The sequence below is a fragment of the Oryx dammah genome, unplaced genomic scaffold (genome assembly GCF_014754425.2).
Source record: "Oryx dammah isolate SB20612 unplaced genomic scaffold, SCBI_Odam_1.1 HiC_scaffold_26, whole genome shotgun sequence".
Taxonomy (NCBI): domain Eukaryota; kingdom Metazoa; phylum Chordata; class Mammalia; order Artiodactyla; family Bovidae; genus Oryx; species Oryx dammah.
The window spans coordinates 26450015-26521911 of record NW_024070210.1 but is presented as its reverse complement, the minus strand read 5'-3'; the positions used below and the strand labels follow the sequence as shown (position 1 = coordinate 26521911).

The following is a 71897-nucleotide window of genomic DNA, read 5'->3' as shown; positions in this document are numbered from 1 at the left end:
GCATTACTATTTTATGCCAACCACCCAGCCATGACCTTGAAAGGCTGTTCTCTGGTAGCATCAAAAGAATGAGTGAAGCTAGTGAATCGTGCCTTTCATTTGGGGATGGACACTTGAGGCAGGTGGCCTGGGGCCTGGAAGTGGTGTCCTGGCACCCTGGAGTTGTGGCACTGACGACCCCCCCACCGTGCTGCAGGCCTTCCAGCGGCAGATCCATGAGAGGCTGACGCAGCTGGAGCTCATCAACAAGCAGTACCGGCGGCTGGCCCGAGAGAACCGCACCGACACGGCCAGCAAACTGAAGCAGATGGTGCATGAGGGCAACCAGCGCTGGGACAACCTCCAGAAGCGGGTCACGGCCATCCTGCGGAGACTCAGAGTAACCCCCTCTACTTCACCGGCTCATTTGTAGATGCTGGGGGGTTGTGGAAAGCTGATACTTGAAATCAGTCAGGCTTGTAACAAAAGCAGCGGGTAGAAGGTGTCTCTTGAGGCCTAAGCTGTCTTAACATTCTTCCTGCAGAGCCCCCCTTTGTCTAAGCCCAAAGCTGCCATGAAAGCTGCCCTCCCCCCTGCCAATTTTTTTTAAAGAAGTTATTTGCTTCAGAATAGGCTTCAAACTGTTTATGGGATTTGTGTTACCAAATACATTGCTTTTTTCAGCTTCTGTCACCCCCAAGGGTGACACCCACACTGCCCAGGGTCTGGGGCACCTTCGTCACTGGGTCTGGTGAAGGTACCTGTTACTCTCAGAAGAGGCCCACTTTGCCCATCTGCCCGTGTGTCCTGTTGGCTCTTGCACTGTGAGGGAATGGACAGAGCCCCCCTCTGTATTAGGGGTTGGGGACAGTGACTGTTCTCCCAATTTTAGAGCAATTGATGAACCTCAAATGTTGGGTTTGGTTCTGGGGTATAAACAGTCACCTTAGAGTTCTGTAACTCCTAAGACATCATATGTCAGCCCTTTATGAGTCCAGGTGTAAACTGATAGGACCGGTGTGGGTGGTGGCTACAGGAGGTAATTTTAATCCTTGATTCTATTCTCAAGGCAGAGTGCTCTTAAAGCCATTCTAAGAAAAGGCAAATCTGGGTGTGTGTTTTGTTTTGTTTCTAACCTTCTCAGGGAGAAGAAATTGGCTAGCTTTTCAGACACCCCCTTGTGTTAATTTCTTTATCTCCTGCTAATTTGACTGTGAACAGCCAAAACCTTCACTTGGCACAGTGTTTGTCTGAGAATCAGCTGCCTGTCTCTGAGGTGGTAACCCGAGAGGCCTCCTGAGTTGGAGGTGATAAATCTGGGTTTTCTTTCTTTGAGGAAAGACACTCGGAATTGTATCAGTGAAGGCAGATGGGGCGCTAGTCCAGGTTCAGCCCCGAGATGGGTACTTTTCCATCTTGAAGCTACTAAATCCTTGGCAAGGAAAAGTTCCCATAGAAAGCTAACAGGTAGAAACAGGTAAATGCCTGGCCTGGACTTTAAGGTGGTTCCTCAAAGGACAGACTAGGAAAATCACTGACGTAGACTAGAGAATTGTAGAATTTCCAACACCGAAAGAACCTTAGAGATCATGGTCGACATTCCCACATCTCATTTACCAGCAGACACTGAGACTCAGAGAAGTTAGGGGGCTTGTTGGTATCATAGCCAGGACCAGACCCCAGGCTCCTGACCCCACAGTGGTCCCCTTGCATGCTGAGTGGGCCTCTGGGGGTACCCCAGGCTCCCCTTCCCCTGTGCTGAAAGTGACCTTGCTGTCTGCCTGAACTGTTCTGCCATCAACACAAATGTGACCTTCTCCCCCTTTTGTAGCATTTCACCAACCAAAGGGAGGAATTTGAGGGAACCAGGGAGAGCATCCTGGTGTGGCTCACAGAGATGGACCTACAGCTGACCAACGTGGAGCACTTCTCAGAGAGCGATGCTGACGACAAGATGCGCCAGCTGAACGTAAGTCCTGCTTCCCTGGCTCCTCCCCACAGAGTGCACCCTGTGGAGAGCTGGCCAAGTACAAATTCCACCTGACACCCTGAGAGCAGATTCCAGAGCTGCCAGAGCAGCCAGACTGCATCCACCTGTGTCCTGCCAGGTTATCACGAGCAAGGATACCATTCCTTACAGTCCAGGGTCATTGGAACGAGGCCCTTCATTCTCTCTGTCATTTATAATCGTCCAAGGGGAGAACACTCTTGAGGTTCCAGAGAGAACTTCATTCATAAGATGCTGTTTCTCCAGCACTCAAGTCTGAGTATACCTGTGGGCTGTAGCAGGATGAAACTCTCTCTCAAGAGCACAGGATGGACTGGGAGATTGGGATTGACATACATACACTGTTGATACTATGTATAAAATCGATAAGTAATGAGATCCTACTGTCTACAGGGAACTCCACTTAGTGCCCTGTGGTGACCTAAATGGGAAGGAAACCCAAAAAAGAGGGGATATGTGTAAACACATAACCGATTCACTTTGCTGTGCAGTGGAAACTAAGACAACATTGTAAAGCGATTATACTCCAATAAAAATATAAATAAGTTAATAAAAAAGAAACAGACCAGGAACAGATACTTCTCACACCCAAAAGCAGTAAATGTCCATTTGTGCCAGACCTTTAGAAATATTTTAATTGGAAATGTCAGTGCCCAAAAGGGGGAAGAAAAAAATGTGTACGATCATTTTAAATTCTTAATTCATTATAAGTCACTTAGTTCAAAATTGATGGAGCTAGAGTTTGAAATCCTTTCTTCTTCATCCTCTAAACAGGGTTTCCAGCAGGAAATTACGTTAAATACCAACAAGATCGATCAGCTCATCGTTTTTGGAGAGCAGCTCATTCAGAAGAGCGAGCCTCTGGACGCCGTGCTGATTGAGGACGAGCTGGAGGAGCTGCACCGCTACTGCCAGGAAGTGTTTGGCAGGGTCTCCCGGTTCCACCGGAGGCTCACCTCCCATGCGCCGGTAAGGGGACCGCTCCTCCTACAGGGGATTTCTGGGCCACCCAAAGCTGATACTTGACTCCACTTTTTTAATACTTATTTATTTGGCCACACTGGGTCTGAGATGGGCACACAGGCTGTTTAGTTGCAGCATGTGGGATCTAGTTCCCTGACCCCAGGGATCGAGCCCCAGGCCCCCTGGAGCAAGAGCTGGAGTCTTAGCCACTGAACCACCGTGGAAGTTCCTTGACTCTACTTTTAAAGACTGGGAAACTTACCATGTTATGGCTAACAGTAGTTTGTTTTTTGTTTTTAAAAAAAAACCTGTGTTTTTGTTTTATTAAAGTATAGTTGCTGTACAGTATTATATGTCACAGGTGTATGGTATAGTGATCCACAGTGTTTCAAAGTTATACTCTATAGTTATTATAAAATATTGGCTGTATTCCCGTGTTGTACAATGTATCCTTGAAGCTTGTTTTTACCTAATGGTTTGTGCCTCGTACTCCCCCTACCCCTATGTTGCCATCTGCACTACCCTCTCCTCACTAGTAACCTCAGTACTCTGTGTCTGCGAGTCTGCTTTAAGAAGCTGAGTTGAAAAATGTTCTTTCCGCTCTTACTAATATAGAACCATACTTACTGAGGAGCTGCTATTTCCCAGTGGAAAGGATGGCCCTCCTGCAAGTTCTTGCTCCTCTTACCTGTTTCCCACGGGTTCCTCAGCACAGAGCTTCTCTGGCCTGTGTCCATACCCCCAGGATATGATGATAGCTGTCCTGGTTTTGCTTCTGGCAGTAACTTGGTGATGTATCAGCCTTTTCCTGTATCTTAATATTTGTGCCTTTCTAGTGCTTTATTCTCACCTTTGAGCACCGAAAGCACCAGCTTTCCAAAAAAGTTGTGATGTTTCCCTGGAGAGAGGCGCCTGTGGGACGTTCAAGTGGAGTCAAGGCCATTATGTACAGTTCACTGCCTCTGCCAGAAGTTTCACTGGTGACCACTGACCAACGCGATTGGCCACCTTTTCTATCTTTATGTCTCCAACTTCTTTAAAAAATTACCCTCAATTCCTTCAATTTATACATATAGAGCCATTTTTCTTAAAGTAACATAGAGGAATAAAATTCTGTATTTGGAACAGTAAGATTGGGGGATAAGAAGAAAGAGCCTGATCCATGATGTTGTGAATTTCCTTTTAGAACATGCTAATGGCCTTTAAAATTGTTTTTTAATTTTCTGATTCTTAGATGAACCTACCATTAACCATCAGTGAAACTTTGTTCTCCATTTCCTTATCTTCTATATAAAGATATTTAACTTAGATGATCAAGTTTCTAGTTTTCCAAGGAAAGAAGGTAGATTTTTGGAAACTATGGATTCTGGGTCCCACACTTGATACTCTAAATTGGAATAACCACAGACAGGGCCTGGAGACCTGATTCTTTTCAAAGTCTCCTCAGAAACACTGGTGGTGGCCATTCTCAGGAGCTGCTAGTTGGGCAGACTTAGCTGCTAACACTCATCATGGCAACAGGCTATGATTTGGTTAATTCTGAAAACTGGACACCCCTGTTCTAGGGCTTGGAAGATGAAAAGGAGGCCTCTGAGAACGAGACAGACGTGGAAGATCCCAGAGAGATCCAAGACGACTCTTGGCGTAAAAGGGGAGCGAGTGAGGAGCCCTCATCCCCACAGTCCCTCTGTCAGCTGGTGCCCCCAGCGCTGGGGCCCGAGCGCTCTGGCTGTGAGACCCCTGTCAGCGTGGACTCCATCCCACTGGAGTGGGACCACACAGGCGATGTGGGGGGTTCCTCCTCTCACGAGGAAGACGAGGAGGGCCCGTACTACAGTGCACTGTCAGGTATGGACCCAGGCAGCCAAGTTCTTAGTGCCCGAGCCACACACCCAGCTCTTGGTAGTCAGGGTGCAGCCTGAGGTTGACCAGACATCCTGTGGCTTCCTGTGTCTGTCCTGCCCACCTCTGACCCTGAGAGCTGGCTCTTTCCTATTACTGATGGAATGAAAGGGAAAAATAAAATCCACATTGGGATGTGAAGGCTGTTTGATGATGGCTCTGGATATTGGAGGCTCATCAGTGGACTTCGCGGTTGAGTTTTGCAGAGTTATCAGGGATTGTCTCTGTCCTTTCTATGCAGTTCCTCTCCCCCACCACTACTTTGGATGGTCAGGAGTTGGCTGAAAAAAAAAAAAAATCCTGTTTTTTTAAATCTTTTAAATAAAACAGATGAAGGATAGTTACTTTTCTCCTCCCAGGTGACAATGTTTCTACTGTTTTAATACTTGGACATTCGTCTACAGCGCCTGCAGTGAGGAAAATGACATTGTTCTTTTTCAGATATAGAAATCCTTGAAAATCCTGAGGCATATCTTAAAATGACCACAAAAACTTTGAAAGCGTCTTCTGGTAGGCCCCTGCCCATGCATGTGTCTCAACATGGCAGCGTCCTGTGGCACGCACTGCATCCTAAACCTCGCTCCCATGTCATGTCTGACCTCTGCCTTCTGTGGACACCATGCGCCTTGGTCCTTGCGTCATGGTGTATTCGCACTGCCATACTCACACGTAGCTTCGTGCTCCATGCAAAACCCTCCAGGCCAGAGCAGTCTCCACACCATCCTTCTCCTCCCCCTCAGGCCCATGCAGAAGGGAATTCTTCACGGTGCCTTTTTAAATTTTTCTCTCCATCTAACTCAAGTCCTTTGGCACAGGCCAAGCTTTCTTCAGGGTGGCTTGGTTTGGACTACTACCTTGCTTACGGTGATTTCCTGGGAAGAGGGTAGGGAGTGGGGGGTGAGGGTACCGCTGCCTTTGCCACAGGAGAAGACACCTTCGTCTCCCTGACTTTCAGCTCTGCTCTTCCTTCCCTGCCCCATCCCCACCTGCAGCAGCTGGCTAGAGCCACGAGCGCCCCTGGGGTCCTTGAATCTACCCTGATGTTCACTCTTCCTCACACTCCTGAGAGATCTTCAGTTCTCTTGGCCCCCAGACCCAGCCTTGCTGCCAGCGCCCCTGCCGCTAGGGCCCCCGGCTCCAAAAGGCCATTCATGTCACAGCAGATCATGTTTGTTGTGCTCCATCGTGAACCCACCTAGTGAAGACCCAGTGTCGCTCAGGTGCATGAGTCTCATTTCATCCCCTTCTGGGACATACTGACATTTTGCAAACATGCATGCTTTGCAAGGAAAGCTGCAGAACTCATATTATACTATAACCTGATGCCACATTACCCATGACCTTTCTTTGTGTAACTAAATATGAATCCTTTGGTTGGAGAGAATGGACCGTCACTTGCCATTCTTTTGTTTCAGGCAAATCCATTTCTGAAGGCCCCTCGTGGCATGTTCCTGACAGCCCTTCCTGTCCCAAGCGTCGCTACAAACAAATGGGAGGTGACAGGAGTGTTCAACCCATCCCCTCTGATTCCAGCACCCCTTATAAACCAGCCTATGTAAGTCTTGACCCCACTGAGAGTATAACGCACGTCCATGAGTTACAATTAAAACTTTTAAAGAGAGAGAGATTTTGGTGCATACTGCATGTGCTCACCTGCCAGGCATATTTGGGGTTGGTTTTCCCATGGTGACATACTTCACGAGGACTCTGGCACAACTGACTAGACTTAGAGATGTATGTCTGGCCAAACACCATCTTTGAGTGCTGACATAGGATGACCGTGCTTATTACTGTTGAGTCAGTCATCTGTGCAAACAGCAGAGAAGCAAAGTGGTGGCCTTCCTGAGCTGTTCCTGAGCTCCCAAACCTTTGATATATTCACCTTGACTATGGTAGGTCAGCTGGTAAAGAATCCACCTGCAACGCAGGAGACCCTGTTCAATTCCTGGGCTGGGAAGATCCCCTGGAGAAGGGATAGGCTACCCACTCCAGTATTCTTGGGCTTGCCTGGTGGCTCAGTTGATAAAGAATCCGCCTGCAATGCAGGAGACCTGGTTCAATCCCAGGGTTGGGAAGATCCCCTGGAGGAGGGCACGGCTATCCACTCTAGTATTCTTGCCTTGACAGAGGAACCTGGCAGGCTAGTCCATGGGGTCGCAAAGAGCTGAACACAACTGAGTGACTAAGCACAGCACATACATTCTAGTCCAAAAATTGTGACTTCCTGTAGACAGAGGATGAGCTGGTTGGATGGCATCATTGACTCAGTGGACATAAGTTTGAGCAAACTCTGGGAGATAGTGAAGGACAGGGAAGCCTGGCGTGCTGCAGTCCATGGGGTCAAACACAACTGAGGGACTGAACAACAAATAGTAGACCTGGGTTTGATTCCCAGCCCTATGAGGAAATTGCCCTAGGGCTGTAAACACTTAAACTTACCTCTGTAAGCCTTCCTTACCTGAAGATAAACCTGCCTTACATAAAGTCAGAAAAGGAAAACAGATATAATATCGCATATATGTGGAATCCAGAAAAATGGTATAGATCTTATTTTCAAAGAAAAAATAGAAACACAGGCGTAAGAGAACAAGGATATGGACACCAAGGGGGAAGGAGGGAACGGCGTGAATGAGGAGACTGAGCTTGACATGTACACACTACCGTGTGTGTGTTCACCGCTCCGTCGTGTCCAGCTCTTTGCAACCCCATGGGCTGGAGCCCACCAGGTTCTTCTGCCCATGGGATTCTCCAGGCAGCCATTTCCACCTCCAGGGGATCTTCCCAACGCAGAGATCCAACCCAGGTCTCCTGCACTGCAGGCAGATTCTTTACCGTCTGAGCCAGCAGGGAGGCCACCATGTATAAAACAGATAAATAATGAGAACCTACTGGATAGCACAAGAAACTCTGCTCAGTGCTCTGTGGTGATCTAAATGGGAAGGAAATCCAAAAAAAGAGGGGATATATGTATACGTATAGCTGATTCACTTTTCTATGTAGCAGAAATTGACCGAACATTGTAAGGAACTATACTCCAATAAAAATTCATTTAAAACCAAAAATCTACCTTACATCATAGTTGCTAGGATTAATGTGTATGAAAATATAAATGAGGTCCTCAGAAGTGGTCACCAGCATTATCACCACCACTGTATATGGTTTGTTGTTCTTGTTCTACCGGTGACTGTTTCTTCTTGGTTACATGTTCCTCAGGCAACGTAAGTCCTTGCCACGCTCTGGTTATGCAGCTGCTGGGGGCCAGCCAAGCCTAGCATTTAATGTTGGCCCCAGATCACTCTTGGTACCAGCAAGTCGAAATTAAAGCGTCTCACACATTTTTAGTGTCATCTCTTAGAGAACCCAAAAGTGATGTGAGCATCACTAGATTCATCTCAAAGTCCCCTCTGCATGTAGGAGTGAATGTTGCTAGACAGCAGAGAAGATTCTGCCTAAACATGGTCAGAGCCTAGTCATCTGATAATGGGTTGTCCGTACCCAGCTCAGAAACTCTTCAGCAAGCAGTTAGCATTTTCACTCTGTCCCTCTGTGGTGCGCAGTAAGACCCGATGGCCCCAGGGAGAGACCCCCGCACCTCACTTTTTGCTTTACATCCAGGGCATGTGGTGTGGCCTCTGCAGGTGACTATGCTTGTGTTCTTTCCTGCTCACTTTCAAAAGCTAAACCCTTTTTGGATGTGTCTGCAACCATAAATCTGAGGGGCTTTTGGCTTTTTTTTTTTCCTTTCATTCCACACAATAGACCATACGGACACAATCCAAAAAACATGACTTTTCTAAGAAAGATATGTTTATTTTGGGGAAGGCCCGAGCTAACAGCGCAATCAGCTCTGTGATAACAGAAGAGTCGGTGTGTGCACTGAAAGGTAAAGGTTTGTCACGAAGGGCCCTAGTTGGCAGATTTGTGCTCTGTTTCCGATTCCTGGTGATGATAATGCCAACCAGTTCTACAGAGTGACTGGGAGGGATAATGAAAATTTTGTAAAAAAAACTGTGCAAATGTAAAAGTGCTAACGCAGTACAGTCTGGTAGGCTCAACAATTGTTTGGTCTTTTTGCACAGTTCAGTAGGGGAGCATTAGGAAGCCTCACATTAAATCAGGCCATTCTGTTCCCAACATTGACCTCTCACCTGCTTCCCCCTCCCTGGGCCTTTGATGAGACTTGACTTTTGCCGTCGGTTCTGCTCCTTACAAAGGCTACCCATACACTTAAGTGCCTCTGTATTACCAACAAGTTACCCTTTGACGGAAAGGGCTCCTGTATTTTCATTTCTTACCTGTTAATATGAACCAACACAGTCTTCAGACAGCCTTTAAAATTTATAGATGGTAATGTAAAAATTGTCTCATTCTAGGTAAAACTGCTGTTGTCTCCAGGGACTGAAGGTGGCAAGGAAGATCCAGGGATTCTGACTGGCAGTGCACAGCAGGAAGATGAAGACCTGGCCGCCCTCACTGGGCAGCAGCCAGGTACAGTTAGATCAGGCAGTTGTTCAGAGGCAGAGACTATGTCTTGGGTTGGTTGGACATTTACTCTAAGTCTCTGCTCAACAGAACATTAACTAGGAACTGACCAATTACCTGATTCACCAAACTTCTGAACTTGACCTAGAGCAGCCAATGTTATTTTGGATCCAGCTGACTTTTATTTATGAACAAATTCCTAGGCTATTCACTTTACTTTCACAACTATTCTTTAAATATTGACAAAACGAGCCTCATATTGATGAAGGGCCTGTTTGCACCTGTGTGACTTTGTGTGTAAAGATCAGACATGATGATGATCAAAGTGTGTGTCAGGTGTCTCCTTTTATCGTAAAAGTAATGACTCAACTAAGTCAAGTTCATAGCATTGACCTGATCACTCATGGACAGGAGGACAGCGCATCTTAAATACAGCATGAACTGGAGTGTTCAACATGGGGCCACAGAGCATCTTGGCAACATGTTGGGCCTCCTAGCCACTCCACACCTTGTCCCAGGCCCTGTGAGAGTACACTGTCACAGGCCTTGAACCAGAGCGGAGGAAATGTGCTGTTCCACACTCGGGGGAAGTGCTAGCTCTCAAACCCCGGGCCTCCTGCAAGGAGCATCACCTCCAGGTTTTATCACCATGACCCTGAATTAGTTGGAAGCAGAGAAATCTGTTTGCATTATTGCTTCTTTTTATTGGCATCTTTTTCATTCCAGGTGCCTTTGACAGATGGGAACTGATCCAAGCACAGGAACTTCACAATAAGCTCAGAAAAAAACAAAACCTGCAGAAGCTGAACTCTGATATCAGCAACATCACTCCTTGGCTGGAAAAAACTGGAGCAGAGCTGGAGACATTAAAGCTGGCAGAACCTCCCTCTGATATGCAGGAAATGGAACTCCAAGTGAAGAAGCTGAAGGTGAGTGAGAGTGTGGCAGGGAAGAGGGCTTCAGAATGCACGTGCAAACACTGGCTGTGTGCACGAGCACGTCACATCTGCTAGCTGCGTTGGGGGTGGCGTCCACGCAGCGTGTGCTCAATAGTCTCTCCTTCCCTGGTGGTCTAGTGGTTAGGATTCGGCGCTCTCAATAGTTTCTCCTGTTTCACTTCTGTAACCAGCAAGGAGACGGATGAAGATTTGTATTTTAATTCAGAGGAGCATCTCCAAAGGATCCCAAAGCCCAGAGCAGTGCTGGGGAGGTGCAGCTCCGATCTGACTGCAGAGGGACCCCTAGACTCTTATGGAGGCACCAGTGGTCACGGGCAGGCAGCTTAGAAATTGCTTTCCAAACTATGTGCAGGCAGCACTGGGGGTGGTGTTGAGGGTGGGGAGGAGGACGGCTTACCCACTGACAAATTCTGTAGCCTGATCTGTAACTCAGATCAGGAGTTACAGCGGAGCTGGCACTCACACAGTCAGCCCTGGCCCCACTAGAACTAGCCCTAGGAGAGGGGTGGTTTGAGCCCTCCACTTTGGGGGTGCTCTGCACATGAGCCTGGTCTCCTAAGAGGACCCAGGATAGGAGTTTCAGGGTATCCAGGCAGTCTTCACATTTGTACTATTGTTTTACTTTGTGCCTTGACATATCAGGGGTTACCATTCATTCTAAGAAATAACACTTTTGTGATACCTAAGAGGCAAATGCTGGATAGCTTCATGTGTTTTACCTGGAAGACTTTTCATCTGATCCAGAAATGTTATTAAGCCAAATAGAGGTCAGGGGGTCCATTCACGCCTCTGGTATAGCTGGTCCACCAGGAGACAGGCCGCCGCCCTGGGCCTGGCCAGCTGGCTGGCCAAGTTGTGACCTTGTATGGCAGCTCCCTCACCTGATGCCTCTCAGCCAGTCACAGACCACGCTGCTCTGGTATCCGGGGCCAAAGCTCGGAAGACTGTCTGGAAGATCTGTTCCCCACAGAGGTTCAAAATGAACCCCACATCACTGTTTTCAGAGTGCCTGACCCAGCCTTTTCCCTCTGCGGCAGGAGATACTGAAAGCCTTTGACACCTACAAGGCCTTAGTGGTCTCTGTCAACGTAAACAGCAAAGAATTTCTGCAGAGCGAGAGCGCCGAGTCCAAAGAACTCCGAGACAGAGTCGGCCAGCTGACCCTGCGCTGGAACGCGGCCCTGGGCACGGTGGAGAGCTGGAGAGAGGGTTTGCGGCGGTCGCTCATGCAGTGCCAGGTACGCCGACTCAGCACCCAGCCAGTGCCCAGGACCTCGGCCGGGGCACAGCCAGGCCCACGTGGGCGGGAGAAGAGGTATTTTTATCATCGTCAGGCGGCTCTGGCACAGCCAAATATGGCTTGTGCTTAAGAAGCGTGTGCTTTACCATTTGTCTCCCAAGAGGCCCACCTGCTGTCTTCTCAGATACCTGATGCTCCCCCTGCATTTCCCACTCTGCCACCCAGGCCCACCCATAGTATATGGGCTCCAGCAAGCATTCCAGTAGGTTGGAAATGTCACACCAGCACTGCACCGTGTCTGTCCTTTTGCCAGAAAGGCTGGATGGCAGAGTGATTAAGAGATCTGGCCCTGGAACAGGGAGCGGCTTAACCCAGCTCTGTAGCTTTAGTAGCTGTGTGACTGTGGGGAAAGCACTGAACCTTCTAGACCTCGGTTTTTCCACCTGAAAAATGGGGATAATCCCAGTGCCTACCTCACAGGGTATTTTCTACAACTCCACATGTGTAAGACACATAGTAAGTCGCCAGCCCGGGTTAGCTCTGGCCCCATCTCAGAGAACAGGAGCCCACCACCGAGCCCACGTGCAGCCCTGTCCCTGGGCCATAGTCTGTTCAGTTGAGGGGTCTGCCTTGATCACTGAATCAGCACATTCACTGAGTAATTTGTGTGGAGCATGCTGCCACCCACCTTCCAGCTAACACTTTGCACTTGGCAGAGTTCAGCACGCCTCTTGGGACGTGCTAAGTGCTTTCCTGTCCTGCTTCCCCTCCTTTGGGGGGACCCTGGCATCTAGTTTAAATCTGGCCCTTTTAGTCTCTGAATATAACCCAGAAGAGCAAGTGATGTTGATGGATTATCAATAGCAAGTTGCTTCCCAGCACACCTGCCTTCACAGACTGAGAATGGGCAGTGCTCTGATGTCTTGTTTTTAAGGACTTTCACCAGCTGAGTCAAAGCCTGCTGCTGTGGTTAGCGAGTGCCGAGAGCCGGCGGCAGAAGGCTCATGTCACTGACCCGGAGGCAGACCCCCAGGTTCTCCTGGCGTGTCAGGAAGAACTCATGGTAAGTTTCCTCCTCAGGGACCCTGCGCTACCACTGGCCTGTACAGGACCTCAGTACCTAGTGGCCTCACCTGGCATTTCTGGAAACAGTGTCCACTGGTGTTCTGCCCTCATGTTCCAGGTTGGCATCCCTCCGCTGAAGTGGGATGAATCGCCGTGGTCCGGAGCAGGAAGTCTAAACCGCTTTAGAACTGGGGCTATAGGCGTTTAGCAATATCCTGGGAACCTTAAGTCCATTTAAAGTCTTTCTCTCTTGTGAATAGAGCTCATTTGGGAAGAAATACAGTGTTTGGTTGCCCTGCAGCCCTGGTGAGCTCTCTGAATTTTCTATATCCACACACACAGTCTTTTTCCTGGGGGGTAGTTGTGTTTGTGTATATTTCACCAGCAAGTGAAGATGAGACCCATATATTCTCACTTGCACTCAGGGTGACATTTTTATCCATGTATTTATATGTGGTTTAATATTTTAAATTTAATTGAAATGCTGATCACTGTTTAAAAAATATTTTTTGTATTAAAATCCTTGTAAAGCCCCACTCTCCAGAGCAGTGGACTTTTAATTACTTTAAGTAGACACATATTGTCTAGTGGCTACCACTTTAGATATCGAGCAAGACAATACAAAAAGATTCACTTGCTCCCTCTCTTTCTAACCATAAGCTGCGCTCTCTTAATTTATCTGCTTTAGATTTTCTCTTGACTTCCTGCCATTACTGGATGAGGGCCTAGTCTTCCCAAACCACCCTCTCACTCATTTCCTCTAATTTCCCCAGCATCACGTCTCCAGAATGACAAAGAATTTGAAAAAATAGGAATGGAGTGTGAGCAACTTGCTGTCTAGATGATGCCAGGCTTGGGGACCAGCAAATAGGAGAAGGGGGTGGTTCCGGATAAGCACCAGCCACCATCCATCCCGGAACTTCCCCGGCACTGAGGAAGCTGCTTCTAGCCACACTCGCTTCCCTTTTGATAAGCAACTGTTTTACACACTTTTTTATTCCTAGCAACTGGAAAAGGAGCTAGTGGAACGTCAGCCTCAAGTAAACTCCTTACAAGAGATTTCCAGCACCCTGCTTATCAAGGGGCATGGAGAAGACTACATTGAGGCTGAAGAGAAGGTCCATGTTATCGAGAAGAAACTCAAACAGTTACTTGAGCAAGTGTCCCAAGACTTAGTGTCCTTGCAGCGAAGCCAGGTGAGTCCCCTTGTTGCTCTTAAATATGAAATTGTCCTGTTAGATGCAAACAGAAAAGCTACATTACGGCCCTGCCTCTACCTGCCATGTGAACAAGTTACGAAAGCTCTTTAAAGTTGTTTTGTCATCTGTAATGAGGTAACAGCAGTACCTGTCAGTGTGGCTGGGGGGCGTGTAGAAAACAAGCCAAGTCCCTGCGTCATTTCTGCCTTTATGCCCTTGCTTGTCTCATGTGACAGTTCCTGGTCCTCTCACTGTCCTTGTCGTTCTCTTCTGACCACTCTGATTTGTCTACCTTCTTCTCTAAACTGTGATTCCACCCAGAACAGGTGACTCACCGGATGTAGAGCAGCCCCTCCCCTCCGTCCCAGATCACGTGGCCACACTATTACACCACGTGTCCAGCTGTCTGTCCTGCTCATAGGGGCCGTGGGATTTTAATGCATGTGACTGGCCTCACCTTGTTTACAGTCCCTCTAGTCTTAAGAAAGGCCATTTGAGAAGCAGAGACCGAGTGCACTAGAAGAGCCTCTCTTCCTAGAAAGATCAGAGTCGGGGAGGGGTAAGCGGTACAGAGAAGAAACCGCAGGAAGCAGGTTCTGTGCTCTTGAGACTTTTCAGAGCCTTCCGTTCCCCTGAACTCTTGTGTGGATTTCAGAACCCAGACTCACCTCTGCCCAGCGTGGATGAGGTAGACCACGGAGAGCCTCTAGCAGCGTCTGCACCAGCTCCCCAAGCCAAGGTGAGAGCCCCTTTCCGCCAGGGGAACCACACTAGTTACTATTGAAAGATATTGAGATGACAGGAACTTGGACCTCCAAGCCCCCTTCCAGTATTTCACGATAGTGCAGATTTCTGCTTCAATCTGCTGATCAGTGGAGTGGCTTACTCCAAAGGTTTGAGGGGAAAAAAAACTTTGAAAGACCTGACTGCAAAGCTGTTCTGTGCTCAGTACTCTTCCCTGGGATTGTGGATGTTGGCAGCCCTCTGGGCACTGCTGAAGGGGCTTCTTGATCTCTCCATCAGCAACAGCTCAACAGGCTGGAAAAGTGCTACTCTTGCTAGTTTAACCTAATATTTTCTTGCCTCAGAGTGTAATCTCGAACATATTACTCTAGTCTCAAAAGCTTGGCAGGAGGACAACCTAAGAAACATGTATAACTTAAGAAGAAAGAATGTTTTATCATTCACAGAACTAAATTATCTTCCATTTACTAATTGGATTATTTTTATCCAGCAGTTCGAAGCAGAGAAAACTACAAAAGAGAAGAACAAGCCTGCCAGCAGGTAACAGCACCCCAGTAACAGCAGTGGGTTCCTGCCCTAAACTCTCCCCCGGCAGGCTTGCCAATGCCTCTTCTCAAGGTCTTTGTAAAAGCTGCTTTTCTACCATTTAGAAGGGGTAGAACTAGGTTTCTCTTCCATGCCGGGTCCTAGTTTCGGAACTTGGAATCTTTTAGTTGCAGCATGCTGGCTCTAGTTCCCTGATCAGGGGTCAAACCCAGGCCCCCTGCCTTGGGAACATGGAGTCTTAGCCAGGTTTTTACACAAGCAGGGGCTCAGGTGGTGGGAGGTCTCCGGAAACTCCCAGTCAGCTCTCACCTCCTCTGTTGCCAGGGTGCCCGGCGCCGCTGCCCCCGAGAGCACCAAGCCCCAGCGATCCTTCCTTTCTCGGGTGATCAGGGCGGCGCTGCCCCTCCAGCTGCTGCTGCTGCTGCTGCTGTTCCTGGCCTGCCTGCTGCCCTCCTCCGAAGAGGACTACAGCTGCACTCAGGCTAACAACTTTGCCAGGTCCTTCTACCCCATGCTGCGGTACACCAATGGGCCACCCCCAACATAGAGGCTTGGCCTGGCCCGCAGTGCCACGCCACCAGCCTGTTGACTTGGTGTCCAACCTGTGAGCGACGCTGAGCACTGGTCCAAGGGCCACCAGCTGTGCATGCCTCCCTCTGGGCTTGACTTGGGAGAGCTCTCTCGAGACCCTGGGCAGCAGTCACTCCGGGCAGTTTGGCAAAGCTCAATTGATTGGATTTGGGATCTTTGGAAACAGCAGTTTCCTGAAGAGCCAAGCACTTTGTGAATTCTGATTTGTCAAACCACATTATTAAAACGTAGTGAATACGGTCAGTGAACAGTAGTATTCATCACATAGTATATATATTACAGAAACAAGCAGATTCCACCTTGGAAATGGTTCAGAAACTCACACACCCTTGGCTGATTGATTGAAACAATCATATTTAAGATGTTTGTTTAGAATTAATTTTACTTCAATCAGCAGCAATCTTGAGCTACAGGTTATAAAACCAAAATGATCTGTTCAGTACTTAGGTCTGCTCTTTATACTGCTTTAAATTTTTAAAGAAATTATATTGCATGGATGTGGTTATTTGTGCATATTTTTTAACAATGCAGAATCTGTATGAATAATGTAAACTTTGATTTTTTTAAAACAAATTTTAGCTTGAGCTTTTTTGACTAATGTACAGTAAATGCCAAACCACGGACTTGATAGGGACATTTTTGTAAGTTAATTTTATAAGACTTTTTCACACTTTTAAAAGTGATGCTTCAGGTTTTAATTGTTTGACCATGGGGGATTGGTGCAGAAACTTGAAGCTGTTTGTGGTTTGTACAACTCAGATGTTTCTCATTAAAACAAAACAAAAAAGCCATACCTTTGTCATAGTGGATTATATTTACAAAGCCATTAAATGTCATGTGTAATCCTCCATAGAGCAAAAATTATTTTAAAAATATTTGAGGGGATTTATGGGTTTTACTATTTTTGAGCTAAGATTTATATTCTACTGTTTTGTAGGGGTGAGAGGGCAGCACAAGCTGGATGTGAAAGGATCATTTCACTCAGATTTTTTATCCCCAGCTCCCTCCAGAGCCAACTAACACATAGTGTTTAATGAATGTTAACAGACAAAGCCATCTGCCTTTCCTGCAATTCCAGCACCACTGTCTATTTCCCACCCAAACGGAGAGTGTAATAAGTTACTGATCCAAATGGAACAGAATAGAGAGCCCAGAAATAAACCCACACACTTACGATCAATTGATCTTCCACCAAGGAGGCAACAATATAAGTGGGAAAAAGATAGTCTCTTCAGCAATTGGTGTTGGGAAAGTTGGATATCTGCATGTAAATCAGTGAAGTTAGAACACACCCTCACACCATGCACAAAAAGAAAATGGCTTAAAGACTTAAGACATGATACCTAAAATTCCTAGACGAGATCACAGGCAAAACATTCTCTGACATAAAGGGCAGCAGTGTTTTCTTAGGTCAGTCCCCCAAGGCAATAGAAAGAAACAGAATCTAATCAAACTTAACCAGCTTTGGCATAGCAAAGGAAACCATTTGACAAGAAGACAACCTACAGGATGGGAGAAAGTATTTGCAAACAATGCAACCAACAAGGGCTTCATTTCCAAAATATACAAACAGCTCGTACAACTCAACCACCAAAAAAACCCAATCCAAAAATGGACAGAAGACCTAAATAGACATTTTTTCAAAGAAGAAATGCAAATAGCCAAGAGGCATGGGAAAAGATGCTCAACATTACTAGAGGAAAGCAAATCAAAACTACAGTGAGGTACCACCTCACACCGACAGCCATCATCAAAAGGTCTACAGTGTACCCTGCGTTCATGGCAACACCATTCACAATGGCCAGCACATGGAAGCAACCTGAATGTCCATCAGCAGAGGAGTGGGTAAAGAAGACGTGGGGGGGCACACACATAGGTGCACAGTGGAATATTAGCCATAAAAAAGAACAAAATACTGCCTTTTGTAGCAACATGGATGGACATAGAGATTCTCACACTGAGTGAAGTAAGAGAAAGACAAATATGATACGGCTTATATGTGGAATCTAAAAAAAAAGCGACAGATGAACTTATCCACAAAAACAAAATAGTTACAGATTAGAAAATAAGCTTATGGTTATGGAGGGGTAAGGGTGGGAGAGGGATGAATTGGAAGATTGGTACTGACACACACACACTGTTATATATAAAAACAGATAACTAATAAGGACCTACTGTATAGCACAGGGAACTCTGTAATGACCTATATGGGAAAAGAATCTAAAAGTGAGTGCATATATGTAAAACAGATTCACTTTGCTCAACACCTAAAACTAACAACAGTGTAAATCAGTTATGCCTCAGTAAAAAAATCAACAAATAACAAATGCTGGAGAGAGTGTGGGAAAAAAGGAACCTCGTACACTGTTGGTGAGGATGTAAATTGGTGTAACCACTGTGGAAAATAGTATGAAGGCTCCTTAGGGAGGCTAAAAATACAGTTGTCAGCTACCCTACTCCTGGGCATATATCCAGACAAACTATAATTCATAAAGATAAATGCACCCTTGTGTTCACAGGAGCGCTATTCACAGTAGCCAAAACATCAAAACAACCTAAATGTCCATCAACAGATGCATGGATAAAGGAGATGTGGGGCATATATGCGATATCACTCGGCTGTAAAAAAGAACAAAATAACACCAGCTGCAGCAACATGAATACCACTTAGAGATTATCATGCTAAGTCAAGTCAGAAAGAGAAAGACAATATCGTATCACTTAAATGTGGAATTTAAAATGCGACACGAATGAACCTACTTATGAAACAGAATCACAGACAGGTAACAGACTGGTGGTGGCCAAAGGTGGGGTTGGGGGAAGGATGGAGTGAAAGGTTGGGGTTAGCAGAGATAAGCTTTTATATAGAGAATGGGTAAACAACAAGGTCCTACTGTACAGCACAGAGAACTATATTCAATATTCCATGATAAACCATAATGGAAAAGAATATTTTTTAAAAAGTTACTGATCCAGTTGCTTGGTTACCTGGTCCTACCCTGCATCTCTTGACACTCAGGAGCTACATGGACTTGAAGCAATCCCAATACTGCTCTTCTCTGCAAAGCACAAAGCTCAGGGCACCAGGGCAGCTTGTCAGTAGATGAAGCCCAGACTTCAACGCTGGTGGCCCTGCTGTGGCCCAGACGCTCCAGGACGTGTGCAGTTCACCAGCAGCTTTGCGTAAAGGGACCAGCTGAAGGGACTCTGTCTTCATTTTACCACGCAACCTCCAAGTCTCTTCGAACTCTAAAATAATTCATCTCTTTTCAAAGATTACAATAACCCTACAGGGAAATTTAAGTGAAAATATTACCACCACTTTTTCTTTAAGTTTAGAAGGTCACGCCCTAAACTGATGCATTGCATACCAGGATTTTTATATTCGTGAGCTGCATTTTACTTGATCACACAGTGCCTTCGTTCATAAATCACAAGTGTGAAATTAGCTGACTAAAGATTAAATTGCTGCTGTTTAAAAAGTCTTCAAGGTTAAGTCAGAGATTCTTAACTCAATATGCAAGCATTTTGTTTATGTGCCTTTTCCCCGGAAGGTCTGATTTTCATCAAATTCTTAAAGAGCTCTGCAAACTTAGAATAGAATTCAGAATAGATTGGGAACACTGAGAACTTAGCCTAATTATCGAAAGTTCTTATATTCCCAACAAATACATTTCTAAAACCAAAACTATGAAAAAAAAACCACTTTATTTAGCTTATGTCACATTAAACTTCTTTCTGCAACAGTTCCATAGACATTAAAGGCACACAACAAAGAAAAAAATCATACCTGGAGGAATGGAAAGCAGATACCAAAATCTGCTTTCACACAACAGCAAACATTCATTTGCCAAAAGGCCCATAATTAAAAGCCTGCTTAATGGTACAAAGCATTCATCTGGAAAAAAAAAAAATCGTAAATTATAGCGGGCTTGGAGGTACACAGGATCATCAGATGACACAGTTACAGGACCTACAGTCATAGCACTTAGACACCCAGCACAGAGAGAGGGGGCTAGCATCATCAGACCTCGGTCCTTCCCTTAAAGGAAGCCCACCATCCCATCACACTGATTGGCCCCACAAGTAAATAAGCATTCAAAAAAAAGAAAAAGGATCCTCGATTCCAATTCAACGAAAAGGGTTATAAGGATAACACTGCAGAGAATGCACATCTTCCAGCTGCCACGGGAGCTAAAGTTCCAGCAACTTGGAGAGCTATACGAATAAATGCACGCGTTCAAGTGCTGCAGTAGACCAGACTCAGTGAGGAAGCATTGGTGCCTGAAAGGTGTGAATTCTACACAGGTAAGTTTCCAGGGAATCTACCTCACAGCAATACATCTAGGGAATGGGAGCAGACAGGAGGAAGTGACAACAGTGCTGCCCACGAGCTTAGAAGCCCAGGATGGGAGCAGGGATGAGAGAATTCATCTTTTTTTCCCACCTGTTTCCAGAGCTGTTATTCTATAAAGCTTTGTACAGACCCCATTTTACATGGAGAAGGTAGATGGTACAGTAGAAGGAACCACAACATAACCGTCTCTGCTCCATGCACCAAGGCCCCGCTCACGCAGCAGACTCCTGTGGAAGCAAGTCTATAGCAGGAGCGGCACTCGCCAGGCAGGCTGAAGACCTGAATTCGGGTCCAAGTTCTGCCATAAGTAGTTGTATGATCTTGGGCAGGTCTGTGTACCCCTCTGGGCTTTACACATGTATAAAAGATGGGACTAAGCTCCTTGTCTACAGGGGTGTTCTGGAAATGAGGCCACAAGCAGGCCCCACTTTGAAACCAGAGTAGCCACACATGTCAGACTGCATTTGACAAATGGATTCTGCAGTCTAAAAATATTTTTCCCTTAGTTTTTTAAAGTTGCAATGATTACTTTCGGCACTGGAACTTCAACTGCCTATGTTCAGCTCTGTCACTTACTCCCTATATGACTTTGAGCAAAATCTGCTTAGAACTCTAGTTTCCACAGCCAGAAAACTGGGGTAACAGCAGTTAGTATGGGGATTAAATATGAATGTATGAGGCACTGAGCGCTGCGTCTGGCACACAATCCCTGTTCCACAAATACTATTTTTAGGTATTAATGTATTTTTATCATTTCCTTCATATAACCTTTATAATGTCCTTTTAAGACTTTTTAGCAGCTTAAAGAAATGTGTCAAATCTTATATAAAAATGTTTGGTTTCAAAATAGACTAGAAACTGAAGGTTCACCTTTGAATTTGAAAAAAAAATATATGCAAGTTTCTTAGCAGATTAAAATAACCAAACTGTTTTCACATGCTAGAACATTCTAGAATTGCTTCAACTTAGCTTATATATATATATTATATAGTTCTGCCAAGAATTGGGAACTAATAAATTTTTTTTATGAAACTAACAATAATTGCCCTTCCAGTTGAGTTAGCAAAGGAAGGAACCCAGATAAAGACTGTCTCACTGAAGAGCTTTTGTTGAATTTGCATTATTTTTTAATACAGTTAAGACCCTCCAGAAATGTTTTTAAGCTGACAACTTAATTTTCTGTTCCTACCACAATTTTTGAAGAAAAATCCGTTCAAAATTATTTTAGGGTTGACTCCTTTGTAGTTAGTCCTGGTGGACACTGAGCATGTGAGAGGCCCGAGGCCAGACAGAGAGGATGCGGTAAGGGCAGAGGGAGAGAGAGTCAGAACGACGACAACTCTCGGTGCATTCTCCCAGGGGGGCCATGAGGGTGCTCTTCAGGGGCTGCCAGCTCTCCTGGGAACCTGCGTGAACACTGTCATGAACACTGTGTTTTCTGTATTAAGAACATTCCATGTTAATTATTTTATTAAAATGTGTCTATATGATTCCTATATTAGACACACGTTTTTGGAATTTAGCTCAAATCTCACTTATCTCCCACAAGTAAGTTTCTCACATTAAATGATCAAAGTGGAGGAAAGGAATCTCACCATACGAATCTAAGGCAAAGCTGAGCATCCCTTTTCCGTAAGACATAAGATGTAGTTGGGTGGGTAATTTTTTTTTCCCCAATACTCAGTTAATTCTTATTTACAGTTGTCACAGGTCCTATTCTCCCTAGTTAATTCCTTTTAAAAACTGAACTTGGAAACACTGAAATCTGTGCTTAGCTATGGGAGAATTTTAAGTTGCCCATGGACCATTTGGGTGGTTGGTGTCAGTTGCCCAGTCATGTCTGACTCTTTGTGACCCCATGGACTATAACCCGCCAGGCTCCTCTGTCCATGGGATTTCCCAGGCAGGAATAGTGGAGTGGGTTGCCATTTCCTCCTCCAGGGAATCTTCCCTATCCAGGGATTGAACTCAGGTCTCCCGCATTGCGGGCAGATTCTTTACAGTCTGAGCCACCAGGGAAACACTCTGGGTGATTAGATACCCTCCAAATAGAAGACATTTAAGAGAAAGCACTATTTAAGAGAAATGGCTCATCTTTAAAATGAACATAGAGGGTTTACTCAAAACCCATAAAAACAGCAGCCTGATTTTTCAGTTTGCAATCCTCACAGGAAGAATTTGGAGTGACTGGGAACAGATGTACATACTACATCTGAAAAGGGGAAAGGGCCCTAGGGTATTCAAAACAAAACAAAGAACACCTTTAAAAGACATACCATATTATCTCAACTGCCTGCTTGGCCTAGATGCCAGTCTGAGAGACAGCCTTGCACCAGGGCAGCCTTTGGGTTGGACTGACTCACCTGTATCCCCAGCATACCAGGTGAGACCACAGCCAAGAAGAAATGACCAAAAGTGTTAACATCCTCCTCACAGGCTAAATCCAAATGCAGTGAAACAAGCAACCTCAAGCAGCATACAGGAGTGTTTGTGGGAGGTGGGCAGTGGGCACTGAAGGAGTTTTCATGACAGCAACCGCCATGTGGGTGACACAGGGTTTGACACAGACAGGTGCTTGGACACCCGAGACCAATCGGATGCCTTCCTTGGCGTCAAAATCCGGCCTGAAAAACTTCACTATGCAGTCATGGGGTGGTGGCTTGAACCTCATTCTGTATTATTCGTTGTTTTTTTAATTTTTTTTTTTCAAACTGGTCGTCTTTTTATAAATACAATTAAGAGAAATTCATCAGCAAATCATTGTTCTTCAAATAACTGCCTTCTTTGCCTCCCACTTCCCACTCTCTAGCCTCCGTCACCTTGTTTGCCATAGGGGGTCCTAAGCCGACTGGAAAGAAAGAAAATTGACCTAAAAAACACTGGTTCCCTGGTTCCTATAAAATCTGAAGTATCTGCTGTACTAAAGCTGCAACACTGAGTCACTAAGAATAATTTCAAATCCCCTCAGAATATTGACAACACTGTTCTTGGTACATGATCAAGTGTTTCTGATTCAGCTCTGCTCAACATTTTTAGTAAAGCTGCATCAATATCAAAATTAACAATTATTCCAGATCACACTGGTGGAAACCAACCTTATGTTATTGGATGTAATCTTCCTAATGACTTAGATTTACTGTAGTGAGCACATCCTGTATTTACTGTCTTCAAAAAGAAAAAGTGTTTAATCTCCTATTACAAGGTAATTTTTAAAAACATCACAAAAATCACATATGATTATCTAATTGCTCTCTTCCAAAGTATAGACGTAAACTTGCTTTATGCATTCACTAAGCTCCTGAAAATTTGTATGAAAACTTAAATTTTTTAAAAATGAGTTAAAATTGTAATTTCAGAGGTGCTTTATCATTGTGTCCTATTTATGTTCCACTTGGAATAAGAACTAATATTTTACTAAGTTTTTATTTCACCCAACCCACCATATAAATGTTCTGATAAGAAAATATTTTAAAAGAGCCCTAGGGTATAAAAGCCTTTTTTCTTGCTATAAATAATTACCCTAACTCTCTCTCTTTTCTAATAGAGCTCACAATCTTGTTCAAGTGGTGTGCTCATCCTGTCTATACAGTTTGACCTTGAACCTGACACGCTAATGCTGACGTGTATGTAGCTATTCATCCTGTGGATCAGCACACCTCACACACACACAGCCTGCAGTGTTCCTGTCTCCCCTGGGTGGCTGATGTGGCAGTTGTGGCTGCCCCAGGGAAGCATGGTGGCTGTGACCCACACCCACAGGAGAAACCCCATTCCTGCAAACACTGGTCCTTTCTCCAGCACACATGCTGAACTCCTTGGGACACAAGAGTTTTAAGAAAGGCAATTCTCAGGAGCAGAGTACTTACATCTCCACATGTCTTCTCCATGGAGGTGAAAACACACACACACACACCCCAAATAATTCACAGGCTCTCTGAATGCAAACCAACAGGGGTGAACCTGCAGGAAGGTGGCAGCAAGGTCTTGGGGGAAGAATGTGGCTCCCACCTCAGCCTGACCACTGGCTTCCTAGGTCACGTTCCCTCTGGCCTTGGATAGAATCATTGCAATGTATGACCATCCATCCTCACAGGCCAGTTAGCTGATGGTCATTGTGGTTTTCAATCCTACAATCAAGTGGTCCAGAAGGCAGCACACAAAGGAATCAAAGGGCAGCTTAAGTGGCACAGAAAAGGTTAGTCCCCTTCTGTGCGTGTCGTACATTTTCTCCCCTTTCTCCCTGACAGCCCTTTCAAGTCAGTTTCCTCCACTCCAAAATCCCTAAGATATTTTCCAAAGAGTGGGAGGGAGATGGGAAGTAATGGAGTGACCACAATGAGACCCCATGAGGCCAAGCCAGACAGAAACCTTGTACTCAGACTCTGCCCCCTGATGACAAGGAGTACTGGCTTTTGCACCCTGACTCCCAGGAGATGGGGAGGTCGGGGAAGGATGGCATCGAGGAGCCACAGGAAGGAGCACGTAGCAGAAAGCCAAGGAAGCCCGCCCCCTTCTGACGGGGCTCGTGGTTCGTGCTGGAGTTCACGCTTCAGCCTCTGACCTTCTCTGCAGCCTGACCACAGCTCGGGGCTGGGCGTCACTGAGCCTGGGGTTTCTGGGAGCCCTCCTTGCTCTCACTGTCCTCCGCCAGGTTGCGCTCAGACCCTGTGACCAAAGGCTTGCTGCTGCGAAGTGTGTGGGCGTTCAGCATCTCCAGCAGCAGATCGTAGACGGGCACCACGTTTTTGCACTTCATGTTGAGCAGGTGTTCCATGCCCTTGTTACTGGAGAGACAAAAGGGGCCGAGGTTCCTTCCTGAAGCAGCCACAGGAAGCCTGACATCTCCCCAACTCTCCCCCATGGAGCTGGTCCTCACCTTCACCCCAGCACGACCCCCAGCCCTCTGCTCTATGCCTCTGGCTCCTCCAACGATCTGCAGGTGAGGATGAAGCCAATGTCCTGTTGACGATGGTGTCCCACCACCCACCCCAACAACTTGACCCCTAGTGTGATGGGGTCTCTGAACACCACAGGTACATTTTCATGGTCTTTGAAAACACTGAACCATTGCTACTGGGAGAAATAAGGGTTAGGTTCTGAGAGATCCTGGTCCCAACATTTTCATCAGCCCATTAATACATAATCTTGTTTCTTCTGAGTTATTGCTTAAAGGGCCTTATTTGACATGAATCATTGATTCATTAACATTTCATTCACAGCCTGTAGCACTAAAATTCATGCCTGAATGAAACTTATCTAACATGCATTTTCTCTGTAAGCACATCACAGGCTTCTTGCACTTAGGATCTAGACAGTACTTTAGCACTATTCTTGGGGATCCTTTTTAGACTATGAAATCTCCAACAAAGCACAAAATGCCAAAACAAGGTACTAAATAGACCATATAACACACCCTTGTTTACACTCTGAGAGCAGAAATGAGAAGGCAGAGCAAGCAGCACCTGGTATGACCTCCACTGGGAACATAAGTGTGGGTAACTCAAATTTTCTGCCAGTCTGCTCATGTCCTCAAATGACCTCAAAAGCACCATGAGTATTGATTTGGAGGTTACAAATACAGTTTAGCAAGCAGGCAAATTCACAAGTAGAGAATCTGTGATTAATGAGGATGGACTGTTTCTGCTCTGTAAATGGTCGTGTGCTGAGTAATCATTAAAGAGTAAACGGAGCAGAGCTCATTTCCACTTCCTCCCCCTTGTTAAAATCCTTGGTGTGTGTTGTCTTTTCTCACCACCCCTAGACTTTCCGCCTCCTCAAGGGAGCATTTACCTTCCTTCCCCTTCCCCTCTCCTCCAGCCCCAGCACCCCACCCTCCTCCTGGGTGATGGCCAGCACTGAGCCTCATGGCACCAGCATGAAGCCACCATCAGACACCATCTCCCTCCTTAAGCACACACAATGTCCATTTCCTGGATACACTCTACCCATGCACCTACACGGCTCACTAGTTCTCTTAGTATCCTGATATATTGCAAGATGGATAAGGTAGACTTGCCACCTTGAAGGGAAAATGATCTCCTGAAAGGAAAGGCGGGCATCATCAGTACACACACTGATGGCTCTTATAGAATGTGGTTGTCATAGCCGCTTTATGGCGTCTTGTTAAGCCCAAGCTCGCTCTCCTTGCCGCATGATAGACGGCAAGAGACAAGGTGTTGAGGGAGGGAATACAACTTTAGGCTGACCAAGAGGATGGCAGACTAATGTCTCAAAATAACCATCTTACAAGGGTCTGGATGCCAGGTTCTTTTATAGATCAAAGGTAGGGGGAGATGGGGAAGCAAAAATAAAAAGGCCACTAATCTCCTAGAATGGGAAACCTTGGGCAGGGGATGTGTTGCAAGGATATATAATATCCTTTTCTATAGCAAGAAAAGGACAACTCTTAGGGAAGCCTTTGTGATCGCCCCAGATCACCAGCCCCAGAGCTGATCTAGAGAAGCTGGGTTTAACCTCTTTAAGAAAACACCTCAGGACCCCAGCCCTGTGTAGTTCAGGAAGACGGGGCAGCTCACTTTAGGGGAGGAACTAACTTCCCTTTCAGAATCCATAAACAAGCTAAAATCCCCAGCAACTAAAAACCAGATAAGCCAGCACAATGTTGCAGGGAAAAGCCAATTCTGGCTCCATGTTGGAACTGTTCCTTTGACTTGCTTTCTGTTGCTTTTGTTATTATAATCACACATGATGACCATCCTGCCCCTCTGCTTGACTTACTAAAGTGTATTTTTTCAGGACCCTGTCCACCTGTAGGCGGCAGGAAGGAAGACACTAACACATGCCCTGCCTGAGGTTTGCATCCTAGGAGATATTTGCAAGATTAATGGTCTTTTTACTTTGTTTCCTCGTCTCCCCCCACCTCTGATCTCTAAAAGAACCTGGCATCCAGACCCTCAAAAGATGGTTATTTTGAGACATTAGACGGCATTTTCTTGGTCAGCCTAAAGTTGTATTCCCTACCTCAACACCTCATCTCTTGCCGTCTATCTTGCGGCAAGTAGAGCGAGCTTGGCCAGGGTAACAAGACACTATAAAGCTGCTATAATGACCACATCCTATACGGGCCATCAGCATGTATAGTGATGATGCCCGCCTTCCCTTTCAGGAGTTCATTTTCCCTTAAAGGTGGCAATTCTACCTTATCCATCTTGAACTTGCAAAACCCTTTTTCCAAAGCTCTTCACCCTTCTGTGAGCATCTGCACTCTCCCTCCCACCACACACCCAGTGGAGCAGGGATTGTACCTGGCATGCCTGACATGAGACAGGAGCATCAGCAGGTTAGCCAGGCGCATGGACTGCTGCTGGGAGGACATGCCGCTCTTGGCAATCACCCAGACCAGAGCGTCCGTCACGGCATTCAGCAGGTGAGTCAGCTTCCGGCCACTGTCAGCCTCCTGGGGTGCTGTAGTTGAAGGGTACATACCTAGACAAAGAATTAAAAAGCCAAGGGTCATTGCCCTGAGAAAACAGAAGTCATGTGCTCAGCCATTAGGCATGTGTGTGCTAAGCTGTTTCAGTCACGTCTGACTCTGTGTGATCATATGGACTATAGCCTGCCAGGCCTCTCTGCCCATGAGATTCTCCAGGCAAGAATACTGGAGTGGGTTGTCATGCCTTCCTCCAGGAGATCTTCCCTCTACGTTCTCCAGGAGGGAGGCCAAGGTGGTCTCAGCTGTTCTGACATCTGCGTGTCTGGTGAAACCTTAAAAGCATGGCTTCACTTCTGTATGCTGTCTATTCCCCCAAGAGCTAGCCCATCACTGAGCTAGAAGGGAAAGCTGGCTGAATGCAGGCAGACTCAGCAGCCTCTCAGAGGGCTGCCAGGCCCATAAGTGTGGCCATGCCACAGTAGGAAATGTATCCAGCTGCCTCAAACCATGGCATGGTACCTCTCAGCTGCAGCAACAATACCCATATGGAGATGGCCAGGAAAGTGAGGTTAATCCAACTCTTAGGCCCTAGGAGGGCCACTGATCTAAGGGGAGTTTACAAACTAATCACCACTGCTAGGCAGCCACCCACCCCGTACATGGCAGGGCCACTGCCACCTCACCTCTGTCCAGACTCTCAGCATTTCACTTCGGGTGACGCTTTGGTGGAGCAGGAAGACCACCGATTTGCAATAAGATAGACCTACTTTATATTCACCATCTCTTGCTCTCTGGCCCCTGACCAGTCACCTGGTTCTTCCAGCCTCAGCTCCTCGCTGAGCAAAGCTCACAAGCACTTGAGTCCTGAGCTCCCCACAACTACCTCAGGAGGTAGGTCACCTCCCCGTTCCTTCCTGGTGGGGTGTTTAATTCCCCTTTGACTCTAGGAACTGAATTACCTGGCATCTGAAAGTTACAAAACAACTGCTCAGTTGTGTATCCTTGCCCCTACCATCCCCCTCCCCTACCAACCCTGACTTTTTGATTTTGGGCAACAGGGAAGTAATTAGCTTCTCTTCCAGGCTTTGGATTTCAAAGAATAAATAGCAAATACATGAAATCAACAGGGGAGCTGCTGACTTTTGACTGCGATGAGAACAAAGGATCATCCACAGAGTTTGTTTTGGAAGCTTCTGTTCTCTACTTTCATTGGCATTTTCAGTTCAATTAAGGCACCTCAGTTCAACTCAGTTCAACCCAGTTCAGTTAAGGCAAGGGACATACTGAACCACAATCATGCCAGTGCAGTGCTTTACCACATCCCTGGGGGCATGTCCCTCCATGATGTCTCACGATGCAGATTTAAGATACTCATCTTTGGCCCAGAAGCTGCTGCTCCAAGCCACCTGCTCACCTTGTTCCCCACAGTGACTCTTCCTGACTCCTCCGCGTCCTCAAGTCTCCCACTGTCCCTCACGGCAGATGACCTGCCCTCTTACTGCCCCCACCCTCACCCAACATGCCCTTGAGTAACCAAAATGGAAAATGTAGATCACGAAGCACCCTTCAATGACTTCTCAGCTCTTGGGGTAGAGTCCAAACCACTTAATGCCATTATCAGGGTACCAGGCCTCTCTGCTCTTTTCATCTTCAGTTCCCAGCATGCCTCAACTTGAACCGTAGCTGATGCACTGACCACGCTGAACGTTCAGCTTAGACCCGCCCTTCCTTCCCTCCCCTCCTCCATTCCACCTCCTCCGTTCCACACCCCCTCCTCCAGCTTATCTGCATCCATTCCTCCTCTAGATTCCATACATTCCGTGTACCACAACTACTGGTTATGAACGTCCCTGTAGAAGCTGACGCTCCCAAGACGCCACGTGCTCTCCCAGCAGAGGGCACCACATTGTGCCACAGGCTAGAAGTCCTCATACACATGCTCTGGCCCTCAGCAAGACTGGACATAAGTGCTGTGGGGGCACAGCCCCTGTCCATTTGTAGGCCATTCTATCCCCACCATGGACTGCAAAGACTGGCATGGAAGAATTACATGAATTTACATAGATTCAAACTTCTAGTCAATCACACCTTTATAGTTGAAATGATAAATATGCATATTAATGCATATTTTTGGTACATACATAGAAAATTATTAACTAAAGGAAAATATAGCAAAAACTATTTTAAGCTTAACTGCCTTAAAATTGACCCTGGCTGCATTAACAATTGCTTTCTTGTAACTACTCTTTTTAGCTTATTCTGCTCCATGTATTTCTACTGACATAAATAAATCTTATCTCTGGATTCTAAAAGGAGTCAAAATTGTGTACTTGTACATATGTTGGTCTAAAGTGACAAAAAGTGAAAATGCAAAAATACTTGGCTACTATACAAATGTTCATAGCAATATTACTCATAATAGCCTAAAAGTGGAAATACCCCCAAATGTCCATCAACTGACAAATGGATAAACAAAATATACATCCATATAATGGAATATTTTTTGTTGTTTAGTCACTAAGTTGTGTCTGACTCTTTTGTGACTCCCACGGACTGCAGCCCACCAGGCTTCTCTGTCCATGGGATTTCCCAGGCAAGAATACTGGAGTGGGTTGCCATTCCCTTCGCCAGAGGATCTTCTCCACCCAGAGATTGAATCCTGGTCTCCTGCATTGCAGGCATATTCTTTACCCTCAGAGCCACCAGGGGCACAAGCTTATAGATATGCTAAAAACCACTGAATGTATGCTTGAGATGATGCTACACTTTAAACTCAGGACACCCTGGTGTCCAGCGATTAAAAGTCCATCGGCCAATATAGTGGGTGGACATGGGTTTGAGCTCTGGTCCGGGAAGATTCCACATCCTACATGGCAACTAGCCTTCCCTGGTGGCTCAGATGGTAAAGAATCTACCTGCCAAAGCAGGAGACCCCAGTTTGATCCCTGGGTTGGGACGATCCCCTGGAGAAGGGAATGGTTACCCACTCTAGTATTCTTGTCTGGAGAATTCCACAGACAGAGGAGCCCGATGGGCTACAGTTCATGGAGTCACAAAGAGTCAGATACAACTGAGCCACTTTCACCTCACAGGACAACTAAGCCTGCGTGCCACAGCTACTGAGCCCATGCACCCTAGCACCCATGCCCTGCAACGAGAAGCCACTGCAATGCAAAGCCCAACTGCCACAACTAGAGAAAGCTGTGGCAACAACAAAGACCCAAAGGAGACCAAAAATTTTAAACACACAAAAAAGAAAGCTCCTCAGTACCTCCCTATGTCTGACCAAGGCTCCCGTCAAATAACCTGTGTTGGCTACTGGGTCATGTTCTTCATAAATGAGCAAGCAGTCACTGCCAAGGGTGAGCCCTGGATTTTCTACAGGCTGTGGAGCCAGTACAGCTCGACACAGGGCTCAGGGTCCATCACTGATGAGGGGTTTGGGGATAGGAGTCCCTGCGGTTTTGTAAAGGCATGTGCTATATCAATTTTATACACGGGAAAGATTTTACATACAGAAAGATTAACCTATGTAAAATCATCCTGGGAAGGAACTAAAGGCTGCAGAATAGCGACCTTGCTGCCTGACTCTCTCTTCAGTCAGCAATGCTGTGCCTGCACTTTGGACATTCATGTATGCTCTGACTCATCAAAATGTATGTACACAGTAATTGCTAAGTGGCAGGCCCTGGGAGGGGCAAGGGACAAGACCCAAAGCCCCCACCCCCAGGACACTCACTGCCCAGACACAGAAGAAATGGCAAGAATTAATCCCCTCCAGCCCCTAAGAGTAAAAACATCAGATTTCATTTTAGAATCAAATTACTTTTCCTAAAACTAAAGAAATACAGAAAAAAAGTCAAGATCTTGGCACAACACCACACACATACCAAGGAAAATAAAATAAAGTCAAGGACACAATTTCCTCTCCTCTTTATCGCCTGGGAACAGCTGTGTGCTCCTTCCACCAGCCCACCTGCTGACATTCTGAGCAGCACATGGGGAGAGCTGGGCAACCCCCCTCCCCCAACATTTGCCACATCCTTAGGGTTCAAAGGATGAAGATATAAGCTCACCTTGACCAAAAGCAAATAAATCCGAACAGATAAAGTGTTTAATAAAACTTTCAGAACACTGACCAAAGGAAAAATGTTCTGGCTTTCGGGAGGCATCTGGTCCCATCACTTCATGGCAAATAGATGGGAGAAAAGTGGAAAACAGTGACAGATTTTTTTGGGGGGGGTCCAAAATCACTGTGGACAGTGGCTGCAGCCATGAAAATAAAGACACTTGCTCCTTGGAAGCAAAGCTATGACCAACCTGCTAAGTCGCTTCAGTCATGTCCGACTCTGTGCAACCCCAGAGACAGCAGCCCACCCCTGGGATTCTCCAGGCAAGAACACTGGAGTGGGTTGCCATTTCCTTCTCCAATGCATGAAAGGAAAAGTGAAAGTGAAGTCACTCAGTCGTGTCCGACTCTTAGCGACCCCATGGACTGCAGCCCACCAGGCTCCTCTGTCTGTGGGATTTTCCAGGCAAGAGTACTGGATTGGGGTGCCATTGCCTTCTCCGATGACCAACCTAGACAGCATTTTAAAAAGCAGAGACATTACTTTGCCAACAAAGGTCCATCTAGTCAGAACTATGGTTCTTCCAGTAGTCATGTATGGATGTGAGAGTTGTACCATAAAGAAGGCTGAGTGCTGAAGAATTGAAGCTTTCAAACTATGGTGCTGGAGAAGACTCTTGAGATTCTCTTGGACAGCAAGGAGATCAAACCAGTCAATCCTAAAGGAAATCAATCCTGAATATTCACTGGAAGGACTGATGCTGAAGCTCCAATACTTTGGCCACCTGATGCTAAGAGCCCACTCATTGGAAAAGACCCTGATGCTAGGTAAGGTTTAGGGAAGGAGGAGAAGGAGGTGACAGAGGATGAGATGGTTGGATGGCATCACTGACTCAATGGACCTGAGTCTGAACAAACTTCAGGACAGGGTAAAGGACAGGGAAGTCTGATGTGCTGCAGTCAACAGGGTCACAAAGAGCTGGACACAACTTAGTGACTGAACAACAAGATACAACCGTCTCCTCTATCACCACCTCCCCACCCAGCACCATGAGCATGGACTGGTGTTGAAAGATGACAGTGATATGGCCCCAGCAGGCTGATGACCACAGTGCTCTGCGCCCATGTTCTCCATCAAGAAGAGAAGACCCATCCAACCTCAGCAGTGTCCTTCTGTGGATCCTTTCATGCCATGGCCTTCTCTATCCACCCATGTCATGAGTGAACCAGAGCTTGAGTTGATATCTCTTAAAAATTTTCTTTATGTAAAATAAGAAAATCCTGTTTATGCAAAATAGGATAAACAGGTTCTAACTATTTCTTTCATTTAATGAAAAGTTTCATCCATATGAAAACTTCGTAATAAAAAGTTACAAAAGCTTGATAAGTCCTAAAATTATTTAGATAAATAGATCTTATTCCTAATTTTAAATATTTCAAAAGACTTTTTATCTGCAGATTGATTCCACTGTGTTTCCTAGATTCAGTAGAGAGGACTTCTCTAGTTTTCAGGTTTCTGGATGATGAATGGCTGGTCCCAGGACTCTTAATTTGGATATTACGTTAACCACAACACTCACATAACACCTTCAAGTTTCTAAAACACCTTAACAATATTTTAACAGTTTGTGTTAAATGCAACATTGCTCTCGTCTCTGAGTTTCAGAAGCCACATCAAAGACTGAGTATATGTAACGCAGCAATTCTAGGCGCTCACACATCTTACCTCTGCATGGTGGAGGAAGATTGCTGAGAGGGAAGTCCAGGTGGTACTGTCCTCATCCCATCTCTCCCCACAGAGAGGAACATGTACTTCTCCTAAGCTTGGTAAGGATCAGACACCTCATTAACTGTAAGAGTGTATAACCTTCAGTTCAGTCGCTCAGTCATGTCCGACTCTTTGCGACCACATGAATTGCAGCACGCCAGGCCTCCCTGTCCATCACCAACTCCCGGAGTTCACTCAAACTCATGTCCATCGAGTCGGTGATGCCATCCAGCCATCTCATCCTCTGTTGTCCCCTTTTCCTCCTGCCCTCAATCCCTCCCAGCATCAGAGTCTTTGCCAATGAGTCAACTCTTCTCATGTATAACCTTATTCTAGACCAAAAGCAATGTATCTAGTTCATTACCACTAAGATTTTCTTGGGATCAAGTTGAATTTAGAGATTATTTGTGAGGAGGTCTGACCTCTTAACATACTGAATCTGCTAACCCATTAATGTCTGTCCCCACTTATTTAGAATTTCTTTAATTTCTCTCTGCAATGTTTTACAGTTTTCAGTGTGCAGTTTCACATCTTTTGTCAAATTTATCCTAAGGTTTCATAATGTTTATGCTATTATAAATGGTATTGATTTTTAATTTCAAATACCAATTGTTCATTGCTACCATATAGAGATAAAGTTATTTTTTATATATTTCCCCTATATCCTACAATGCAGGAGACCCGGGTTCAATTCCTCGATCGAGAAGATCCCCTGAAGAAGGAAATGACAACCCACTCCAGTATTCTTGCCTGGAGAATTCCATGGACACAGGAGCCTGGCGGGAACAGTCCATGGGATCACAAGAGTTGGACACGACTTAACGACTAAACCACCACCAATATCCTTCAATCCTGTTAAACTCACTTTTTTGTAAACTCTTACTAATACTTTTCACATGGGTAGAAAGATGGTAAAGAATCTGCCTGCCAATGTGGCGACGCAAGAGACCTGGGTTTGATCCCTGGGTCAGGAAGATCCCCTAGAGTAGGAAATGGCAACCCACTCGAGTATTCTGCCTGGAAAATTCCCTCAACAGAGGAGGCTTGCAGGCTACAGACCACGGATGGGGTCACACAGGGTCAGAAACAACTGTGCGACTGAGCACAGACACAATTTTCTACACAGATTATCATGTTTTCAAATACAGAGTTTTACTTCTACCTCTATAATGTTGATGGATGTACTTCTACGTCTTTTCTTGCCTGTGGCACTGAAACTTCCAGTAAAACACTGAACAGAATTCATGACAGTGGATATTCTTGCCTTGTTCCTGATAACAAGTATAGCATTAGCTGTAGGTTTTTCATTAATGCCCTTGATTGGGTTAAGGAAATTTCTTCCCATTTACTAGTTTGTTGAGAGTTTTTAGCAAGAATGGGCATCAGTTCAGTTCAGTTCAGTTGCTCAGTCGTGTCCAACTCTTTGCGACCCCATGAATCACAGATTTTGTTAAATGCTTTCTTTGCACTTCCTGGAAAAATCATGTGATTTTTCATTAATTACTCTGTTAACATGGTAAATTATGCTGATCGATTTTCAAATGTTAAAGAACCCTTGTATTCCTTGGAAAAATCACATTTGTTATATACTATTGGATTCTATTGGAGTTCAGTGGAGAAATAACTTCAGAAAGAATGAAGGGATGGAGCCAAAGCAAAAACAATACCCAGCTGTGGATGTGACTGGTGATAGAAGCAAGATCCAATGCTTTAAAGAGCAATATTACATAGGAACCTGGAATGTCAGGTCCATGAATCAAGGCAAATTGCAAGTGGTCAAACAGGAGATGGCAAGAGTGAACGTCGACATTCTAGGAATCAGTGAACTAAAATGGACTGGAATGGGTGAATTTAACTCAGATGACCATTATACCTACTACTGTGGGCAGGAATCCCTTAAACATTTTTTAATTCACTTATCTATTGATGGACACTTAGGTTGCTTTGATATCTTGGCCATTGTAAATAAGGCTCCAGTGAACGTTTATTTTGTTTTGTCACTAAGTTGTGTCTGACTCTTTTGGGACCCCATGGACTATAGCCTGCCAGACTCCTCTGTCCATGGGATTTCCCAGGCAACAATACTGGGGTAAGTTGCCATTTCTTTCTCCAGGGGATCTTTCCAACCCAGGGATTGAATCCATGTCTCCTTCATTGGCAGGCGGATTCTTTACCACTGAGCCACTAGGTAAGCCCTCAGTGAACATTGGTGTACATAAGTACCAGAATATATGTTCTCTTCAAATACACATAGAACATTCTCCAGGATGGATCACAGGCTAGGCCAGAAAACAGTGTTAATAAATTTAAGAAAATTCAAATTACATCAAACATCTTTTGGCTATAACATTGTGAGACTAGAAATCAATAACAAGAAAAAAAACTATAAAAAACACAAACACATGGAGTCCAAACAGCTACTACTAAAAAATCAATGGGTCACTGAAGAAATCAAAGAGGAAATAAAAATATACCTGGAGACAAATGAAAATGGAAACACATGATTTGAAATCTATAGAATGCCACAAAAATAATTCTAAGAAGGAAGTTTATAGCAATATAAGCTTACCTCAGGAAACAAGAAAAATTTTGAGAGGTTCCTTTTATTGGAATATGAGCCTTGAATGCTATAAATTTCCCTCAACTGTTGAGTAAATTGCAACCCCCAAATTTGGCTGTGTTCTACTTTTATTTCAGCTAGTTCAAAATGCTAATTTTGATTATTTTTCCTGTGATCTACAGATTATTTAGATATATGTTATTTGGTTTCCAAGTGTTTGGAAGTTTTCCAAGATCTTTCTAATTTCTAATTTAGTTCCATAGTGTCAAAGAAAATACTTTGTATGAGTTAAATTCTTTTAAATATATTCAGATTTGTTTAATGGTTCCGAATATGGTCTATCCTGGTAAATATTCAATGAACACTTACAAAAAATGTGTCTTCTGCTGTTTGGGAGTTGAGTGCTTTTAAAATGTCAATTAGGTAAAGTTGGCTGGCAGTGTTATTCAAGTCTTCTCTATACTTGCTGATTTTCTACTTGTTCTATTGATTATTAAGGGGTATTAATATCCAACTATAATAAAGGATTTGTTCATTTCTCCCTGTTATTTTTTTTTAAATTTTGATGAGTTTTCTTTTTATTTGTTTCTTTTGGCTGCACTGGGTCTTGTGGAGTGTGGGCGCTTCTCCAGTTGTGAGGCGCAGGCTCAGTGGTTGCAGCACACGGGCTCTTTAGTTGGGCTTAGTTGCCCCATGGCAGGTAGGATTTTAGTTCCCAGACCATGGATCAAACCTGTGTCCCCTGTAATGGAAGGCAGATTCTTAACTACTGGACCACCAGGGAAGTCCCATCCCTGCAGTTTTATCAGACTTTACTTCATAATGTTTGAGGTTCTCTTATTTGGTGCATAAATGCTTAGGGTATTTACATCTTTTTGACAAACTGACTCATTTATCATTAGAAAATAACTTCTTTATTCCTAGGAATTTTGCTCTAAAATTTACTTTTTTCTAACATTAATATAGCCACTCCAGCTTTCTCTTGATAATTAGTCTTAGAATGTAATATCTTTCCCCATCCTTTACCATTAACTTCTATCTTTAAATGAGCTTCTAGTTAGTAGTAAACAGTTGTGCTGTTTATCCAGTCTGAAAATGTTTTTTTAATTGAGGTTTAATATAATTATTGTTAGGATTAATTAAGAATTTACCATCTTGTTTATTGTTTTCTATTTGTCCTATCTATGCTTTATACTGCCTTTTTTGCTTCTTTTTGGCTAATTTTTATGGTCCCATTTTATCACTATTGTTGGTGTTAGCTCTAATTCTCGTGTTATTTTCATGGTTGCATTTGGGTTTGTGATATACATTTTAACTTACTACAGTTTACCTTCAAGTACTACTATAGTACTTCATGTGCAAAATAAAAACCTTACACCACACTACAGTTCCATCTGTTCTATCCTTTTGTGGTCTTGTCATCTCTTTTACTTCTATATAAACCCACAATATATGGGGTGGTTTTTGTTTTTTTTTTTGCTATAAACATTAGATTATCTTTTAAATTAAAGTAAAGAGTCTTAAATAATAAGATAAATTCATTATATTTATATTTACCAACATTGTTATCATCTGCAGGACCTCTTTACTCCTTTGCATGGATCCATATTTATATCTGGTATCATTTTCCTCCTGCTTGAAAGACTTCCACTAATATAATGCTAGTGATGAATACTTTGAGTTTTTGTATGTCTGAAAATATTTTAATTTTAGTTTTTATTTTGCCTTCATTTTTTTAGATTTTTCTTTTTATGTGGGCCATTTTTTTAAAGTTTTTATTACATTTGTTACGATATTTCTTTCATTTCTATGTTTTGGTTTTTTGGCTGTGAGGCATATGGGATCTTAGCTGCCTGACCTGGGATTAAACCCATACTCCCTGCACTGGAAGACAAAGTCTTAACCACTGGGCTGACAGGGAAGTCCCCTGCCTTCGTGTTTTGAAAAGCATTCTCATTGTGTAAGGAATTCTACTTTAGTGCTTGCTTTGGCAGCATGTATACTAAAAGGAATTCTACTTTAACAATTTTTTTCTAAAAGTACTTTGAAAATACTGCTCCCTTGCCCCATTCACTTGCATCAGAACAGAAATTTGCTGTCATCTTCTTTGTTCCTCTGTATGTAATATCTTTATTCTCTAGTTGCTTTTAAGATTCTTCTCTTTATCACTGATTTTAAGCAACTTGAAAATGATGTGCCTTAGTGTGGTTTTCTTCATGTTTCCTGTTCTTTGGATGCATCAAGCTTCTTGGATTTGTGTGTTTATTGTTGTTCAGTCACTAAGTCATGTCCAACTCTTTGTACCCCCATGGACTGCAGCACACCAGGCTTCCCTGTCCTTCACTGTCTCCCTGATTTGCTCAGATTCATGTCCATTGAGTCAGTGATGCTATCTAACCATCTCATCATCTGCCACCCTCTTTTCCTTTTGCCTTCAATCTTTCCCAGCATCAGGGTCTTTTCCAATGAGTTGGCTCTTTGCATCAGGTGGCCAAAGTACTGGAGCTTCAGCTTCAGCATCGGTCTTTCCAATGAATATTCAGAAAATCAATCCAACTGATTTTCCTTTAGGAAAAGGAAATCCTAGTGTGTTTATAATTTTCCTTAAATTTCAAAAAATTTCAACCATTGTTTCAAGTATTTTTTTACCCCTCTGCTTTCAGGGACTCCAAATTCATGTATATTAATAACTGTAGTTGTCCCATAGCTTCCTAATAATCTGTTCATTTTTCAAAACTTTTCTTCTTTCCATTCTTTTTTGATAGTTTCTATTGCTATCGCTTAACATCCACTATTTTTTTTCTTCTGCGATGCCTAATCAGATGTAAAAGTGAAAGTTGTTCAGTCGTGTCTGACTCTTTGTGACCCCATGAATTATACAGTCCATGGAATTCTCCAGGCCAGAATACTGGAGTGGGTAGCCTTTCCCTTCTCCAGGGGATCTTCCTAGGATGTAAATCCATCTAAACATACTTTCACATCTAGAAATTCAGTTTGTGTCAATGTATGGCAAAACCAATACAGAATTGTAAAGTAAAATAAAAAATAAATAAATTTTAAAAAATAAATAAAAGCCAAAAAAAAAAAAAAGAAATTCAGTTTGAGTGTGTTTCATATTTTCTATCTCTTCCAACCTGTTCATGCTTTCCTCTTTCTGGTGATTCTTGCTCCCTCCTTGGTTAGTATTGCAATAAGCACAAAATTGATATTCAGCTGAAGACCTAAAGGGGACCCTCTGCAGACTTTGAAAGCCTCTCTGGCCAGCTTTTTCCTCTCTAGTACTCCTCAGAAATGAAGAATATAGTTATCCTAATTGTTTTAATGTCCTTGTTGACAATTTTATCATCTGCATCATCTGGCATCTTTTCCAGTTATTGTCATTTCCCTCCTTTTAGGTCACATCTTCTGCTTCTTTGCATGCCTGCCAACATTTGATTGATTTACCCTGTTAGGTGTTGTATATTCTTCTATTCCTTTAAATTGTCTGGCGCTTTATTCTTGGGTGCAGTTAAGTTACTTGGCAATAGTTTGATCCTTCAGACCTGCTTTTCAGTTTCATTTGGTAGGACCAGAGCAGCCTTAATTCTAGGGCTCGTGTTACCTCACTCCTGAAACAACACCTTTCTGAGTACTACAGCCAACATCCAGTAGAGCTCAAGGTTTTTCCCTGTGGCTGGTGAGAACATGAACTATTCCTGGCCCTGTGTGAACTTCCAGGGGTTGTTCTGCCTCCTTCTTTCTGATGATTCTTTCCCTGTCCTTAGTTATTATCATAGTAAGCATGAAATTGATGTTCAGCTGAAGACCTGGAAGGAACCCTCTGCAGATCTCGAAAGCCTCTCTGGCCAGCTCTTTCCTCGCCAGTACTGTCCCCTGCAAATCCTAGCTGCCTTAGCCTCCCCAAAATCACAACTCTGTCCCCTCAGTTCAGGAAGACCCCTGGTGTCCACTTGGGTCACTTCTCCCTGTGTTACAACCTGGAAACTGGCTCTAGGCAGTAAACTGATCGATCAAAGGACTCATTTTGTATCTCCTCTCTTGGGAATCACTGTCCTTTGTGGCCTATGTCTGTTTTATATATTCTGTAGGGTTTCTTAAATTTAAGGTGCCTAAGTGGATTCTGTCCCTGTATTTGTTTTCAAGTTAATGTTATAAATAATCAAAAGGAAAAATAGCCTGTAACTTGAAATGCTTAAAATCTAGCAAAGACCTCTCCTAACAGTGGAAATTTTCCAATAGAATGAGAACCCCATTTTCTGAATAGTAATGCTGAACAGAATAAATTCACTTTTGGGACTTTCTTGATGATCCAGAGGTTAGACTGTGCTTCCCCTGCCGGGGACACAGGTTTGATCACTGGTCAGGGAATGAAGATCCCACATGCCATGTGGCACAGCTTAAAAAAAAAAAAAGAATATATTCACTTTGAAAGCTGTTTTGACCACCAGGCCAAAAAAATTTTTAAAAGAAGATTTCTTAAATTTGGGTTTACTGTAAACAAATTCTACCCATTTACCACCATGAGTGATAATTACATCACATGCCTGCCTCACCCTCTGTAATTCCCTCCACATGGCAGCTCTGTGAGATGCTGTAGGAGGAACGCCGCAGCCTCAATCTTTCCCATTTGCACAGATGATGCTTCTAGCTTCCTAAAAACACAATATGATGTCTCAGAGGCTAAAATGTCTGTAAGGAGTCTCGCTGAACAGAAGCCTTTACACATCAAAGTGTTCTAACAAGAAACAACTGCTTTCCAAGGAGCACTCTGCTACACAGAAGAGAGTCCTAAGTTATTTCTGCAAGTGACAGAAGTCCCATAATTTGGCATTTGATAATCTTCTTGTGCCAAGGTACAAATGAACTTTCCAAGGAAATCTTCCCTTTAACAGAGACAAACAACAGCAAACATTTGAGATAATATAAGTAGGTAGATTCAAAGACAAGATCTGAAAAAGCTGATTTCCTTCCAGAATCAGTTTCAAAGGTCCCACTTGGTCATTACCTACATGCACATCAACTTAATCACTGATGTAAGCCACGTCCTCAAATTATTCTATAGAAGGTGAATGGTAACAGTCAATGTCAAGAAAGTGATAAAAGCCCCAAAACATTTAGCAGTTTTCTTGACTTCCCCTACAATTTTCACTTGTCCACCAATTTACTATTTCTACTCACAAATGTTTGTTTTCTAGATATGGCATAGAGTGCATTGGGTGCAGGCGAAATGTCTTGTCTTTTAAGTAAGGCCAGATTGAGACCCAACAAGGAAGTACCCAAAGTTGTCTTCAGGGTTTCTGAGCTTCACATGACCTTCAAATTTCTTCTTCATTCCCCCTCTCCCCTCCTTTAAGACCTAACTTCCTCCCCTCACCCTGTCCCTGTACCATGATCCAATTATTTCCCAGACAATACTTCCTGTTCAATACCAGAGTTACACAAAGTATGACCTGTTACTGGTACACAAAGAGAGAAGTAAAAATTGAGGGTAAGCATTTGGAAACTCTTACAGCAACTGATAGAGTAAGTTTAAATCAACTGAATATAACAATAAAATACTAGGGCTTAGTACTTTTCAAAATTTTTTTTTTTTTTTATGAAAGTAACTATCCATAGAGATTCCCTGGTACTCAGCTGCAGGGAATCTGTCTGCAATGCAGGAGACCCCGGTTCGATTCCTGGGTCAGGAAGATCCCCTGGAGAAGAGAGAGGCTACTCCCTCCAGTATCCATGGGCTTCCCTGGTGGCCCAGATGGTAAAGAATCCGCTTGCAATGCAGGAGACCTGGGTTCTAACCCTGGGTTGGGAAGATACCCTGGAGGAAGGCGTAGCAACCCATTCCAGTATTCTTTCCTGGAGAATCCCCATGGACTGAGAGCCTGGCGAGCTACAGTCCACAGGGTCACAGAGTCGGACACAACTGAGCAACTAAGCATGGCACAACTATCCATATAGAAGGATTCTTGTATTGTAAGAATCAATACTGTCAAAATGACCCAAGGTAATCCCTATCAAATTACCAATGACATTTTTCACAGAACTGGAACAAAAAAATTCCAAAATTTATACAGAAACACAAAACACCCTGAATAACCAAAGAAATCCTGAGAAAGCAAAACAAAGCTAGAGGAATCAGACTCCCTGACCTCAAACTACACTACAAAGCCACAGCAATCAAATAGTATGGTATTGACACAAAACAGAAATGTAGATCAATGAAACAAGATAGAAAGCCCAGAAATAAACTCAGGGACTTATGGTCAACTAATCCATGACAAAGGAGGCAAGAAAATACAATGGAGGAAAGACAGTATCTTCAATAGTGGTGCTGGAAAACTGGACAGCTACATGTAAAAAAATGAAATTAGGACACTTCCGAACACCATACACAAAAATAAATTTGAAATGGATCAAAGACCTATATGTAAGGCTGGAAACTATAAAACTCTTGGAGGAAAATATAAGCAGAACACATGCGTTCATGCTAAGTCATGTCCAACTCTTTGTGACTGGACTGCAGCCCACCAGGCTCCTCTGTTCATGGGACTCTCCAGGCAAGAATACTGAAGTGGATTGGCATGCCTTTCTCCAGGGGGCCTTCCTGACACAGGGATCAAACCTACATCTCTTCAGTCTCCTGAACTGCAGGTGGGTTCTTTACCACTAGCACCACCTGGGAAGCCCTAAGCAGAACATTCTCTGACATAAATCCCAGCAATATCTCTTTTGATTCGCCTCCTAGAGTAACGAAAATAAAAGCAAAAATAAATTTGTTTATTTAAATTTAATTTGGGCCAAATTAAACCTAAAAGCTTCTGCACATCAAAGGAAACCATAAACAAAAAGACAACCCACAGAATGGGAGAAAACATTTGCAAATGAAGCAACCAACAAGGGATTAATCTCCAAGATATACAAGCAGTTCATGAAGCTCAATATCAAAGAAAAACAAACAGCCCAACTGAAAAATGAACAGAATATATAAACAGACATTTCTCCAAAGAAGACATATAGATGGCCAGAAAGCACATGAAAAGATGCTCAACACCACTAATTATCAGAGAAATCCAAATCAAAACTACAATGAAGTATCACCTCACACTAGTCAGAAAGGCCATCATCAAAAAGTCTACAAATAATAAATGCTGGAGAGAGTGTGGAGAAAAGGAAACTCTCCTACACTGTTGCTGCAAATATAAATTGCTATAGCATCTGTACTGGAGAACAGTACAGAGGTTCATTAAAAAATAAAAATAGAACTAACATATGATCCTGTAATTCCACTCTTGGGCACATATCTGGAGAAAACCATAATTCAGACAAACACATGCAACCCCAATGTTCATTGCAGCACTATTTACAATAGCTAAGACATGGAAACAACCTAGATGTCCATCTACAGATAAATGGATAAAGAAGAAGTGGTGCACATATACAACAGAATATTACTCAGCCACTAAAAAGAACAAAATAACACCATTTACAACAACATGGATTATCATACTAAGTAAAGTAAGTTCAGTTCAGTTCAGTCGCTCAGTCGTGTTTGACTCTTTGCGACCCCGTGAATTGCAGCATGCCAGGCCTCCCTGTCCATCACCATCTCCCGGAGTTCACTCAAACTCATGTCCATCGAGTCAGTGATGCCATCCAGCCATCTCATCCTCTCATCCAGAGAAAGACAAATATTAAATTGCTTATATGTGAAATCTTAAAAAATGATACAAATGAACTTATTAATTCAAAACAGAAATAGAGTCACAGATGTAGAAAACGAACTTACATTATGGGGGGAGGGAGATAAATTGGGAGATTGGAATTGACATACACACTTAATGTGATCATCTCTCAATTATACAAATTCAAATCATTTATGTTGTACGTGTTAAATAATATCATGTTACGTCAATTGTGTGGGTACTTAGTCACTAAGTTCTGTCTGACTCTTTGTGACCCCATGGACGGCAGCCCACCAGGCTCCTCTGTCCATGGAATTTCTGAGGCAAGAATACTGAAGCATCTTTACTTAAAAAAAAAAAAATATTGGAGTTGCCATTTCCTCCTCCAGGGGATCTTCGTGACCCATGGATCAAACCTGAGCCTCCTGCCATCTCCTGCATTGTCGGGCAGATTCTTTGCCACTGAGTCACCTGGGAAGCCCAATATGTCAGTTACACCACAATAAAATAAATCAGATTGTCAAAAACACACCAAATGATGCAAGATAAACATTTTAAAGTTCATTTTTTCCTTTTCCGGTAGAGTGGCTTGAGCCACTTTTTAAATGACCACCATGGGTGTACATGCGTTCCCAAACCCGTGGTGGATCCATGTCAATGTATGGCAAAACCAATACAGAATTGAAAAGTAAAATAAAAAATATAAAATATAAATAAATAAATTACCACCAGTAATTCACCTAATGAATAATTTATATTCAAATTACCAAAAGTTAAGTACAGTTTAAATCCCTATAAATGAAACAGAGAAGTCAGAAAGAAAGCCATTTTCCCCTTTTTAAATAAAATACCATGCCGACTCTAGAAACAGCATCTCTCCCCCATAAAACATGGCCCAGCTGTGTGGTTACTTACTGGAGTTGAGGAGGATCATGGCCTTGACACAGAGATATTCTTTGTGTTGGAGTTTTAACTCACGAAACCTTGAAGTCGTTGCCAGGAGCATGTCAAAGATTTCTAGAATTCCTTCAACACATTTCCCTTCATCCCTACAAAAGTCCATTTGGAAATGTAAGAAACATATAGCTTCAGGTAACCATCAAAAGTAAGGAGTATTTTCTTTTTAATCTCAAATTTCATCTGGTACACCCTTTAAAAAGGTAGTAATGAGAGCACACGCAGAAATATGAAATTACCAGAATAATTTTTATATAAGGAAGACAGGGCATTTTCTATAAGTCCCTGAACCAAATATTTGAATAAATACTATTTAGGCAACAGTGTGCACTGGAAGTACATTTTCCTTCTACCTGCTCACCAAATGTTTTCTTAAAAGAATACCATTTCTGTTTATTATTTTCAATCTAAACTATTTCAGCCAACCCTCAAAATATGACATATTTTACTAAAAAGAGACAGTTCATGTTCTCATCAAAAGACTCTAAAGTATTAATGAGAAAAGACTGAACATAACAGAAGCAAATATTCCAAAAAGAAATAACACTTTATATTTAGAGCTTAACTCTCACATCCTGGTGGTCAGTTAGAAACTGGTGGGGCAATGAACAGACATTTAAATGTAGTTTGAATAAAAGCTACTATGACATACAAAGAAATCAAAATTATAGAAGATCAGAATCAAGAAAGAAAGGTAGAAAGGTAGTAATTTTGACTTGTCAAAGATTATTTTGAAGCAAAAGCTTTAGACAAACATTGGACCATATAATCAAAATTCTTTTGAGCACTCCTTATGGAAATGAACTGTATAAGCATACTTTTGAAGTAAATTACTTGAACTGCATCAAGAAAATACCAGCTTCAATTCACTCCAGCCAGACACATATTATTCCACCTCACTGCTCCCCCACCAAATACGTGCATTATCATCAGTCATAGAACTATTATAAGTCCTTGACAAGCAAGCAGTTAGATGATTTTGTCATGAAAGTTTCATTTGCTTCTAAAAGCCTGCAGTACACAGCAAAGGGCAGCTGTGGTAAAAGTGAAATCATGAAAGTTTCATTTTCAGTCTCTGGAGCAGCCCCTGAAGGGGACCTGAGATCTTCAAAGAACTGGCTAGTCCCTCATCCTTCCTCCAATCTCAACCCAGGACATTTCCAGTGACGGTGGTGTTTGGAGAAAGGGCCTCTGTAGAGTTCAGTGAACTGACACCAGTGGGTGCCACCAAATTGGTAAAGTCTTTCCTATTTGGTGCTATGATGGCCACTCACCAGTATCCTGCACATTCCTGCAAACTCACTATACAAAGTTACAAGTACGCAAATGCACACTTTAGCAAACAAGCATAGTATCTTCAGCAACCAGTCTAGAAATTCTGAAAATGTACAATTTAAATGATAAAATATCATGCCCCTTAGAAGTCACTTCTAAGGGAAAAGCCAATTTGGAGAATCAGAGCCAAAGATGCCAAAGCCTATAGGAAACCCCAGCCCTCCCCTGCTCTGGCCTTTCCCAGGCAGCTTGCTGCAACTGTCCAGTAAGGACATGCATGCCCTGAACACAGCAGAGGCACAGGGAATACTTATTCACTGAATGCCCCTCAAGCCAATCACCAAATCACTCTGCCTAGGATAATGGGTTATTGGAAACCGTAATTGATGGGTTTAACGACATTTGATACTGAGAAAAGTTAGTTTTAAAATATCTCTGGGGCCAAAAGCAAAAAGTCCAACAAGTCCTGCACTGACAGTTAAGTAGTGTGGCTCTTTACTCTTTTGTGAAACTCAGAGAAGTCACAGGCACATATGCGTACACACACACACACGTCTACTTCCCCAAGTAGCATAAGAGGGCTCCTCTGAAATTAATCCTATTTTGCAGAAGCTGTCACCTGAGCCCAAGACCATATCCCTAAATACTGAAGTTAGCACTGTTTCCTCATTAAAATACATAGTATTTTAAGTGCAAATTCACATTTCAAAAATGGAGGGAGAACTTATATCACATGGTATCTTAAGCCCTGATGAATGCTGCTACTCACAAAAATCAGAACATATGTACCTCATGGAAAAAGAGAATTTCTAAACCCACTGTAAAGAACTAGGTCTGATTGCTTTCTCCAGCAAGTGTGATAGCCAACCATCTCATTTGGGGTTGGGGGCAGGCAAGGTTAGAATATTTTTATTCACTTCACAGGCTGTAGAAATCAAACAAATTTTTAGAAAAGAAATATGAGAAACATAGAAGCAATAAGGTAAAATACTTTATAAAGTGACAGTCTTTCAGTCGTGCCCAACTCTTTGCGACCCCATGGACTATACAGTCCATGGAATTCTCCAAGCCAGAATACTAGAGTGGGTAGCCTTTCCTTTCTCCAGGGGATCTTCCTAACCCAGGGATCGAATCCAGGTCTCCTGCATTGCAGGCAGATTCTTTACCAATTGAGCTATCAGGGAAGCCCTTACTTTATAAAGGACACCCTAATTAAAGTTCTACTTTAAGATGAATTATACAGAATAGTGAGGCAGGACTTTAAAATATCAACAAGACCTATTTCATTTATCCTGTAAGTAACTATGGATTGACATTGATTTATGAGTAAGATATTAGGACAGGTTTAAAAGATTTTAATTCAACCAATTGGGTATATGAGTTGTCAATCTAGTAGGTATATGAGTTGGATATTAAAATATCAAAACAATATATCAAACAAAACTACTCATGGAAATTTACTTTTACACCCCATTAATCCACAGTGAAAGTGAAAAAGTGAAAGTCACTTACTCGTGTCAGACTCTTTGCGACCCCATGGACTATATAGTCCATGGAATTCTCCAGGCCAGAATACTGGAGTGGGTAGCTGTTCCTTTCTCTAGGGGATCTTCCCAACCCAGGGATCGAACCCAGCTGAGCCACCAGGGAAGAACAAGAATACTAGCGTGGGTAGCCTATCCCTTCCTCCAGGGGATCCTCCTGACCCAGGAATTGAATCAGGGTCTCCTGCATTGCAGGTAGATTTCTTACCAGCTGAGCTACCAGGGAAGCCCATTTACCCATAAACCAGTGCTAAATAAAAATAAAAGTAGTAGTTTCAAGCAGACTATTATTTGATAACAAAAGAAAAATATTCCATTTGATACCAAGGACATCTTGAAAGAGATGTCCTTTGGGGCTCGCTGCTTTGTACTGACAGTACACGTGTGGCTAATGGGCCACAACTTGTCTTCCTGTGTGAGAGGCAGTGGGGCTGGGAGACACATGGGAATTCAACTAAGGTGGAATGATCTGAGTACAAAGGGGAAATAAAAATTTAGAAGTGAAAATTCTGTGGGCCTCTTAAAGAAAATTCAATATAAAAATACCTAACATGAATGAAAACTCAGCACACTTATATTTGTTAGTCCACAGAACCCCATAAACATCTACTTCCTCTGACTTCGTAATAACGTTTGACGGTTTTCTACTGATGTTAAGGACACATAATGTCTTAGCATATACGATTTCTCAAATAAATAGAAGTTCAGATTCTCTGGTAGATCTTCACGTGAATTGGGATTCTAGTGATTACCTAAATAGCTACCTTGTTAGAAATAAGCTGAGATACCTGGATTTTTCTCTCATCCTCAGTAGGTTCAAGTTTTTTCACTGCAGAAGCCTCAACAAGAATAAAGGGAAACAGAAATTATAGTCTTAGTCTCCACAAATAAATAGGCTAATTTAGTTGTATTCACTACTTAAATGGTCATACTACCACATAGAGGAACTCTGACAGGACAATCCACCAAAGGACAGTTACTTTCAAGTAGTGTGAAAAAGTTTTATTCAAATGGCAGAAAAGATTCCCATTAGAACTCCTTTATGGTAAATAATTTGACTTTTGGAATTGTCAAAAATTTTTAAACATGCTTGAATAAGCAACTCCTCCAGATATATACCCATTACACTAAAATATATTTATGCTGTATATATTATTTAATAGATGTACTAAGAATCTGAGACTTGAAATTCTAGACTTTTACAGAGTGCTCAAAACAAGTAGGGACTGCAACCGAAATTAACAACTAGTAGACACTCAAAGAAAAATGCCTGTTCAATGTGAATGCATTTACAATTCCCAAGAACTCCTCTTCTACACTCAAATATACACAATTTCTATCAATTCTTCTCTTCTAATGTGAGTCTAATTAAAATAATTATATAAGAAAAATTAGTTCTTTTTCTATTACTCAACCAACAGGTAAGCCTAAAATTTATCTGGGATTTGTGTCAATTTACAGTAACCTATTTACATATAGGAGTTGAACCCATACAAAGAGGCGAGTTTGTTGTATTAAAAACCAGGAATGAAACAGTCACTGAAAATAAACTCTAAATGTGGCAACACTTTAGAAATCAACACAAAAAAGCAAACCCATTCCCAAAGTCTGCAAATGTATTAGTTCACCAAAGGATAGAACTTCTTCCTAGCACTAACTTCTAGGGAATTGTGTGTGTATATTCATGTGTGTGTGTCTGTGTGTGTCTGTGTGTGTGTGCACCTTTATCTAAATTCCAAGTGGAACACACTGAACGCAGGAATGAATGACAGTGATGCTGTGACTGGGTGCTTGGCCTTTCAGCCTGCCTTGCAACATGGTACCGTGAAATGACAGCTGGAGGAAGAAGTTTTCTGAAATGGCCAGAGAGTAAAATAGAGTTGTTCTAAGATAAAAGAATAAAGCAGAAAGTTACTTTGCCTTTGGCCTCCTCCTCTTTTCTCATCCAGTTCTCTATCCTGCTGAGAGGCATGTACTGTTGTTGGTAAGAGGGTGAACTTCACAGCCAGTCCCCATGTCCAGCTCCATCACCATAACTGCAGGCAATTTACCTAATGTCCCACTTCCATATCTGAAGGAAAGGGATAATAATGGTGCTCACCCAAAAAGGGCTACTGTGAAGATGTAATGACCTAAGACATTAGTGCTTAAGATGGTGCCTGGCACATATAGGCCAATAAGTTAGCTATTTTGATTGCTACTGAAGGGTCTGGGCTTCCAGAATCTCCCTCTGGGCTTGCTCCTGCTAGAGCCATAGTCCATGCTCCAGCCCCTCCCAAAGGCCCTGCTCTCCACCAACACACCTCCGTCACTTAGAACAGTGCTCTTTGTCAAGGCCATCATCCCCAACAACAGGAGGAGTAGGTGCTAACACCCTGGCTATTACTTCTTATCTGAGTAAGGTGTGCATGGGGAGCTTCTGAAGATCTAAAGAGGTAGTGCCAAGAGCTGGGGGCAGATCCTTTCTATTCACAGCAGTAGCCAACCTTTCCCTCCAGGCTTAGGGTCCAATGTGACTGAACACTCAACACTAGCACTTTTTCAATACAAGGAAGACAAAAATCAATTTCCATGGAGATTCTCAAACTGATCAAATACAACACCAAGAACGTGTTCTACTCTTCCTACTAAAAAGCTTCAGTGTTGCTGTACATTCCAGCTTTCCTTCCACGTACAGTTCACTAAGTCAATTTAAAAGTGGTTTTGCCATCTTCAAAAGAAAACTAAATGCAAGAAATTACAGCATTAACACTATCATTCCCCAGTTTCCAGCAACTTTCATCTGGTTTTAATAACCATTCCTTCCACTGCTTTGCCCAAAATGCGATATAATATGTGTAGTTAGAGTGAGTTAAAGCATGTAAAAATAAACTTGGTAGATTTATAAGAATTTTACCACTGGTCCAGATAGCTGGAGATGTAAATGGCTTCTACTAGTGGAAAGAACAGCAGGACAGCTTAAAAATTAAAACCCCCAGATGGATTTTTTGTAATGCAGGAAGACCTAAGGTGAGCTTCACACTGAGTGCCCACACACCCTCAGGACACAGGCCCTTGTGGCCTGTGAGCCAGTGGGCACTGCTGGCCAATTGCAGGAAAGAATGAATCACAGGACATGGAAGCGTTGCGCTCACACTCTCCTTCTCAGGTTCTTGACCCAGAGAAGGAGCTAACGACCTTCTCCTCCTCCTACCTGTCCTTTCAGGAGTGAGGTTTTCATTGCAGAACTCAGGACTCTGTTCCCACTTCACTTGGCACTTCACTCAAGTTGGAGAAGAAATACAAGGAATTTGTGTCTCACCTGTCCAGAACGAGGTCTGGAGCAAAGATGAGCTTGCCGGGGTGGTCGATGGAGCGCCACATCAGCCCCACCATGAGCACCTCCAACCAGCAGCTCTCCAAGAGCCGCACTTGGTCGTACAGGCTGAGCTCCACGAAGCCTGGGGAAAGCAAGAGGCTGTGAGCATACCCGCCGTCCTCAGCTCCCTGATTCCATTAAAAAAAAAAAAAGAGCAAGTTTTGAAAAGCTAAGAAAACACAATCACCCAGAGTGCAGGGGAAATCAATATTTTAAAGATGTGGTTAATAGCTGATGAGGAAGAAAACCCTGCATTCAGAGTGAGTAACTCACAATTTCTAGTCTTGAACACCTTCTATAGAGAAATGTACATCATTCAGAATTTCCAAAGGATTATTAGCTGGGCTTATACAGCTCCCAGACAGATGCTAGGGAAGAAGACAAAGCTGGCACTGACCTTTGTTAGTTATATCCTAGTAATCCCTCTGCACTACTGAGAAAGATAAGAGTTCAGACGCCAGCCAGAGGGGCTGCCTGTCTGGCCCAGCCCATGATGGGCGCAGGAGGAGTAAGGGGACAGGATAGTGGGGGTGATGGGCTTGCAGAGAAAATAGGACCAGCTCCTGCAGAAAGTCAAAGTTCCAGCTGAAAGAGTTTCTCCAATTGCTTACCATTTCCCATCTAGTATTAGAATCATTCTTCTGAGTGGGTGCACTTATTTCTGGGCTATTCTATGCTGAAGAACATACATAACAGAAACAGGTCCCTAAGGGAAAACTTCAGAAGCAGAGATCACTGGGGCTTCCTCCATAAGTCATGATAAGAGGAGGAAGCTGTATAATATAAATATAGTGAACAAACAAATGACCTTGGAGTGCAATGGACTTTGCTTAGAACCCCTGCTCGGCCTCATCCCAACTAGTTACTTAATCTTCTTTTAAGTCTTTGTTTTTCTTACAGGAAAAATGGGGGCAACAATGCCTACCTCTGAGAATTTCCTAGAGGTGAGATCTCTCATCATCCTCATTTTACAGATGAAGACACTATGGCACAGAGAACATATGTGGTTCAACTCTTTGAACAATTATAACAGAAATCTGAACAAAGGAGAAATGAATGGAAAGATGGATACATCCTTTCCAAAGCCACATCCTACATACTCAGTTCACGTTCCTGGTATGTGTACACATTCCAACCTCACCCACAGTTACAGACAACAAGCCTGCCCAAGGAAGATCAAGCTTTTCATACTTAAAGATCTTCAACAAAGCCAAGGGTAAGTGATAGACTAAATTTTTTTTTTTTTTTTTTGGTCTAGACAATGACTATGCTAGCTGAGAAAGTGGGGGGAAAAAATCCCATAACTTCAGACTATGCCTAAGCTTTCAGAAAAATTTCCAAAACACCAGACTTGAAGAGGGACTGATGCAGCTTAAGAGATCTGTTTTGCTTTGGCATAAAGAAGCTACACAGCTCTCAGAAGTAATTAATCACCACTCTCTAGGTGGGGTCTTGAAAACTAGGCTTGGCATACACATAGATCAAAAGCTAGAGGAAACTGCACCAGTATTGTCTCCTATGGGAAAGAGCTCAGGGGAGGAAAAAAAAAAAAAAATTCTGGCAAAGGAGAAGATGCTAAACCATCAAAACTGAAGTGGAAAAACCTGAAAATTCTCAGAAAGCTCAGAAGCCAACAAACGACCCCTATGGATCCTATTCTCTGAGACCCTTAACCCAGGTGCTCTTCCCCCAGCTCCCTCAATCTTTAAAATCTGCCTAATGTAGTTACTGCCCTCTGGGCCATGGAAATCATCCTTAGTGACTTAGAACTTGGAGACCTCATTTCTTACACAAATGGAAAGATGTACATGGAGAAGCCCTTCCAGAGGAAGCATGGGTTGCTGTCAATCTATGTTAGAATCCTTGATTCATTCTTTCACAGAAATACCAATTCAAATGATAACTAGATCGTGACCATGCGGTACCTTGGGTGTATATGTTACAAACTGGTCTGGGAAAATGAACAGATTATAGAATAGAAAATGCATGTTCTAAATGACAATTCAGGAATAGCCAAACCCATTTTTAATTTTATCAAGTTAAAAAGCATTCCAGGTTTATTGATGATTCATGTTACTTTTATAGCTGATTTACTCTATTTATCCATTTTATTCATTTATGTATGTATTACTGATTTTTTTCTTTATTGGAACAAAATTTTACAATTCCTATTTAGCATCGGAGAAACCTTTCACTTTCATACTGTGAAAGGTCATACTGTGCCCCACCTCACCCTCACCTGACCACACCCCTCCTCCCAAGGTGATAAGTTCACAGCCAGGAGATGGGTTAAGGTGGAGCCCAGATTTCTTTCTTTTAGACCATGCTCCAGGATTCAGGACCTTAAAATTCCCTGCCTAAATGGCCCCACACCCACATCCAGAGCATGGGTGGGTCTCTTCCCTGGGTCTATCTTCCCAGAACATATCTAGGCATGAGATATAGCCAAACCAGCTAATGTCTGTAGGAGATATGAACAGGTAGGATTCGGTGTGTGCAAGGTAGTGTGGGATCAGTGGAGCGGGGAACAGGGGTGGACAGGAAGAGAAGGGGCCCACCATATACAACTCCTTCTGGTACAGAACTCAGAGGAATTCAAGAATTCTAAATTGAAACCTGGCCACCTGTGTTGAAGGCACAAGTGTCAAGATAAGAAAAAGGACGTATTCCATTTAAAGCTTATAAATCAAGCTGTCAAACCGCTAAATACTCAAGACACAGCTTGCGGACCTCCATTCTGTATTCGTGCCCCATAAAGGTTAGGAACAAGCCTTTCTACAAATAAATTTAAAGCTAAGACTCAGAAGGCCCTACCCGGAATCTTCTTGGCCCAGCTGATCATGTGTACCAGTTCCTTGTCGGCCAGCTTGGTCAGGGACATCATCATGGAGGCCTCAGTGAAGGGCGTGCTGGGGCGGCTCATGAGCACGTGGGGCGGCTCGGCCTCCAGGAGCGTAAGCACCAGCTGCTCTGGGCTCAGGGCACTCAGCAGCAGCTCCTTCACTCGGGTCATGGGTGCACCGTTCCTCTTGGTTTTGCTCAGGCAGTGCAGCTGCTCATCAGAATTTCTCTGCCTTCGCACTATGCGGTACCCACACCTTTCTCTCCGGGAGCCTAAAAGAGAGCAGATAACACAGTGCTTTCCCCATCTCTTTCCCAACGCAGCATCAGGTTCCTCCAGTCACCAGGATGAAAACAGAAATCATTGTAAGACCTGAGTCTATTCATAGAATATGGCTTAGTACAGGAGTCTGACTTTTATTTCTGGAGCCTGTGAAGCATGTATGTATTAAGATATTACATTTGTGACTGTATTAGCAAAATCAATAATGACTTTTGAGAGACAACAGCCCAAATGATCTTTAGGTTTCCTTTTCAAGATCATCTATTCCATTTCTAAATCTAAATCCATCTTTCTTTTAAAGAGTATGAACAGAGTTCAGTTTCCAAACCATGAAATTAGGAATTTTCTTCAAACAGAAGATAGGGAAAAGTAGGAACTGACTATAAATAATACATTTTTATAATACATCCTTAATTTTTTTTTGCATGTGTGTATGTGTGTCTGTGTATTCTTTTTACATACTTACACAAATAAGTTTATTTCAAATAATAAGTTAACTGAAAAAACTTGAGATTAGATATGTTTTTTTAATCTAGACATAATGCTCAAAATTCCCCAAGCTAGGCTTCAACAGTATGTGAACTGAGAACTTCCAGATGTTCAAGCTGGATTTAGAAAAGGCAGAGGAACCAGAGATCAAATTGCCAACATTCATTGTATCATAGAAAAATCAAGAGAATTCCAGAAAAACATCTACTTCTGCTTCATTGACTATGCTAAAGACTTTGACTGTGTGGATCACAACAAACTGTGGAAAATTCTTCAAGAGATAGAAATACCAGACCACCTTACCTGTCTCCCGAGAAATCTGTATGCAGGTCAAGAAGCAATACTTAGAACTGGACATGGAACAACAGACTGGTTTCAAATTGGGAAAGGAGTACATCAAGGCTGTATATTGTCACCCTGCTTATTTAAATTATATGCAGAGTACATCATGAGAAACACTGGGCTGGAAGAAGCACAAGCTGAAATCAAGATTGCAGGGAGAAATATCAATAACCTCAGATATGCAGATGACACCACTCTTATTGCAGAAAGCGAAGAGGAACTAAAGAGCCTCTTGATGAAGTGAAAGAGGAGAGTGAAAAAGTTGTCTTAAAACTCAACATTCAAAAAACTAAGATCATGGCAACTGGTCCCATTACTTCATGGCAAATAGATGGGGAAACAATGGAAACAGTGAGAGACTTTATTTTCTTGGGCTCCAAAATCACTGCAGATGGTGATTGCAGCCATGAAATTAGAAGACGCTTACTCCTTGGAAGAAAAGTTATGACCAACCTAGATAGCATATTCAAAAGCAGAGACATTACTTTGCCGAGTAAGGTCCATCTAGTCAAAGCTATGGTTTTTCCAGTAGTCATGTATGGATGTAAGAGCTGGACCATAAAGAAAGCTGAGTGCTGAAGAATTGATGCTTTTGAATTGTGGTGTTGGAAAAGACTCTTGAGAGTCCCTTGGACTGCAAGGAGATGAAATCAGTCAATCCTAAAGGAAATCAGTCCTGAATATTCAATGGGAGGACTGATGCTGAAGCTCCAATACTTTGGCCACCTGAGGCCAAGAGCCAGCTCATTAGAAACACTCTGATGCTGGGAAAGATTGAAGGCAGGAGGAGAGGGGATGAGATGGTGAGATGGCATCAGTGACTCAAAGCACGTGAGTTTGAGCAAGCTCTGAGACTTGGTGAAGAACAGGGAAGCCTGGCATGCTGTAGTCCATGGGGTCACAAAGAGTCAGACATGACTGAGCAACTGAACAGCAATATAGGCTGGTTATTAAGGGATACATCTAACACATAGAAAAACTGAAAGTAAAAGAGCAGAAAAAGATTTGGCAAAAGTTAACCAAATAAATTGGAGTTACTGTCAATATCAGATAAACTTTATGACAAAAATCATTATTAAGGTTTCATAAGTAGATTATAAAAGAAAGATAAATAATTCTAAACTCATATATATCAAAATAATTTTAAAAAGTTATTACATATTAGGTCAACTTTCAATGGCACCCCACTCCAGTACTCTTGCCTGGAAAATCTCACGGGTGGAGGAGCCTGGTGGGCTGCAGTCCATGGGGTCGCTCAGAGTCAGACACAACTGAGCGACTTCACTTTCTCTTTTCACCTTCATGCATTGGAGAAGGAAATGGCAACCCACTCCAGTATTCTTGCCTGGAGAATCCCAGGGATGGGGGAGCCTGGTGGTCTGCTGTCTATGGGGTCGCATAGTCAGACGCGACTGAAGCGACTTAGCAGCAGCAGCAGCAGGTCAACTTTAATTAAAACTGCTATTATATAGATCATATTCTCTGACCACAATAAAATAAAAAAAGTCAGTAACAAAAATATAATTCCCAAAGCCCTATATATATATATACATAGGCAAAATATTTCTAAATATCCATTGATAAATGTAAAAAAAATGTGTAAAATGTAAAAAATGTAAAATGGAATTTAAAAAGACATAAATCAGGATGTCATTAGCATGGGCACAACATTTACATAAATTTTCCCTAAAAAAAATCTAAAACTTAAAATCAGAATGCCTACTTTCTATACTACCACGATTGCCTTTGTTCACTAAATTCAATTGTCCACATTTATAAAAGGAAATATGAGTTAGGCAGTATGAGCAAATTTATTTACTTCCAAGAAAATTTATCTGAATTTCTCTTATCCTTGGCTAATTACAGTAGAAAGAAGGGCTCTATTCATCTAGGGATAACTGAATCAAACAAAATATTCAAGAAAATAATTAAAAGCCTAGAATGTAATTTATTTTATTAGTAATCACATAGAGAACTATTATTATTTATTTACATATGATATTATATATTTATTATTATTATTAAAGATAAATTATACTTCCGGAGTAAAATGGGATAAAATGTATTGCTTAAAAGAGTATCTTTCTAATCACACATTTCTCTTCGGTGGAGAATATGAGGATAAAGAGTTTACAAAACAGACTCCATACAAAGTGAAAGGTTTTGAATCCAAACATTCAAATTTATTTGACCAAATTTCCCCAACAAAGTTCCATGTACTAGACCCTGTTCTAAGTTAGGATCAATAAAATAAAGCCCTTAGAATCTATCAATAGAGCTCCTAAGGTAAATCAAGTTGTATTCTATACACTAGAATAAAATGAAGTTGAGAAGGTCAAAAAATAAAGCCATTGACAAAGAACTCACATTTCTGTACCAAGGACATTCCCAGGGTTATGGCTTTGACACTGTAATCTAGGCAGAGTCACTCAGTGTGCCTCTGAGTAAGCTTAATGAGAAATTACCAAATAGGACTGCTCCATATTAGAAAGTGCCCCAGCAAAAACAAGATAACAACAATGGTAAATGATGATCATAGCAGCTATCATAGACTGGAAGCTTCTATGTGCCAGGCTTTGTGTATTGCTGTACACAGCTTATCCCTTTCTGACAATTGCCTGAGAGGACAGGTGGTATTACCATCTTCAACATACAGGGGAGGATCCAGGCACAACAGCTCAAGTAACTTGCCCAAGGTAGAAAAGCTAGAAAATAGCAGAAGCAGGACCAAAACCCAATCAGTGGTCCGAATCCAGAGCTGCTGCTTTTAGCTACTAATTTATACCACCTCCCCAACAAATCACTTTCAAGTATCTATACAGCAGGCAAATAAAGAGATGGCATCAAAAGATTCTGAGCTGTTGTCCCAACAGAGGGCTACAGACCAGATATACAGTTATTCAGATCCGTTTGCTGGCTACTTGCATTGCAGTGTATTCTTATAATGAAGCTTTTCCTCTGAAGCTAGCCTGGGTGGGTACCCTTCTTACATTTAAACAACCTTATTAATACCTCAGTGGAAAGGACAAGATTGGAAATGAAGAAGAAAAAGGTGACGACTGAAGGGAAAGGATTTCTGAATAAAAGGGGCAAGTGGAATTACGCAGGAGGATCTAGAATTCAGGGAGAATCCCTAATCCTCTGAGATTAGATAGAAGGAAGAATCTAGATGAAGAATATTCTCAGGAGGGCAGACAAGAGGGCTGGAAAAGGAGAAAAGCCACATTAATGAAATCCACTCCTAATGGTCTTTCCTCGTGGTCAGTAAAGAGCCAAAATACCCATCTGTTTGCACATCAACCCATCTCATTTCTTCTGTAATCTCCAAAGATAATGCAAATTTTTTCGTAGCTCTATCCAGTGACTTTTTGGTCAAATTAAGTGACCTTTTCCGGGAAAATTTTAGGTATATCCCTGAACTCTGGTGCTAAGATGTGTTTTTCAATGAGAGAGGGAGAGAAAGGAAGCGAAAGTAATATTCAATGCCACACAGTGTGCTAGGTCTTTATTCCTCACAAAACTCAGTGAAGCAGATATATCTGCAGATATATCCTTATCCAGAGATAAGGAAAACGAGGGCCAGAAAGGTTAGGTCATTTAAGCACTGTCACAGTTAGCAAGAAGTGATGAGACAAAAAAATGAGATTTCATCTATGCAGGGATTCAGTCCTCCTGCTCCTCTCACCACATATACTGCCCCCTACAGGTGGAGTGTATGTTCTACTACCCCGGTCCCAAATCAAGAGAACCACAGCCACTAACAGACTCTGCTGCTAAGTCGCTTCAGTCGTGTCCAGCTCTGTGCGACCCCATAGATGGCAGCCCACCAGGCTCCCCCATCCCTGGGATTCTCCAGGCAAGAACACTGGAGTGGGTTGCCATTTCCTTCTCCAATGCATGAAAGTGAAAAGTGAAAGTGAAGTCGCTCAGTCATGTCCGACTCTTCGTGACCCCATGGACTGCAGCCTACCAGGCCCCTCGGTCCATGGGATTTTCCAGGCAAGAGTACTGGAGTGGGGTGCCATTGCCTTCTCCAAACAGACTCTAGCACAGTGAAAACATTCTTTTCCTAAGATTATATTAGAAATCATTTAAAATATGCCATTTAAAATACTGTTTTACTTAAAACATGATATATTTATTTGCAGTCTTTAGTAAGAAGGCCAAGGGATTTCTCTTTAAACACTTCTGCCAATTTAAGTCGCAAGTTATGCTGTCTCTAGATTTTCAGTTTCAGCTTTCTTAAAACAGAGCAAGAAACTTAAACACTCATAAAGCACTCTGAATGCACACTCTTTCTAGGTTTATGATGATTTTGCCCTAATCTGACCCATACCTAACCCAATAGCTGTTAGTCCTTCACATTTTACTCAAAGCTTTCACAGAACAACTATCTTTTCCTATTCATATTTCATATGCTTGCATAAATTTTAAATTATATGACTTAACAATTACAATGAGTCGAAACAGGTTGGGAAGAAGTTAGTGGTTACTGATAAGGATATAGCTGAAGTGGCATTTATGAAAGTAACCAATACTCACTGGGAGGTCACTGGTAGGACGTTTTACAGAGGAAATGGAGAACATCAGTGATTTTAGGAAGCCAGAGAACTAATTAAAAGAACTTCTGCTGTAATTCTTAACTAGAGGATGGGACAGAGAATGTTTGAGGGCAGAGCTACTAAGAGATTATCAGAAAAGAGAGGACTTAAACAAATTTTTTTTCAAATAGTTACAAAGAGAGAAATTACACCAAACTACTGCTAAAATACTGGCTGGCAGAAGAATAAGAAAAGTTTAGGCAGAGTTGACGTGAGTGCATAGAAACAAGCAAATGTGTACAGACAAGTGAACTGAGTTAGCTGGGGGGAGGAAGCAGACTGTAAGCATCATCGTCTGTTGTTAACACTAGTGTTCCCATTTCCCTTTGTCTTTTCATGCATGCTACATGTGTGTATACACACACATATGCACACATACCATCTTAGAACAAAATTCTTGCTCTATGTGCTTTCCACCGGTCTATCATGTTTCTGACTCCTGCATATACATGTTTTGCACTTCTAGAAAGTTAACAGAGTGACAGGCATGAGTCATCCCAAGTAACCCACAATATAGTCTACCTTCTTGTCACAGCTTTAAGTGTGAACATGTACCAGAACTTCATCCTGGGACTTTTCAAGGCCTCAGGCGGATGGTCGTCCAGCCCATCTGAGCACTTCAGTGGCTAGAGTTCTCTAATTCATGCAGCAGCCTATTCCGGTGTCAGACCATTTGACCTGGAGAAAGTTCTTCCTAATGCGGGGCCCAAATCTGCCTCCTGCAACTTGTTTCTGTTCACCCCAGCTCCGTCCTCCACAGTTACAGAGACTAAGTCAACGCCCCTGCCATGGGACAGCATGCAAACACTTGAAGACATTACCATGCCCTAAATCTCCTCTCACCCAGACTCCATGTCTTCAGGTCCTCACACTGTCCCCAATTTGACCTGGCTTTCAGCATGTCCCCCATACCACAGAAAGGGGCGGGAACACTCACCACACTTCACCATTCCAACCTCATAGCACTTCCGCAGTCGACAGGCCTGACAGCTTTTACGTCGGTTCTTATCTATGGTACACTGATTTGTAGCTGGACAAATATAATTATTATGTCCTACAACAGAGCAAAAAAAAAAAAAAAAAAAGAGGAAGTTTATTGTTACAATATTTTGGATAATTTTTTTTGGTCAACAAGACAGCTAAAGCCACCCAGCTGAGAGCTAGGAAAACAGCTTCCAGCTCCAGGAACAGGTGTAAAAATGAAGTGCCGTGTCATCAGCGCCTCGTTAGTGAGTAAAGGAAATCTAGGCATATTTTGATATCCTACAGCTTGACCAGTAGGTTATTCTCTGCATGTTCTTAGAATTCTCGAGAAATATATTTAGAAATACTCGTCTTTGGACATGGAAAGTGAGACAGTCACCTGAAATTGATTCGCTCCAAGTCACAAAACTCCTCAAAAGTCGTACTTGGTGTCAGGTCAGCAAACTACACTCCTTATACTCTTTTTGCATACGTTTTTTGGGGGGGATTTAACATGCCTTTTAACTGGGAATTCATAGCTAACTAAGAGAACTAAACTGGTCAATAAGAGAATATAAAAAAATCAGCAAACTAAACAAGGAAAGAAAGAAGTACTACTTGATAATCACCAGATTTTAAAGATCACTTCAAAAAGACATAATTCCATGATTGAACTATGATGAACTTTATAGTCCTCTCTCCTCTCAGGTAGATTCCAGATTCCAGTAACATTTGTTCAACAAAACGTAAATTGAACTTCAGTTGTTTGTGACTTGCCCGGCCATGCCCTGAGTTGGCTTGGGTACCAGCAAAGGCACTGGAGAGATGCAAAAACCACTCTCTCAAGTGACACTCCATCCTGGCCACGTATAGGAAGCAATGTTTTCTTTGCCTGACATATCAACACTTCTGACCTCCTACTGATCTCCAGGTTCTTTTCATGAGCACCTCATTTACTCATATAACTTCCCTATAAAGAGCTATGACTCTGATTTTACAAATGAAAACACTTAAGCTCAGTTCAATAATCTTAAAGTTACTGCTTTTTCATTTTGCATAATAAATTCTTTTAAAAGCTTAAAATAAAACAAATTTATTATCTCATAGTTCCCATGAATAGAGAGTTCAAGGAAAAGTTTACTCTACTCAGGGTCCCAACAAAGCTGCAACCAACGTGTTGACGGGGCTGTGGCCTCATCTGAGGTTCAGGGTCCTCTTCCAAGCTCATTCAAGTTGTTGACAGAATTAATTCCTTGCAGTTATAGGACTGAGGTTCTTGCTAGTTACAGTCTGGACACTGCTCCTACCTCCTAGAGGCACTTGCCCAGAAGCACTTGACAACAGGATGTCTGCTTTCTTCCAGGGTAAGAGGAGTGCATCTCTCCACTCCTCTCCCCAGGCTGCTATGATGGAGTCTCACATAACCACAGCATAATCACAAGAGGCGATCCCATCACCATTTGCCATAAAATGTAACCTAACTAACACAGTCACTCATTATATACACAGGTTCTATACACATTCAAGAACAGGGGGTAATATAAGACATGCTATAAAACATTTTTATTTATGTTTTACGTTTATGGCAATTCTCTCATAGCTCAGTCGGTAAAGAATCTGTCTGCAATGCAGGAGACCCAGGTTCGATTCCTGGGTCAGGAAGATCCTCTGGAGAAGGAAATGGCAGTCCACTCCAGTATTCTTGCCTGGAAAATCCCATGGACAGAGGAGCCTAGCGGGCTACAGTCCATGGGGTGGCAAGAGTTGGACACGACTTAGTGACTAAACCACCACCACCATAAAACATTTTAAGGGATATATAATTTGTTATTGGTTTTATACTCACTCATATTCAAAACTAAATTTTAAAAACCAAAATATATTTCCAATCAGATTTTCTATTGTAGTTTCGAACATAATGCTTTACAGTTAGAAGGTAAATGTAATCCCACAGTACTTCCCATAGCAGGAGCAATCTTTTACATATCTTCTAAAGCCTCAAAGAACAGTACATGATGTTATCCTCACTGATTTTATAATGAGGTTTACAACAATATGCATTTAAGGAACAGCTAGAGTTGGTCGCAGCAGACAAGCGCAGCCGAGAGGAGCTGCCCCAAGCCCTAGAAAAGGCAGAGGAACCAGAGATCAAATTGCTAACATCTGCTGGATCATCGAAAAAGTAAGAGAGTTCCAGAAAAACATCTATTTTTGCTTTATTGACTATGCCAAAGCCTTTGACTGTGTGGATCACAATAAACTGTGGAAAATTCTGAAAGAGATGGGAATACCAGACCACCTGACCTGCCTCTTGAGAAACCTATATGCAGGTCAGGAAGCAACAGTTAGAACTGGACATGGAACAACAGACTGGTTCCAAATAGGAAAAGGAGTATGTCAAGGCTGTATATTGTCACCCTGCTTATTTAACTTATATGCAGAGTACATCATGAGAAATGCTGGGCTGGAGGAAGCACAATCTGGAATCAAGATTGCCAGGAGAAATATCAATAACCTCAGAGATGCAGATGACACCACCCTTATGGCAGAAAGTGAAGAGGAACTAAAGAGCCTCTTGATGGGTAAGAGGAGAGTGAAAAAGTTGGCTTAAAGCTCAACATTCAGAAAATGAAGATCATGACATCTGGTCCCATCACTTCATGGGAAGTAGATGGGGAAACAGTGGACAGTGGTTGACTTTGTTTTTCTGGGCTCCAAAATCACTGCAGATGGTGACTGCAGCCATGAAATTAAAAGACGCTTATTCCTTGGAAGAAAAATTATGACCAACCTAGACAGCATATTCAAAAGCCAGAGACATTACTTTGCCAACAAAGGTCCGTCTAGTCAAGGTTATGGTTTTTCCAGTGGTCATGTATGGATGTGAGAGTTGGACTATAAAGATAGCTGAGCGCCGAAGAACTGATGCTTTTGAACTGTGGTGTTGGAGAAGACTCTTGAGAGTCCCTTGGACTGCAAGGAGATCCAACCAGTCCATTCTAAAGGAGATCAGTTATGGGTGTTCATTGAAAGGACTGATGTTGAAGCTGAAACTCCAATACTTGGCCACCTCATGCAAAGAGCTGACTCATTGGAAAAGACCCTGATGGTGGGAAAGATTGAAGGCAGGAGGAGAAGGGGACGACAGACGATAAGATGGTTGAATGGCATCACCGACTCAATGGATATGGGTTTGGGTGGACTCTGGGAGTTGGTGATGGACAGGGAGGCCTGGCATGCTGTGGTTAATGAGGTCGCAAAGAGTCGGACACGACTAAGCGACTGAACTGAATTGAGAGGTTGGTCTCAGAGTTTGTTGTAAAAGAGCATTTTAATTTTTCAAAAAAGATTGGAAAACACAATAATATGAAGACAATAGTTTAGAGAATGCCGTGTGCAAGAAGGTCATAGTAATTCATTTCTGGCAAAAAGAAAAAAGTCCTCCTTGACTGCATCAAACACTGCACATATTAAAATGGTTTTCTTGCTCGTGCGACAGTCTGAGAAGCATACTACTCTATAGGAACAGAACTAAGAAAGATGCAAAGCAAAATTCAAGGCAAGTCATGAAGCTAATTCTTTAAGACATAGAGCTTTACAGGGGGGCCTGGCTTGCTGCAGTCCATGGGGTCACAGAGTCAGACATGACTCAGTGACTGAACTGAGTCCATACAAAGTACTCAATTATAGTCTGTTGAATAAATGAATGCATATGAATGTGTGGGCTTCCCTTGTGGCTCAGACAGTAAAGAATGTGCCTGCAATGCAGAATAGCCGAGTTCGATCCCTAGGTGGAAGATCCCCTGGAGAAGGGAATGGCTACCCATATCTGACTCTTTGCAACCCCACAGACTGCAGCCCACCAGGCTCCTCTGTCCATGGGATTCTCCAGGCAAGAATTCTGGAGTGGGCTGCCATGCCCTCCTCCAGGAGATCTTCCTGATGCAGGGATCGAACTCTCATGTCTTACGCTTCCTGCATTGGTAGGCAGATTCTTTACCTCTAGCACCACATATGGAGCTTATCATACAAGTAGCAATTTTACTCATAAGTATTTACCCAAAAGAAACAAAAAGATATGTCTAAACAGAGAGGTATGCATAAATGTTCAGTTTTATTCAAAATAGCATAAAACTAGAAACAATTCAAATGAACAAATAAACATGTAATTCCCTGGTGGTTCAGTGGTTAGGACTCCGCACTTCCCTCCCAGAGTTCTACCCCTGGTCAGAGAACTAAGATCCCACTAACCTTGCAATGGGACCAAAAAGAAGAACAAATAACAAAGTGGGGTACACTTACTGGAATATTAGTAACAAACTGGAATGAACTAATATCTCCAACAACACAGATAAATCTTAAAAGCATCATGATAAGTGAAAGAAGCCATATGCAAGTGGTTACAAACTTTAAGATGCAATTATATAACATTCTAGAAAAGGCAAAATTATAAGGACAGAAGATAGATCAAAGGTCACCAGAGCCTGGGAAGCTTGGGTGAAATTGGCTGCAATGGGTATGAAGGAATATTTTGAGGTTATAGCAATGTTCCGTATCTTAATTACAGTGTTGGTTACATGACTACATATATTTTCAAAATTCATAAAACTGTAAAATCTGTGCCTTCCCTGGTGGTCCAGTGGTTAAGACTCCACTCTTCCACTGCAGGAAGTGTGGGTTCAATTTCTGGTGGGGAACTAGGATCCCACGTGCCTCGTGGCTTTGCAAAAAGACCAAAAAAAAAAAACTATAAAATTAAAATAGAGGAATTTTGTTGTATGTAAATTATATCTCAAACAAAAAAAAGGTCCTATATTTTTTAAGTCAATGAAAATGGATTTATTTAATAAAACAAAGTGAAGTGAAAGTTGCTCAGTCCAACTCACAAAGTGTCTGACTCTCTGTGACCCCATGTACTATACAATCCATGGAATTCTCCAGGCCAGAATACAGGTACGGGTGGCTGTTCCCTTCTCCAGGGGATCTACCCAACCCAGGGATCAAACTCAGGTCTCCCACATTACAGGTGGATTCCTTACCAGCTGAGCCACCAGGGAAGCCCCAAAGAATCTGTTTTATTCTTTTTCAATTTATGAAAATATATTTGATTCTCATTCCATTCGACATACCAAAAAAATTGAGTAGCTGTTTTGAGTTACTGCAATGCATTTATACCAGAGGGCACCAAAAGTAGGCGGAGTCCAAAGAAATAATTAATTAGGCATTAAGCAATTTTTAGAGCACTAACGCTACCATTTGCACTTTTAGGATATGACCTTCCTTTTCCCTTTCCTAACAGCTCCTTTGCTGATGCATTAGGAAGGAAGGATGTGGGGAAAGCATAGTAAATTTATTGTTATCAGCTGCAGTCTCAGGGTTCATGAAATATAGTCCATACAGAGATTTTTCCCAAGGAGCAAATAAGAAAAATTCTTTCCTTTAAGGATGTAGTTAGTTGTTTTGGATCAAAACTTCCTTTAGAATATAAAATTCTAGAACTTCAACAAAGTAGAGAATTTTCATCATATCAAGAGTTTGGTTCTGAATTTCAGAAAATCTAAATTGTTCTTATCATATATAACAAGAAACTGGACCTGGCCTGATAATCTACTAGTACAATGATAACAAAAAAAATTTAAGCACTGAAAATGTTAAATGCAGAAAAGTTCTGTGTATATAAAAGAAAAAAATAGCCAAACATGATTTATGTTTTGATAATATTTGATGACATCAGCTTCCTTTCTCTGTGTTGTTTTTCCTTTTGACAAGCAAAGGAGCTTGGAAATGGCAGAGGCCCTCATCCACCTAACTATGAAGATTTTAGAGGAGATGGGTTTAAATGAGGTTAGGATTAGAAGAGAAACAACACAGGCAGAAAGAAAAGACGCTGACATTTGAAAACAAGAGTTAAAAGAAAAATTAGAATAACTTGAATTTGCCAGCAGTTCTACTCTTGCAGTGTTTATAATTGACCAAATATTTTCACATAACTACATTTCACGAACATTTTCACATTTCAGTTTTTGAATAACTACCTTCATTTCACAGATGAGGAACCAGGCCAGGACATCAAGTCACACAGCTACTAAGTGGAGGGCTGAGGACAAACAGGGGCTCATCTATGAAGGGTGAATTTCCCAGGGACTCGGAGGAAGGTGATTCCTTACCTACTAACATTCTACCCCTCATCTCCCTCTAGATTACATCAGCTTCTCTGCTTGAGGTAAAATGCTGTCAACCTAGAGTTTCATTGGGTGAATTAACTCAATAAATTGCTGTTTGCCACTTGCACACTATGAATTGCTTTAATGTAGCTTTCCTTAACCGGTTAAGAACAAGGCTTTGGCAGAAAAGGGAAGGGAGCTCTGAGACGGGAACACAGGACACCGCCTGGAAGGAGGGCTGACAAGGGAGGGGTTATGGGGGTAGAGAGACAGCTGAGACCACAAGAAAGCAAGAAAGTGCCTGAGCTAATTAGGACTGGCAAGGAAACGTGTGGCAAGGGGCTGACTGGCCTTGAAACCAGGTGCGTACAATTTGAAATTTATTAAAGAGATGATTTAACAAAATCACAGAAACAAAAAGCTAGCCTAGCAGAAATCTGGAGACGGGTAGGGAAACAGTCTAAACTCAGACCAGAAAATGGGATTGTGAAGGAAGTTCCACTAGTTGAGCTACTGACTGCATAAAATATATTCTCTCTTCCTCAGGAGCCAGCCCACCATCTCAACTGTTACATATGCTAGATATTAAACGTAAGTCAAAGGAAGAAACAATCTTCACAGTTCCTAATGGGCCCACATTTTTTCCAGCCTTCACAAAGGTTATGTTTTCTCCTAGGAAGATGGCCGCGGGTGATGGTGGTGCAAGATCCATTTGGGTTTGAGGGTAGAGATCTGAGTGAAAGATAAAGTACTCTATACTTGAAACAATCCCCCCACCCCCAAAGACACATGATCCTCTGAAACACTCATCAAGCACTCTGTGTACCAAGCAGGCCAAACAAAGGTGAAATTTCTGCCAGGTCATCCGCAACATTGTTTAAAAGCAAGGTGGAAAACAAAGCAGCTAACAACATTCTTGTACCTTGAATGCTTCTTTTAAAAAAGGCCTTACATCCTTCACATGACCAGACTCCATAGTGATATCCCGACGCATAATCGCTGCAGACAGCACAGAAGTGGGCATCCCTCTTTGAACTTGGACTAGTAACAGGGCTGGCACAACTGCTCCCACTAGCTTTCCTTTTCAATGTCTCCCTAGGGGCAAAGAGAACATTCACTGTAAAAGAACACTGACGGTAAAACAAGGCCTTTCTAGAAAAAGAAACAGCATGAACATTGCCTCGTGTATCTCTCTGCCCTCCAGGCTTCATAAACAAATATATTCCAAGAGATCTGATCAAGCAAAACCTTTGTTACTGACATCAGATCTATTCAGAGTCGCTCTGTTGGGATCACTGGTGTCTGAAAGTGGATAGGTGAGTTTACACCCATCCACGCAGTGCGGATGAACACCGGTTACCATGGAGAACTAGCTGTAGCCATCAGGGTGTTCATCTCTGTAATCAGTGACTACATCAAGTCTGGGTGGGAGCAGTAGGGAAAAGGGGAGAGCAAAGGAGAAGAGAAGGGGAGCGGAAGAGAGCATAAACACATGCCTGTCCCTTGAGAAGGCTCTGAAGAAAGCAGGTGTTCAGTGCAGGGTGGAGAGAGCGCCAGGGCTTACCACAGAGGAAGGGAGCACCCACAGGGGAGCACCGGCAGACACCAAGAACACACCGGGCTAGTTCCTAATTTTGCTACAGCATGTTTCCTTTGGAAAGGACATGGCAGAGGTATGATTGATGTATAAATTTAATATGCTGAGGTTTAATGTACCCAAATATTAGCAGAACTCTAATTAGAACTTGTCCTCAGAAATAAGATATTTCCTTTAAAAGTTGAATGCGAAGACATTACTTTTAAAAAGTCATCTACATTTTTCATATTCTCTTTTACCAATCAAAAAGTTATTTAAAAAAGAAAAATAAAATCAGTGTGTAATATGGCTTTCTCAAAGTTTTATGAATTTGAAAGTAACAAACTTCAATATCAAATATGCTCTAACTTAGTACTTGGGTTCTTGTGAAAGTTATGCCCCCTCATGCTTCTGCCTATACTACCTCTGCCCTCTGTAGCCATGATTATCATTAAAACTATCCGAGTTCAATCCCTGGCTGGGAAAGTAAGATCCCACAAGCCACATAGCACAAAATATATACATGTGTGTATGTATAACAAATTGAATACAAATAATCCATGATGTTACCTTGCACTGAGAGTTTAAGAATGTTCAACTAAAGTCCACATTAGTGTCCTGTCAATCTTTATAAAATGTTATTTATTCACTGTTTAAAAATTTGTACCACTGTTTGTCTTTTCACCTGTCTAGCATTTCATCAAGTTGTAATACTGATGGTTACTTTTATCTTGGACATAATTTGCCATAAACACTAAGCTGTGATTTCACTTCAAGATAGGAAGGCTCTAACTCAAAAATAAAAATTCCTTTTTCAAACTCAAATCACTTCATCAAGAAGAAAGTGATTTAAATTAAATATTTTCCAAAGACAGTCATGAAGTGAATTCTCCCCCACAACACAGATCTAAAAGCTCAACTTTTTAGTAAGGACTAGAATATCAGAATAGATATCCTAGAATTCAGAACATCAGATGTTCTAGGTGCTCTATGTGATAATGAAGACCTTGTATAACACACATCTTTCTTCTCACTAAATCATAAAGCAATCAGAATATCGGCCATAATATAGTTCAGAATGAAGACTGGATTTACCTGTTCACAGGTAAGGTGTGTTCTAATGATCTGGTTTCACACCAAGGACTCTTTTGAGGTTCTGCATACAGAAGTGACGACTGGCAATGGATGGCTAAAGGAGAGAGGTGTCCAGGAGTTGGCCACAGTACATTTGGGCTTGTGGTCTGTCGACCAGGCCCATCTTCTGAGTTATTGGGAATACTGTAATTCATCACAGCAGGGCTATAGAATGTCATGGCTGAGTATTCATGGCGGCTCTCTACATAGGAAGAGGGTAAATATATGGGGCCTGGCTCCAGGGGTAGAATGGATTGACCGCAGTTATAGGAGACAGGAGAGTTAAGGCTAGATGGTGAGTTTTTGACATCCATGTCTTGAGTAGGTAACAGCTAGGAAAACCCCGTGTGAGAAGAAGCACAAAAGGACATTATAATGTTCTCAGAGTCATGGACAGGTATGGCTGTAAAGAAAAAAGAAAAGACATTTCTAAGTTACAGGTATAAGCATACTGTGAAAAAGGTTGACACATTTTTATTATACACACACACTTATATGGACCTAGAAATACATCCTGAAAAATATACACACAACCTCAGAGGGGTAGGAATAAAAGGCATGGAATTCATTTTCTCCTTCATTCACTTCCATAAAGCTTTTGTTGTTAACTATAAGAATTTTCTACCATGAGAATTTAATATAAAATACTTTTAAAAATTAAAAAACACAGGGAGTTCCCTGGTAGCCTAGTGGTTATGACTTTGGGCTCTCAGTGCTGTGGCCTGGGTTCAATCTCTGGAGAAAAAAACAAACAAACTTTAAAAATATGTGATTAAATAAAAATGCCAACCAGTTTTTTTCCCCCTAGAAGTAGATAAATTCATTTTTAAATTCTTATAGAAAAATTTTAAAAACCTACCTCAAAGGGTAGATCAGTAAGCATGACTAGCATTAACAGATCTTCAAATATATCATGAATAGCCAATGATTAAAAAAAAAAAGGAATACATAGGCCAATGCACCTGTCAAGGATCAATTTATTGCCTCTCACCTTCTAATACACTCTTCAATATATGTAGTAGATGTTCTATGGCACTAGAATTCCTTTAAGCATTTAAACTGAGCCCAGTGCTAAGCTTTCTCAGTAGAGGGCGCTGCAGGGAGAGCAGGAGGAAGAGGCCGCTGTGATTTCTGGCAGGGGCAGAGGCTGACATGGTGGGTGAGAATAGCCAGTGGAGCCTGTGCTAGTCCAGAACGAGATCCCACTGCACACATGTAGCCCTGGCATGGCAAGAACCTTTCTGCAATGACCTGTTTAGACTATGGCCTGAGGAGTTAGAGAATTTGTTCCTTGTGCAAGCTTCATCACCAGCACCTGCATGCTCTGAAGGCCTTCCGCTCTGGCAGGCAACTGGATTTCCAGGGCATGCCCACACCACCAAATGCTGATTGCCTGCTCCCCACCTGCAACTCCAGACCACTTTTGTCTGGGTAAACCAGTGAATGTTTTAGTGGCCAAACTATCTTTTCCAAGGAGGTGTGAACACCCCCACCCCTCGAAGTTTGTCCTTCCTTGGGTACTCTACCTCAGCTCTTGGGTGCCTTATAGAGTTTCTTACATCTTACACTTAATCTCCCATCACAGTTGGGAATTCTTATATTAGACTTCTCCTGTTGAACTTATTGTGTAGTTTCTTTCCTGACTGGAGAGAAACACACTGCTATGCAACAGAATAGAAAATCCCCAAACAGCAAATTTAAAAGTCAAAAGTTTTTGGAAATTTGTCATATGATAAAGGTGATGTTTCAGATCGCTACAAAAACATTGGAACACAGAAAATTCATTGGAAAAAGACATGTATGCCAGAATAAACTCCAAATGTTAAGACAGAATTGGAAAGAAAGGAGAGAGAGGAGGAAGGGAGAGAGGGCAAGACAGGAATGGGGGGAGGAAGAAGGGGCTGCACAGGTACTAGAAGAGAACATTAGATAAATCCCTTTATAATACGGGTGTAGGGGAAACCTTAACTATGACTCAAAATCCAGAGGCAATTAAAAGGTGTGCATGCTGCTGCTGCTGCTAAGTCACGTGTCGTGTCCGACTCTGTGCGACCCCATAGACAGCAGCCCACCAGGCTCCTCTGTCCCTGGGATTCTCCAGGCAAGACATAAACTCATGAAAGCAAATATCTGCATATCATAAAAACAGCATAAGTCAGTGCTCACTTTGGCAGCATAAATACTAAAAACTGGAATAATTCAGAGATTAGCATGGCTCTTGTGCATGTATAACATGCAAATTTTGAAGCATTTCATATTCTTTCATATGCTATCACATATATGCGGAATCTAAACAAAGGCACAAATGAATCCATTTACCAAACAGAAACAGAGTCAATGACGTAGAAAACTTACGGTTATCAATGGGGAAGGATAAATCGGGAGACTGGGATTGACATATGTACGTTACTATATATAAAATGGATAACAATAAGAACCTACTGTATAGCACTGGGAACTCTACTCAATACTCCGTACTGACTTATATGGGAATAGAATTTTTTTTTTTTCCATTTTTGAAAATCTTTTTATTTTTTTTATTTTATTTTTTTTTTAACCACATGGAAAAATCTTTTTCAGCTTTATTAAGATATAACTGACATATAACACTGTATATCTAAGGTATGCAACATGGAATAGAATTTTTTAAAAGAGTGAATGTGTATTTATATAACTGATCTGCTTTGCTGTGCAGCAGAAACTAACACAACCTTGTAAATCAACTATATTCCACTAAAAACTAACTTTAAAAAACACCATAACTCAAAATGTTAATGACAAATTGGAAAAAAAATACTCCCAACTCATATTAGAAACAAAGGGCTAATGTCTCTGGTATATAGAGAGAGCTCTTAAATTAAGAGTT

General features: G+C 42.5%; 2 protein-coding genes and 1 non-coding gene across 9 annotated transcripts in view; 2 read left to right on the top strand and 1 right to left on the bottom strand.

The window, feature by feature from the left end:
• Positions 1-16467, top strand: part of SYNE2 (spectrin repeat containing nuclear envelope protein 2) — a 323973-nt gene extending 307506 nt beyond the window's left edge. For 4 of the 7 annotated variants that reach the window (XM_040226258.1, XM_040226257.1, XM_040226262.1 and 1 more), the window contains 14 exons: positions 197-379; positions 1811-1948; positions 2762-2956; positions 4516-4798; positions 5294-5362; positions 6268-6407; positions 9226-9340; positions 10061-10263; positions 11331-11531; positions 12468-12596; positions 13603-13794; positions 14453-14536; positions 15032-15081; positions 15412-16467. In XM_040226258.1, coding sequence (XP_040082192.1) covers positions 197-379; positions 1811-1948; positions 2762-2956; positions 4516-4798; positions 5294-5362; positions 6268-6407; positions 9226-9340; positions 10061-10263; positions 11331-11531; positions 12468-12596; positions 13603-13794; positions 14453-14536; positions 15032-15081; positions 15412-15634 — 2205 coding nt within the window. In that variant the 3' untranslated portion in view covers positions 15635-16467. The remainder of the gene's footprint in view (positions 1-196; positions 380-1810; positions 1949-2761; positions 2957-4515; positions 4799-5293; positions 5363-6267; positions 6408-9225; positions 9341-10060; positions 10264-11330; positions 11532-12467; positions 12597-13602; positions 13795-14452; positions 14537-15031; positions 15082-15411) is intronic. The other 3 variants (XM_040226259.1, XM_040226261.1, XM_040226260.1) reach the window with 3 other exon arrangements.
• Positions 16468-19367: 2900 nt separating this feature from the next.
• Positions 19368-69491, bottom strand: ESR2 (estrogen receptor 2). Its single transcript, XM_040226278.1, has 8 exons — positions 68993-69491; positions 67244-67416; positions 60132-60248; positions 53453-53752; positions 50582-50720; positions 44420-44553; positions 27301-27481; positions 19368-24819 (listed from the first exon to the last, which is right to left on the bottom strand). The coding sequence occupies exons 1-8, from the start codon at positions 69343-69345 to the stop codon at positions 24633-24635; spliced, it is 1584 nt and encodes a 527-aa protein (XP_040082212.1). The 5' UTR covers positions 69346-69491; the 3' UTR covers positions 19368-24632.
• Positions 69492-71189: 1698 nt separating this feature from the next.
• Positions 71190-71293, top strand: LOC120853769. The gene has a single exon (XR_005718827.1). It is a non-coding gene; the product is annotated as a U6 spliceosomal RNA (small nuclear RNA).
• Positions 71294-71897: the final 604 nt, after the last annotated feature.

Coding starts and splice junctions, on each gene's coding strand:
- ESR2 (XM_040226278.1), bottom strand. CDS start 69,345: ATGGATGTCAAAAACTCACCATCTAGCCTTAACTCTCCTGTCTCCTAT. Junction 67,417..68,992: donor CACACCTTACCTGTGAACAG/GTAAATCCAGTC, acceptor CTTTGCCCCTAG/GGAGACATTGAAAAGGAAAG. Junction 27,482..44,419: donor CATGATCCTCCTCAACTCCA/GTAAGTAACCAC, acceptor TTCTTTGTCTAG/GTATGTACCCTTCAACTACA.